The 71,702-nt window shown below is 50.9% G+C and overlaps 3 protein-coding genes and 2 pseudogenes across 3 annotated transcripts in view; all 5 read left to right on the top strand.

The window, feature by feature from the left end:
• Positions 1–201, top strand: part of LOC122372093 (uncharacterized protein K02A2.6-like) — a 3,237-nt gene extending 3,036 nt beyond the window's left edge. The window contains exon 3 of the mRNA XM_043348968.1: positions 1–201. This exon is cut by the window's left edge and continues 1,933 nt beyond it. The gene's annotated coding sequence lies outside the window, so the exon portion shown is untranslated.
• Positions 202–34,889: 34,688 nt separating this feature from the next.
• On the top strand, positions 34,890–51,124 carry LOC122372097 (annotated as a pseudogene).
• A 3,965-nt stretch (positions 51,125–55,089) lies between these two features.
• LOC122372096 (venom protease-like) lies at positions 55,090–56,649 on the top strand. The gene is made up of 5 exons (XM_043348970.1): positions 55,090–55,117; positions 55,479–55,702; positions 55,941–56,115; positions 56,319–56,446; positions 56,485–56,649. The coding sequence occupies exons 1-5, from the start codon at positions 55,090–55,092 to the stop codon at positions 56,647–56,649; spliced, it is 720 nt and encodes a 239-aa protein (XP_043204905.1).
• A 5,820-nt stretch (positions 56,650–62,469) lies between these two features.
• LOC122372095 lies at positions 62,470–67,097 on the top strand. The gene is made up of 5 exons (XM_043348969.1): positions 62,470–62,509; positions 62,986–63,149; positions 64,677–64,859; positions 66,034–66,214; positions 66,465–67,097. Exons 1-5 carry the CDS (start codon positions 62,470–62,472, stop codon positions 66,650–66,652), a joined length of 756 nt encoding a protein of 251 aa, XP_043204904.1. The 3' UTR covers positions 66,653–67,097.
• A 558-nt stretch (positions 67,098–67,655) lies between these two features.
• On the top strand, positions 67,656–71,697 carry LOC122372094 (annotated as a pseudogene).
• Positions 71,698–71,702: the final 5 nt, after the last annotated feature.

Genomic DNA, 71,702 nt, shown 5'->3' with positions numbered 1-71,702 from the left:
ACGCGCAGTCCGCGCGGGGCCGCGCCCCGACACAAAAGGACGCGGGAATGACGACACAGTCTGACATCCACACAGCTTTCAGTCGTGATACCGTATGAACCTACATCAGCAGAAGCAAACGGCAAGCGCAGCTGGGGATGCCTATCCGGATTTATCCAGTTCGCCCGACAAACAGCCCCCGGCCGCCTGCAGGCAACAAACTGGCGTCGTTAGGGAAAGCGTCTGGTCTCTGCAGGCCCCGCGAGCTGGCACAGCTGACCAGTGACCATGGCTGGCATAGCTGACCTCAGCTGACCAGAGTGACTCGGGACTCCTCTCTCTGTCCCTGTCGCCCCCCCCCCCCCCTCCCCGACACGAGCTGCAGCGCCGACACGTGTTCGGTCGCCGTGTCGCGCCCAATGTATGGTAATGTATCCGGCCGCCGGAGCGGCGGCGCGCCTCTCTGGACGTTCGCACCTCACCGCGCTGGCACTCTGCAGACCGCAGAGGAACCGTTAGAGTCGCCAGACGCGGCACACCGCGAGCCATTTTCAGCCGCATCTGCCGCCCTCCGGCGCAGCCTGCGTGTGCGGTCTCGATAAGACATTCGGCAGACCACAGGAGATGACACACGTCCCTACGTGAAGACCGCTGACCAAGTTTGCACAGAGCTTAGGGGATACCCAGACGAAATACTGCACGAAGTTGGTCGCTTCATGATGCACCGCCGCCGCGCTGACCCCGCCAGCAGCCGAGCAGTCCTTGACTTTTGGAGGGTATGAATAGTTGAGCGACATCGACGTCGTAAATATTCCACGCGGCGCCGGTGGCCGGGCGCCGTGCTTTGTTCCGTGACCGAGAGTGGTGGCACAGAGGGCCGCCGGCGTCTGCACGGCTGTGTAGACGTCGGGTTACCGGCAGACACCCGCCCACACTCACAGAACACCGGCTCGGACACGGCCGTCCCAGTCACCGGGCCGAACGACACCATGGCAGTAGGGTGTAGAATGCAGGAAGGCATGACATGCATTCCACTTCGGTTACCTATGAAATATGAATTTATAGATAAGATAAATATACAAAATTCTTATGACATGTTCCATTGACAAATTGACGTACAAATTGCTATTCGCGACTCTTCAGTAAAGGTCTTCCGTCTGACCAATTTATTTATAAAGAGACGCATATACGAAACTGCCTTAAATAAAAAGTTCATGCAAATTTCTGGGAATTGAGTGCGATTTCTTAAAACGGATTTCATCTCAGTAAGCGGATAAAAGGATTATACCTCTGAGCTTCGTTATTGCGCAGCCAGCTTTGCAGAATAAATGGAATTTTCTTCAGCATCGCATCGACCTACACAAATGTCAAAACAACGCATTTGTATTCTTCTGAGGGAAGTTCTCGAAAGACTCTCAAAGGTCTGTGGATGGCAGATGTAACAGAGACGTGCTGTCTAGGAAAATTGAGGGCGCTCTGGATGGCAGTGGGATTAAAAACTATTTACCCGTCATACTTCACAGACAAATTACATTTTTCGCAATCGCTCATAACAAGAATAACGTCCACAAACCGCCAATGGGAAATAAAACTTCAAGGAAAGACCCAGTACCATTATGCTTGTATTGAACAGGAAGAGCATGCTAAATACCTTATCACCGATGGGCTGCTCTCAATAGACGTTTAACGCACATTTCGAGGAAACATCGCGGTCCAAATAACATGCTAACTAAACACGCTCCCATGCCTAGCATAAGGATGCTTATGTGGATGTTGGGCGGTGGACTGTACTCGTAGACGGTGGACGGTGGACAGTGGACAGAAGACGGCGGACGGTGGACAGAAGACGGCGGACGGTGGACTGTTGTCTGTGCGCCAGTGAACGGTGGGCGGTGGACGGTGGACAGCGCTCGTTGGTGGGCGGTGGACGGTGGACACTAGACAGTAGACGGTGGGAAGGTGGCGGTGTTCTATCATCTACATATGGGCCAGGACGGTGGTCGGTGGGCGATGGACTAAAATATGTTCGCTGGTGGACGGTGGACATTGAACAGTAGACAATGGGCAGTAGACTATGGGCAGTGGACTGTGGTCTATGCGTCGGTGGGCGGTGGACACTGGTCAGTGGACAGCGGTCGTTAGCGGGCAGCGCAGTGGACGGTGGACGGTGGACAGCAGTGGGCAGTGGAGGTGGACTGTGGTCTATACGTCGGTGGGTGGTGGACACTGGACAGTCGACAGTGGACAGCGGTCGTTGGTGGGCAGTGCAGTGGACGGTGGACGGACAGTAGACACTGGACAGTAGACGGTGGAAGGTGGACGGTGGTCTATGCGCCGGTGGGCGGCGGGCAGCAGCGGGCTCTCCCTGGAGACGATATGGATGAGATCGGGGACGTCGGCCGCACACGGCGCGGCCCCACAGCCGGAGAGGGATCATCCAGCGATTCCCACATCAATCACACCCCGCAATCAGCCCGCGGCCTGCCCACGTCACTCAGAGGGGGACAGACGTCACACCGGTCAGCTGGGGGGGGGTGATGTCTGAGGGGCCGGCCCCGCCAGTCCCCGTGTCCAAACAGGGTTAGCGTGACCTGAAATCGCGCGCCGCGCCGCGCCGGCCGGATCAAAGTCCCCGGCGCCGGCAAAGGTCAACAGCTCAGCTCCGAGAATATGGCCGAGCCGACCGGACGGCCGGCGGCCAACATTTCGATGTTTTATTGCGGTGTCAGATGGGTTTAAACTTGATCGACAACCCTTCGGAACAGCTTTTGAAAAGAAAACGCAGTGCATAAAATATTCTGAGACACGATTGCCTTACTACATTATATCATCCACCACACCGCACGTTTACTCTGTGAAGCCATAGGATCGTTTCCGTAACCCGCGTCCCCTAACACCATTGTCCGTCCACTCCCCTCCCCCCCTCCTGACCTTGCCCCTGTCACCCCCTCCCCGGTCACCCGCGGTTCAGGTATGCAGAATACCGGCGGTGGGGGTCCCATGCCGGCGGGGGGTCCTGGGCCGCCGGGCCGGGCCGGGCGGGCAGTCGGCACTGCTGGGAAGGAGGGAGGCAGGGAAGCCATGGGTCGACACAGGCCGACGCCGGGCACTGAGCAGCAGCGGCAGCAGCGGCGGCGGCGGCGGTGCGTGGGGCTCGGCCGCGCCCGGCCCGGCGCCAGAGCGGCCCGGCCCGTCCCGCCGTCGCTGGGGGCCATCGATCGTCGACGCCGCCGGCGACCGGCCTGGAAATCCATCGTCGGTGCCGGTAGGGCGGGCGCCCAACGCACCTACCAGACCTCGGCAAAGGCCCCGACGGGCTGACACAGCGGCTGTGGTAGCGCTGGTCCCGAACAGCGCGATGGTCCCCAAATCCCAGACATGTCTTACTTCCTCACACACGAGGGGAAGGCGCAGGGCGTGGCCCACCCCGACAGTTCGCTACGTTTCGATTTGTCGTAACAAAGGAAACGGGCCGAACAAAGTGATTGTTTCGGGAGAACATGGCTCAAGTTCGGGACAGACTGGGCGGACAAGCTGGGCGATAGTCTCACCACTAGGAGCCGCGGTCGGCCCCACGTGGCTCCGTGAACGAACACTCACGGCTCCGTCGGACGGTCGTGAATGCGGGCCTGCCGTGTCGCTGACCGGCGGCCCCGGGCGGTCCTCACGGCACCACGGCACGGTTTCCACGGAGAAGCCCGTCACGGTTTCCGAGGAGTGACTGCTCCCACAAGACGGCGATGGCCTGCCAACGGCCGGCTTTACGATCAGGACGGCCATGACAATGGCTTCACAGGCCATTCGCGGCTCTGTCTTATTGGCCACAAAATCCCAGACTCCGAATTTAAATGTCAGAATTTCAATCGGCAATTATATGAAAAGGATAAACGTTTACAAAATCGGTAACATGCTTGGTGTGATTTGTGCAGCTTTATCATACGCACTGAGGCAGCAAAGAGCATACCTGCATCATAGCAAAATAATTAACGCGCCTTCCGGAACCTTTCAAGCCAGCAGCCAGCCGTTTGGAACGAAGAAAGGTCGTGCGCGCCAAGTGCGCGCTCTCGACCTCCGTCTAATGAAAAGGTCAGGTTCGTTAGTGGCGGTGTCGTTGCCATGGCAACTCTTCCAGGTGCAGTTTGTGCAGCGGTTGTTATTGGAATACCGCGCGGTGCCGGCGCGTTAGGAAATCTCAGGCAGCAGCATCTCCATGACAACGGCTGTGTTTGGTGATCCGGGTACCAGGTATGAGATGCCAGGTGAATGTCGACTGGACTGCATTACATAAGCACCGACCAATAAGGATGCAGGCTGCAAGGGTGTCTTCTCCATGTCTGCATACCGAAGCCGGCAGCCGCACCACAATGAATTAATAGAAACGAGCCTCATATCGAGGACAATGAGAGCGAATAGCGTCTGAGCAGCGCGGCGGCTGGAAAAGATGCCAGCCAGACAATGCGACGAAATGTCATTAGCCCACTACAGCTCAATATTGAGGATGGATCATTTGATCAGGTCTCGAGCTAGGATAGGACCTCCTGGCTGCTTCATGTACGATTGATACGCCACATACCTAAAGTGGACTGGTCTGAGGTAACCATGGTAACAACAGACGCCCAGACGATCGGCTCAATCCGAATACCGAATTCCTGTAAGCCAAGTTGGCCGTCGATTGTCTGGCCTGGTGACCGTCGGCGGTTACTGACCGCAGTCCCCAAAATAGCGGCAGGTCGCCGGACAAATCAAATAATCTACATATACCTATACAATGTATTGCGATGTAGGAAGAATAGCTGCGACCTGGCAGCACTCAGGAGATGTGTCGTCAGTCTAGGATCTCGCTTATAAAACTCGAGCGAAGGCTCTGCTATTCAGCTAACGTAGACCTCCAGAGGCTTAGGTGGGATTTTCTCGGATAACTTCATTGGACGGCTCTGGAGAAGTTTGAGACATCACAAATATGAGGATTGGACAAAGATTAAGGACAGATCATGGAATGAATTTAAACAGTGCGATATGAGCCATCCAAGGCAGATAGCTAGATAGAGTGGAAGCTGTGGGCATAATTTGTCACGAGTGAAATGTGATGAAATGTCATTGGTCAAGTGTTGAATGGCAATCGTCCACTGTTGACTTCAAATGACGTAGTCCTTAGCTGACCTGACAGCTCTACTCCCTTCATTTTAAGGCGGAGCAAAAAATGCCCTTTTTCGTTTTTTGATAGTCGTTGGACGTGCCCATTAGCTCCAAAGGTGAACTGGAATTAGTGTGCACTATTCTTCCTCATGCAAACAGTGGCGGCGCCACGAATTTTCGCCAGTGGGGGCAAGCTTCAGGTGACCCGACTGTTGTCTGATAACCCGATATGCAAAATCCATGAGCTCCTTGCCCCTAGATGTTGCCAATTAGAAATTATCATGGTTTCAGGTTTCATGCATACGTATTGAGCTTAAGCATTAACCCTCCCGGGTCCGGAACGGGGGGGGGGGGGGCGTTTTTCGCCTCCCCTGGCGAATATTTGCGATACCACATGAACGCTTAGGAGTAGAAATACGAAACTTGCTGTACCTTATCCCCCATTAATTTGAAATCTTTTGAAGCAAAACAAATTGGACCTAGCCTTCTCGATAACGTCTCAAGGCCGATTTTTTCTAGACTCCTGCACGGCAAACTTCGGCGTCACAGACGTGAACTTCAACCAGCTGCCAAAATAGAGTTTTAGAGATAAAGACAAATAACGAGCACCGTTGTGTAGCATTTGACCTAGAAAAAATACGTAAGTAACTTTGGTGACCTGAGGTCAGAGGTCAGGTCAACGACCTCGAGCTAAGGCTTAAGTTTTTTTTCGCAAATAACGTCAACAAAAATAGTCCTAGAGCTACGGCAGCGGTAGGTACCTTCGCATTTGTCTCGTCGAGACGCGTCGAATGACATATATATTGTTTGGAAAAGGTCAAGTTTTATGTTGACCTCACGTGACCTCGAATGACGTCTGGTTGACTTTGACACATGAAAGGTTGTTAATGATGATTTCGTAGCCGCGGATCACGATTCTGGCATCCATTTTGCTCTAAGCATTAATTTAGAGCCTCAGGATGGCAAAACATGTCTTAATTATTATGCCTGACTTAAATCAGTGAAATAGCCTCTAGCAAGGATACTCCCTTGTGACTTTGACCTTGTAGCAGCCTTGTATCGTAAGCTAAAGCACAAATAGGGGCCCACTAAGCTTCAAAACATTTCAAAACATCTCTGAATTTAGTATACAAGGTATAAGAAAAAGTGCAAAGTTTATGGTCAATTTTGATCACGACCGTGACCTTGAATTTGAATGTTATGCACTGCGCGTCATCGGAATCCCCAGACTCTCTTCTTTCGTTTAACATCCATTTTAGCCGGTTTTATGCACCATGTCGTCCTCTGGAACACGTACTTTGAGACCACTACAAAAGTGCCGGTTTTTGCCTTGGACCTTGACTTTTGACCTTGAAAATTGACCTGAGGTCAAAAACTTTGGGTGTTATAAAATCTTATCGTAGATACCTTTCGTTTGGTACCATTTTTGTTTCCGTAGCTGCCTTATTTCCTTATTTAAAGGAAATAGTTCACTTTTAACATGGGGTTTTGAGCTGAAATAGCAGTTTCGTAGCTTGAGCTGAGACTAGCACAAATCAGGAGCTTTCACGGCTCAACGATCACCCTAGACGAAGATATTCCATTTCTCGTTCCGAAAAGAGTGCCTTGTAGAGGAATGCGTGCCTTGCACAGGAATGCAGCCACGTCATCGTCAGCCAATCAGCGTGCTGCTTACAGCCAATGCAGTATGCATAGGTTTGAGCTACGCAATATGATTGGTCAATGCGTAATAAGCTTCCGCGTCAATCATTATTTTACATAGAATATAGTTCGTCCTATATTAAAATATAGAAAATAATTGTTTTTACAAAAAGGTTTTATTTTATTTCATGATTATTTTGAGCATAAAAAATCATAAATCAATAGCAAAATACTGATTTCAGGAAAGTGGACTGTTTCCTTTAAGTACGGAATTAGACAGGTGTGGTGGGTACCCCGGGCTGCGGTGGTTGGGAATACCCCCGGGCCCGGGCAGGTTAAGGTCGCGAGCAAATAAAACTATAAAACTAAATTGCGAGACAGAAACCTGTGAAAACGTTATGTTGAGATGTATAAAATGGTGTATTCCTCAAAACAGTTATCAGTACCTAGTTCTCTTTTTTACCGTAGTGCGAATATATGCGATTCTCTCACACACGATTGATACCAGAATAAGCTCTATTGGGGCGATCCACATACATTTCCAGATAACCCAGATATACATACCTATTAGTTATTACCTACCTATCACATTTTGTCATACCTCTCTGAGCTCAGTCTCAGTCTGAGGGTTCCCAAAAGAGGGTGCAACTCTTCTCTGGCCGATTTTGACAAGCTGCCTCTCAACCTCCTCGAGGTCAAGCTCGATGGCAGCCTTCTGGTGAATGAAAATGAGTAGGAGATTGAGTGGGAGTAGGAGATATGCGACAGACTGTCTGAGAACGAACGTTCTGCTGATGCACTTGATACGGGGATCGTCAAAAACAGGCGTACTATTATAACCGCCTATCATGAATGTTGCACCGGTCTTCTGTTCCCATTTCAACATCAGCCAAATTTTGTGGGGGCAAAAACATAGTCTTGCCCCCACGGCCTCCTGCCAGTGGGGGCAGTCTGCCCCCACTGCCCCCACGGTGGCGCCGCCCTTGCATGCAAAAACCGAGAAGCATTAAAAAACGACGTGCGTTTGAGGGTGCAGGTGCAGCTGCAGCCATACCATAGGTACGGCCAGCGCTGACACCGTCACTAAATATTTCCCTCTATATCTTCCCTCGGCCCTCGCCTCTCGCAATGGCCATTGCGTGTCTGATATCTCCCGGGGAATCGCTATTGTGCGGCCATTCAATCATCGTACCGTCCTCCGCCTGCGCCGCGGGCGGGCCCGCCCCCGCCCGAGACCCGAGTCCGCCGACCGGGCGGGTCCGCCCCCGGCCGGCTGAGGACCCGAGTCCGCCGCCGGCGGGGAGACCCGTGTCCGCTGACCGTCCATTATATCGCCGTACCGCTGAGCAGCTGCACAATCGTCCAATGTATGCACACTATCAGCAGATCCGCCGGGGCAGGGGGGGGGGGGGGGGGGGGACTATCGGGTCTGATGCTGCACACGCCGGCACCTGTGAGCCCGCCACCTGGCCACTGCGGGGGAGTGGACAGTGGACGGTCGCGGAGGAAGGGCATGAACTATTCAGCTGGGAGTCGTGCTTTGCCCCAAGCCCTCGCATACCCGAGAGTCGACCATTTTCTTTGGTTGTTTGTGATAGAAATTCGTAAACGCATGTTTCATAAATTGACTGATCGGTCCCTGATGGATTTTTGACCGTTTCAGCTAGATCAGCTTATTCGACGAAGTTCCCTGACACTTTGTGGCCACAACCACTAGGTATAACCTGGCCTTAGCTCGGTGTACCTATTTTATGACGTGGTCGATGCGTCACCCCAGACAAATTCGCATTCCGCAGCGCACACGTCACCAGACACACGGTCTCGGATTCTCGACAAGTCCCATCAAGATAGGGGCCGAGTACAGCTGACCTGGCAGACCCGCACCCCGTGTAGGACCATCGGCGTTCGGCACAGCGTTACAGTCGGGAACAAATACAGCGCACTGCGCAGTGCGAGTGTTGTCGCCAAGCGCTGAATAATGGCGGCGATCACACGCCGTGGCCCGCCGCGGTGGGACAGGTCCCACGCCAGCGCGCCTGTCCAGTACGTGTCGGTGTCGAGGGGTGCGAGAGGTGATGTCATTTGTCCTTCAGCCGGCAGTCAGGTTACGGCGGCTGTGTTTTTCAGGACGGGTGGGTTGCTGTGCAGTGTGCACTGTGCAATGTGCATGCACATTGCACACGAGCGGATGTGACCGCATTCACAGCAGATCAGGCGTCAGTTGGTCACAGCTCCACAAACAATAGGTACAGTTAGCAAGTGAAGCAATAGAGAATAATGGTCCTGGGTGAGGCGTCTTTCACTCCTCAAAGTAAGCCTGCAGCCTCCACGTTTATAGTTATACAAACTGTAAGTCTTTTATCACAATGCTGCGCCTTCAACAAAACCCAAAGCCGGCAGCATCCCAACACGTTCTGTTCATTTCCGACAAACCCTAACTGTAAAACTTCATTTGCGATGAAAACGACTCGGTTAGTTTCGCTCGTCACCCATTCCGGCACCAGCAGCCCTTCTGAACGTGTTTGTGCATTTTGTCACGAACTCCCGGCACTAAGGCACGTGCCAACACCCCCTCCCCCCTCCTCCCTCCGCACTGCAGTGGTTCGGGCTCCGTCGGATCACGAGTGCAGGTCAAACAGCGCAGACCAGACCACTGCAGAGGTCGGGGACGGGACGGGCGGTCTGTGCACCAGGGAGCGCGGCGAGGGACCGCAGACGGCAGAGGAAGTTTGTTCAATGGATCACCGAGCGGCGGCGGCCCGTGGCGGCCGCTAGAATGTTAAAACGGTGCCCAGAAGTTGTGGAGACGGGTTTAATTCCCGCCGCTGAGGATTTGCTGGCGCGGCGGTAGGTGGGAAAAATCCGTGTGGAGAATCGGTGATTAAGGCAGTTTCAACAGTTCTGGTCCTGCAAAGCTCAGGGTAGGAAGGTGCAGCGAACGTGCTTTATAAAAGGCGAATCGCCAAGGTCGACAAATAGAGACGAACAGGCTCGGCGATACGGTGCTAGTTAGTGAGCAGTTCTGTAAACAAGACAGAAGCGCGGCCCACAAAGGTCGGCACCTGTGATTAGAACGCTCAACGCAGACCAAAATAAAACTACTGAATAATAGCTATAGACTCCCTGTCTACTAATTGCCCATTAGCGACGAGGAAAGTTCACCGAGTGCATCACCAACAAGGGAGCTCATTCGTCATCAGTGTTCGCCAGTAAGTGAAGGTCGTTTGCACCGCCGGCGGAGCTGCCCGCTCCTCGCCGTGCCTCGCCGTGCCTCAGACAAGGCCGCGCCGGCGGCTCGGACGCCCTCATAGCTTCATGCAGGTTGCAGAGGCAGAGGATTCAGCTCTCGCTTTCAATGAGGTCGGCCTCTGCTGTGCAATGTGCAGACGGGCCGGGTGATTCGATAACTGCGCTGCTGCAGCTCTAACGCGAACCGCCCGCTGAGTGGAGAGGAGTGGGTCCCATTACGGGCAGCACCGTAAAACACTGGGTCTCGATACAGAAGGTACCGGCCTGTATGTACGTAACACTGGGAGCATCAGCTTAGATATAAAGTTGGGAGATGGGACCAGTTGCAGGGAGCGCTGTCCTGACCCCACGCAAAAGTCACGGGTGAGTCTAACCATCTGTCTAAATATCTACAAATACTGAACTCTCCAAGCCCCCCCCCCACCCCACCCCCAACCCCGCTCACCTTACAACCCAGAACCTTCCCAAGCAACCACGACTAGCCGTTTCAGGCAACGGAAGCAATGGCTTCTAACCATAGCTCCCTGCGGCGCAGTGCCGGCCGGTCCTCCTAAGTGATTGCACAGTCGTCGGCCCTGGCTGGACATGGCCGGTCTCGGAACGATACGCTTCTACAAGGTCCGACCCAATTCAACATCGTCTTGTCCGACTTTGTCTATCGTCGGAAAACTCGACTGGGGATACTTCACACAGAACGCACTACGCGGTCATTGGCACAGCCTGAAGGCTCGTTCAGGAAGACTCGATACAATACCCAACACGACCCGAAAAGCAAGACGCGAATCTCCGAAGACTGATTCGAGGCGGTCTTTTTTCCACAATCCGACTGGATTATTAATAAATGGGATCTGGCTTTGACAGGCCTCAGGCACTGGACCACTGGTCATCCGATTGTAATCCCACTCGACATAGATCTCCTCGCACAGCTAGCTCTGCTGGACTGTCCGCGGAGACGGCCGAAGCCGTCTGAGGACAGCTCGACCCGCCCCCTCCACCCGTCCGTCTCGGTCGGCGGTGGAACGCACCGCGGCACGTGTCAGCTCAGAGCGGAGAGGACAAAGGCGGCTCTGAGCGGCACAGCTGACAGCCTACAGGACAGAGCGGCCCGACAGCGGGCGGAAAACGCCCAGCGGCAGAGCCGGTTTAATGTTTTATCACTGAGCGGTGTTTAATGCCTCGCTGGGGAAATTGGGGACGGCAGTGGGCCGATATACGAGCCTTATGCTGCACCGGGCCGGAGCTGTTAGGAAGATAAGGCGAGGGGTATAAAGTCGATTGCTAAGGATAAAGGAGAACACTTTTATGGGCGGGCTGAGGACATTGTATTGTACAGGCAGGAAAATTGACACAGCAACGGTATAGCAAAGTAATGGTCCGTTTCGCACGAGATCTTGTTATCGTGGGTATGAATCATAGAGCGATGGCCGCCTACAAGGATATTATTCATGTGCCGCTTTGCAGTAGCGACAATTATTTACCAAATATGACAGCAAAAATAGACGGTAACAGCAAGCAGTACCTAAGCGTTGATGATATCTCAAGCATCGTGTTGTAGCATATAATAGCAGTGTGTCCACGTTTGTAAGTACAAACGAATACATGTCATGATCGTATACCTGCCTTCCTTTGGCACATTCAGCACTATGACCAACGACAATACGTTCTGTGGATCTATCACCGCCTATTCCGCCTACATGAATGTAAAGCTCCATGGGGAGCGCATTATCCGCGCCGTCGCCGGCCGCCCTATCACCTCTGCTGCTGCCGGCCGGCAGACTGTCCAAATGACGGGGAACGGCCCGGGTAATGGTCCTCTCCATAGGCAAATGGCAAGTGCCGGATGAATCATGGCGGCGTACAGATGGCGCAGCAGATGGAACGTCCATACTAGAGATGTCAACCAGATACCAACTTTTTGGTATACCGATACCAAACCGATACCAACTTGGTATTTGGTATTTCAAAGCGAATGCATTTGGTATTTTGTTGGTATTATGAATCCTCATTAATGTAAAAGAGGCTGAAAACTTGGTAAAAAGTTGGTATTTCCCTCACTATTCCCAAGTCGGTTCGGTTTCGGTATTTTTCCATTGCTATTGTTGGTATTTGGTTTGGTATCGGTATCACGATTTTCCGTAATTGACATCACTAGTCCATACCGACAGACGGACTATGAGAGGAATCCGACCTGCAAACTGACCAGCGGCAATGCCGAACCGTGCTCTTTTTGTCCGTCTTATTATTTACGAGCTTTCAAAAATTTAACAACCACGCGAAGTGCAGCGAACTTGTCATCGCAATCACAGAAAGAATAAATGAGGCGTAATTGGTCAAGCACCCAATTGCAGATAATTTTCGGCAGCTATTAGCTTGCAAAATAATTAGCAAATTAGCCCTTACGATGTGTAAAAGCTGAGTACAAATAACAGCGTCAGACATTGAACATGCATTTCTTGCTTACAGTGTATGATAATTTATATCCGCCTTCCGCTTATGCTGTTATCAAAATAATGCAGGTAGAACAGCAGCATGCGCCAGCGTGTTCGCTGACATGAAACCACAGACTGAGCTTTGGAAGCTATAACTCATCCCGTCTAACTCGGTGTGCAATTTATTTCTCCTCCAAAAATAGCCCAGTCATCTCATTAGCAAAACCATGGCATAGCGGGTGTCTGTGCCTGTGGTTTCAGAAATTACCACCTTGCAGTTCCCAGAAGGCACGGTGTCGAGACGGCCTGGGCTCTGGGAACTGCCGGCTAGACCGGCGCAGAGGTGCGCAGTCAGTGCCAGCAACTCAACCAGCCGTGAAAGAACCTGCACAGACACTAGCACCAGTGGCTATCAGAGGCAGTCTATCCCTTAGCATCAGCACCAATGGAGTGCCGGCACCAGAAGCGACAGGAAAAAAATCGATGAGGTAACAACCACAGTAACAACACAAACACCGGCACATGGCCCAACAACAATCACAAAAACCATCCCAAATTACAACCCCATCTGAAGACCCAAAATCAGAACCACTAACCAGCACCAGCGCCAATCCCTGACCCCACCCCGGCCCCACCCTACCACCCCCCGGGGCCGTCCCATATATCGCGGCCCAACGGCCGGCGAGGCGGATCGATACGGCGCCGTTTTCGCCCGACTAATGAGTTGTTTTAGTGCGCCGCTGATTACTAATTACGTACCAACCAGCGCCACCAGGTCGGCCGAAGGTCAGCCGACTCTGACTCCGATTCCGACTCCGACTCAGGCCATATTTTGACTGACCAGACTCCTCCGACCCTGACCTAAGTCAGCTCTCGCTATGACTCCAACTCAGAGCCCAACTCTGACGCGACTTTGGCTCCGACTCCGGCTCCAGCTGACATGACTCTGAACTCGGGAGATAGCTGGAGGCGCACTCACTGACCCGCAGTCCGGCAGCAAACGAACGCTCTCGTCTGACGGGATTTGCGACGAAATTAGAAAGAAAACGACCCGGTTCCGCAGTGGACGCACCAGTGGGCAGAATAATGAAACATAAGCGCACAGATAATAAAGTCGCTGGGAGTCGTCCAATAAATAAGGCGATGCACAGCAGTCCAGATTGAATTCAAATAAATTGTTCGGCATCCATCTACCGAATAAATGATGGTGCAATAACTGAAAGCCTTTCTATCATGCCACGCGGAGCCAACTGTCGGAAAACGTTATTACCTTTTCGATAGACGTTTTGTGCTCTATGACCAAAGTTCACTTACACAATGGCCAATATGAGGTCAGACATCTGGCTTCTACATAACTATTAAATAGATGCCAAAGTCAGCTTTGCTGAGCCAATGCACCACTCGGGTGCGAGGAGCAAGCGAAATGAGACTGAGGTGGCGGTCAGTCACAAAAATGCCTAGTCTAAGGACGTACGGGACACCTCCACCAAGTCAAAACCATTCGTCTATGTAGACACCAGAAAGAGCTAACTCAGTTGCTCGCCCTCAGCCGGAGCAGACTCCACCGCCGGGATACAGCCGAGTGTCGGACTGTGTTGGCGGCGCCGGCCGTCAATCGCTCAGCGAGGATCCGTCGCCGGGCGCTGATAACGGCCGTATAGATCGCACCGCGTCCCGATAGCCCGACCGTGAGGCGCAGCCATCACCAGAAACAGTGCCGCCGGGCCAATTCACGGTGAGGAAATCACCTATCTCAGGGTTAGGTGCCGTTTGAGTGAAATATCGAACAAAGTAAGAGCTGCTAACAGTAAACGGCATGGAAAGTTTCGGACGTAAAATGGTTGCGCGAACCGACCGCGAGCAGTGATCGTTTGGCCGGGACGGGACGGCGGGCCGGTGACGGAGCGGGGATTCTTCTGGGAACCGGGACCCAGTCGACAAAGTTTGCTCCGATTTCATCGGGCCTTTCATCGAACACGAATGGCGTCAGCGAGCGCCCCTTGCCGATCCATCCAATCGGCTGAATCGGAGGCGCTTTATCGAGCCGGTTCAGACCGACTCGAGTCGACTCTGTAGACTATGTGACTCGAGTTGGTGACCCTAGTCAGACGAGAGTGTGATCGTATTAGGTCAACCGTTGCACATTTCCAGACATGGTTCTAAGGAATGGTACCCTCTCTAACAAACGATGAAATATCGAGCTGGTTATAAAACCATTGTAGTGGGCGGAGCCTGAACGCCTGGCGGGATGGTTGGGCGTGCCCCCTCCACTGGAGCAGAGGGGAGGGGACGGGGGAGGAGAGGGCTGTCACATCAAACACAAACCGTCTCCGCCAGCGGCACACCGGCCTCTGATGTGAATCCTAATTACCTTTGTTTTTATTCAGGGACAAGACAACGCAGAGTGCTATGCAAATTGAAAATATGCTGATGAAGATCTCGTCGCCAAGACAGTAAGTGAAATGGCAAGGAAGGAAAACAGGCCGAAACTGATTGCATAATGTATGTACATATATAATATCACACGGGGCCGGTAAAATGTTTCATTCAGGACCGAGGGATTTGTTGAGTTTTCCGCACGAGACCGAAGGTCGAGGGTGGAAAATTCAACAAAGCCCGAGGTCCTGAATGAAACATTCCGGCCCAAGTGTGATATTTATTTTAGCATATGCCGTTTAATTTCCATATTTAAGCTTCTTTAACAATTTTACATTCTTGAAAGAAGTGGAAAAACCAAGACCGAATATCAAGAACTAAAAAATGTACATATTCCCTGACCAAGATAATAAACTAAGCCGACTCATCCTTGTGTCTGGCTGTGAGTTGGATTTCTATCAAACCAAGAACATCTACTTCAATCTATGTCATATGAGAAGCTAGAGTAACGTTCGTTTTCAATATTAGAGAAGAGTGGAAGGTATACCTACAATCCTGTGAAGTGAGCGCTTGGTTTTCTACCCATGTCAATATGAATAAAGTTTTTACTGATCAATGTGAAATGCGTTTTTTTTTTTGTCAATTCATTACACTTGTAAAAGGCATGAAATTGGCGCTACAGTAGGTGATTAATTGATATGTCAGTACATTAAGATTTAAAATATTATCTTATTGAAAACCAACATTTACAATCTCTTCAATAGTTCAAAGCGACCAAATGCAACACGTCAGTTAACGTTAGATTTATATCAGTTAAGCTCTTTTCCAGCGCCTTCCTCCGTCTCAGGAAATGCTTCAAAAGTTCGCTGGTAAAATGTTTTGCCCATGGGCCGAAACCTTTGCTCAATTGACTTCAACATTATGCGGTTTAATCCAAAAAGCTTTTACCGCACGCTCGCGCTAATGCTAAAGACATACTCCGGCATATGCTAATACATATGATCATATGCTCAAGCCTTCAATCCATAAATGATAAAATGTGTCTTGAATATGTTTCAACGCTAACTTGAGAGACATTGTAACAAATAGTAAGAAAATTAACCTCACTCTCATTCTATCTAAAAGTAAATTCCGGATTCGAAATAAAACAAACTTTTTGAGAAGCTTTCGGCATTGCGCCATCATCAGCTCTGGAGTTTTATTCGCAAACATTTGAGAAAATATGCATTCGGGCTGATAGTTTTGTCTGCAGTTATTTCATCCAGTACTTCCTTCATATTATATAACAGTTGGCGGCGCAAGAACATTTCGTTACACACATGCATGTAGATCGACATCGTATCAAATAAACATCGTATAAGTTAACATCAAATAGACCTCGTATCGTATCGTGCATCATTCTTTTGAACAGATTCTTTTGAACACATAGGAGGCCCAGATATTGTGAAGTAACACACCTTAAATACATTCATCACACAAACATACAGCGAAAAAAAAACACAAACACATACAACATACAAATAGGACATACACCTTGCAAACAGTTGATCGATGTCGATCAGTCTGTCAGGCTCAGGTACCACGCCGTATCAAAGACCACGATGAGGTTTGTGTGTTAAGGGTAGGTTTCAGATCACGAATGTATATTGATTCCCAAATCTTTCTGTCTGGACCGTCTTTGGAGACATGCAAAATTTGGATCGAGATGTTGTCGCTGCCCAGCTGAATATCTGGATGTTTGGTTTGATGGAAGCCAAAGGGAGTGTCTTCTTTTCTGTTTCTAGCATCTCTGATGTGCTCGTTGTACCTGAGCCTGACAGACCGGCGAGTTTCTCCGATATAAAATGATGCGTTTTCGTCGCACAGCTTACAGTCCATTCGATAGATGACATTTTTTTGGTGACATTTGCCTTTAAGGCCTGCCTCACACCCATTGCACCGCCTACCTGCCCCCGGACACGGTGGAGGAAGGTAGGCTGACCTACCCGGGACTCCCTCGGGCGCGCAGTTTGAAAACAATCCAGGACCTATTCGTAAAAAATGGCTACCCTCCTCACTTAGTCAATCGGTTGAAAAACGAAGCAGTCCGAAGAGCATCAGCCCCTCTGACTCATGCCACTCAGCAACAACCCTCTCAAACCTTCATGACCCTCCCTTTCGTGGATGATGAACTCTGCCGTAAGACAGAAGGCATCATCAGGAATAGTCATCTGAACATAAGGGTAGCGTGGAAGGGAGGTCCCAGCTTGAAGAAAAAACTGGTTAGGTCAGCCTACCTTCCTCCACCGTGTCCGGGGGCAGGTAGGCGGTGCAATGGGTGTGAGGCAGGCCTTAAAGGCAAATGTCACCAAAAAAATGTCATCTATCGAATGGACTGTAAGCTGTGCGACGAAAACGCATCATTTTATATCGGAGAAACTCGCCGGTCTGTCAGGCTCAGGTACAACGAGCACATCAGAGATGCTAGAAACAGAAAAGAAGACACTCCCTTTGGCTTCCATCAAACCAAACATCCAGATATTCAGCTGGGCAGCGACAACATCTCGATCCAAATTTTGCATGTCTCCAAAGACGGTCCAGACAGAAAGATTTGGGAATCAATATACATTCGTGATCTGAAACCTACCCTTAACACACAAACCTCATCGTGGTCTTTGATACGGCGTGGTACCTGAGCCTGACAGACTGATCGACATCGATCAACTGTTTGCAAGGTGTATGTCCTATTTGTATGTTGTATGTGTTTGTGTTTTTTTTTCGCTGTATGTTTGTGTGATGAATGTATTTAAGGTGTGTTACTTCACAATATCTGGGCCTCCTATGTGTTCAAAAGAATCTGTTCAAAAGAATGATGCACGATACGATACGAGGTCTATTTGATGTTAACTTATACGATGTTTATTTGATACGATGTCGATCTACATGCATGTGTGTAACGAAATGTTCTTGCGCCGCCAACTGTTATATAATATGAAGGAAGTACTGGATGAAATAACTGCAGACAAAACTATCAGCCCGAATGCATATTTTCTCAAATGTTTGCGAATAAAACTCCAGAGCTGATGATGGCGCAATGCCGAAAGCTTCTCAAAAAGTTTGTTTTATTTCGAATCCGGAATTTACTTTTAGATAGAATGAGAGTGAGGTTAATTTTCTTACTAAATGATAAAATGTGTTACAAACAAATGTGTGAAAATTTTAGTTATTGTGAAGCGCTGTTCGTAAGCATTACAGTCCGTTAGAAGTAAGGGGCTTATCGACGACCTCATCGTCACCATCATCTACAAACAGAAACGGAATGAATCACTTTTCCCAGCTACACCCTCACGGTCCAATAAAATGCCTTGTCTACCAAAGTGTTTGCGCCAGCGCAGCGTCTCAGAACAGACTTATCGAGCCGCCTCTCATCGGCTCCTGAGCGGAAATGAGACAGGTGCGAGGGAATAATCTCGGCACATGCTACCCTCGATCCCCACTCGACCCGGCACGAGCGCCGGGGAGACTCTCATTGGTCCGTCGACCGGGCCACTGACGTCATTGTGACGTCACTCCCACTCACACACGCAGCTCGGCGCTGGAGTGCAGCGGGAGCCGGGAGCGGGCCGCCACGCGCCGGTCGGTGGGAAGGGGATCGACCCGCACTGCGGCTCTGTATGTAAATACTGCGGTACTGGGATCAGGTGCACCGGCCAACCGCCCTCAAACAGAGCAATGTTGACACGCATCGACAGACTATAGGAAGACAAACACGGGACCAATTACCAACACTTTTGGGCAATATTCTGCCGTAAAGAACAAAAAATGGATATTGGATAACGCTTGCGATTAAATTTCCAAAGATAAGTGGAATATTCTGTGATTTTATTGCCCAAGTTTGTCGTATGGCTCCAGGCGATGTGCAAAGTTGCCTATATCGGGCGGGGCGGGGCGGGTCCAGCACACTGTAGTTATGTAACCGGTCAATATCTAGCAGGCAATCACGCGCCACCGCTGGCAATCGGTGCTCGTTTGGTCACCGGCGACAGCAGCTATTTCGGACAGGACCAGTGGTCATGGCGGAGGAATGACTCATGCCTGACCGTCTGGTCTGTCTGTATGGATTTCTGTGCATCCCCCACCCACACTCCGCCCCTGTCTATCACCGACTCCCCAGCGTGTCTGACACGAGGGCCGTCTGCGGACCAGGTCAGTCATTAGTGGGATTGGCTGCTGCCGCGTCCGGCCGGCCAGTCAGTGGGCCACTGCGGTAGCTCCGTCGGGCCGTGGTGAGCCCGCAGAGGGCCGGCCGGCTCGGTCGGGAGGCCGGATGGGGACTGATTGATCCCTGTCACTGCTGACGAATACGGCATCTCGAGAGCGGCTCAGAGTGGTGAGCTTACAAATGGATTGTAGAATAAATCCTGACCATTGAGAAGGTTCTAGCGCCATTCTAAATGCTCCATCCGCTGGATGAGAATGAATAACCCCCAGCGAGAAGAACGGATGTCGGTCATAGAGACGAACGACTCGACACTCCTGAGGGACGACTGGACACTCCTGAGACGGATGACAACTCGCTGCTGGGAGAGAGACGGACGACTCGCCGCTGCCGGTGTGACCGACGGCCGGGCCCGTCCATCGGTGCCGGCGCGGTCCGCCCGTCGGCCGCCGTGACGCCGGCTGACATTCAGCCGCCGGGCCGGATCAGAGCCCTAATCGCGCGATAAACCCGGCTGGCACGGCGCGGCGCGGGCGGGCCGGACGCTCATCACACCGTAATCGGACGGCAGAGGGTGAAAGATGGATCCCCGCGGACCTGTAACCCGACGTCCGGCGCAGAAAATTGGCTGCCGCGCGCCGCCGCCAGTGACACCTAACTACAAATCCGCAGCGCCGTAATCGGCTTATGGAGCCGAAATTTAATAATGTTGTTTTCTTTTGAGGTGGTTCTTGAGAACGCTTTGAGCGACCGCCCGGTAGCTTTCATGTTGAGCCGGGAAATTCGCGGGCGCTGGGGTTGTTAGAGCGCAGTTCCGGATAGAAGTGCCGGCTTCCGACACGGTGAGAGATAAATGAAAAGAGATTTCTACGATTAATCCCAAGCAATACGTGTTAAATGGCACTCATAACGTGTATCGTAGTCTCCATGACATCATGGCTCACAAGTATCGGTGTGACTCAAAGTAAACCACCCGTATTCGTGCTATCGATTGGTCGGGCTACTGCGCGCCACAGCCAGGTTGGGCAGTAAATTCGCGGCACGAACCCCAACCAATGGCCATTCCCAGAGCTGCGGCTATTTGATTAGAATGGCATTTAAACACGCATGAGGCTGTATTTTGGGTTGCCCGTCCTTTACCAGCTATCTCCGGATATAACAGGTTCGGTGTTTTCTTCACGCAACTGGATACGGGAGCAGTCCATAGATGCGCAGACAGTCGCGTATATTTTTTAGATGGTTCCATAAGGTATATAATAGAAGCATGAATTTCGGGAGGAAAAGGGATGACTAAGGTTTGAACATATCTCATATCACGCGATAAGACGCTACCACCCATGAGGGAAATTGCTCCCCGCTATCACGGTTATAAATGATAAGTCTCCAACCAGTAACCACAGGAACAGGGTTTAACTAGCACGGCACCGCGCGCGGCGGGAGCCGAGTCCTTGAAGCCAGCGACGGCAAGGAACCCACGACTCCGGCAGACCAGATAATGAGGTCACAACTTTACTCGAATTACGAATTTACAGCTGGGATTAGAATGCAAGCCATAACGGCAGATCCGCCAGAAACACTGTGGAACTAACCAGCAATTTATTGCTGCTGGTGTGAGCGGCGGGCAATCAGGCAGCGGAATAGCCCGGCGAAATCACACCGCCGACTTTGGGCGGCTCATCGGATACCGAATGGCGGTTGCTGAGGGAAAAATGACCGTCGACGGACGGCTGGCGCGGCGGCCGGCAGAGTCACGGCCGCCCTTATAACGTCTGGCAGTGGACGGATGGCCCGGGACGCCGCCACGAATTACAAGTCGCCGGCGGAATAGCCGAGTGGGGCGCGAGACCAACAGAACCCACTAGCTGCTGGCTTCAGTCGTATGGCAGGCTCAAGCAGCATGTACTGGGGCATGTACCTTCTTGAAAGTAGCACCACATTTCGTGCTTTCTGACACCGCAATAAACCAAAACAACATTGTGGCACTAACATCCGGGATGTTTCCAAAATCGTACAAAATACTACCACGGTTATACCACAGACGCCGGATTTCGCGACCAATTTCGAGCCCATCCATTTGGCGGGCAGATTTCCACTGAACTTGTCAGTCTCACTGCTGTATCCGGCTCCCGTCAGCTCTGAACTGAGAGCCGACAGCCGACCGTTCGCAGAGTGGGTGATTCGGCGGAGGTACTGATAACGCCTCCATCCGACTCCTGACAGCGCCACTTTAGCGCTTCCGAGCCATCGCTCAGTATCACATCCGATACTCTCCCTCACTCCCTCCCTCCCTCTGTCCTGACCCGTGACCATACCCTGCCCCACCCTAACCCTCCCTTCCTCCCCACCGCCGTCCCCTAAAGTCCCCAACTCCGGGCCATAGCCCGAGCTTACGTCATTAACGTCACGGAAGTCGGTGCATTCAGGATTTCCCAGGAACTGGCTGACCGCCGGCGGACGGTCGGTGACGTCACTATGACGTCACCGTCCGGTCAGGGTCAGGGCGTGGTCGGGGCGCTCCGTGCCCTGGAGGTGAAGAGGATCGGGTCAGGGCACACTGGGGTAAGATAGGGCAGGGAATAAGGTGGATGGCGATGGCGGGGTAAAAGGCGGTTAAAGCGGAAGGCGCATGGCGGGGAGGGGCGTATTTGACAAAAAAAAAAAAAAACATTCAAAAAAGGCCATTGGAAGAATGGAGGCATGACAATGAACAGTGGACAATGCAAGGAGTAACAAATCAAACACAGGGACATAAGACAGGGACTGAAGACACCGACGGACCGCCTGGGAGGACAGGCACATGTGAGCTAGGCGGTGACCAGGATCGAGCAGATTGAAACAAACCAATATAAGCAGAACAGGGGATACTTTGGAGGCAGAACATGTTCGGCTCTGAGCATTGCAGCTGTGCTTACGCTTTCTCCCAGTCTATGCGATCTCCGCAGATCACTCACTGAGACCTGAGTGGGCCGCAGTCTACGGCAAAACAACGGGACAGGAACGGACCGAATCTCAACGTACAAACTCACACACACCGGCCAAGAGGGGCTGGTATTGAACAACAGCGAATGATGTAAATGCATAGCATTCAAATAGCAACAACAGGTAATTATGCACCGTAAAAATAGATCAAACAGTCAAATAACAGCAACAGTCATTGAAATACGTTGATCTCCGATTATGCTACCAAATACAGTCATATCGCACTCCATGGTGGAGCTTTGTACCGACTGCAAATGAGCTAATCGTTGGCAAGAATATATAAATCACTCGCAGGGCACACCAACATCAGATGGCCAGGCCACAAATTGAACATTTTAATAGGTTGAACTCATCAGGCCCGTGAAACGGACGGGCGACGACAGTCGTGATTTCACTTTCCACCATCACTGAACACAAGAACCCAACCAGGTACTGATTCAACAGCGAAGCAAAGCCTACATCAGAATAGCGCATGAAAAACAATTTGAAGAAAGAAAAAACAATCGACTGAACAGTTATAAATGACTTTCGACATTAGTCGTTAAATGAGAGTTAAATTATAATTCTATAGCCTCGATCAATGTACATCCGATGAGACAGTTGGAAGCGAGGAAAAACGTGGGATTCCTAACAAACATTGTAATGGTTATTGCAATGCAATGCAACTGTGCCCGCTGTTCGCCACAATACGACAGCTATCCAGGTCAGGACACAGAGCCGCTCACAGATCCATCCACCGCAGCCTACACATAATAACAGCTGGCAGCGTCGCACCTCAGCCTACCCGGTGTCTGTGGTCCCCAGTGACGTCAGAGAGTAGCCAGTGACATCATATTCTACGACAGCTTCTTGTCGAGCATGCAGAGCGAGACGCCGGCCATGACACAGACCACCCCGCTGTAGGTCACTGAAACACGCACAGGGGAGAGGGTGAGTCAGTTCGGTTTGAACCTACGGGTATAATGGCGATCACATTGCCGATAATGATGAAGGCACTATCAAAATCGCCGAGCTAACAGTGCCATCGGAAAGTGCGTACATTTATCCCTAAAAAGCCTGTCAATTGCTAAAATTGACTCCCGAGGCTCGCGAGCATTCGCAGAACGCTCGGCAGCGTTCGAGTTTCCATAGCGGGCCGTGCGGCACAGTCTACTTTCAGGCGTCTACCACTAGTGACATCTAGCGGCAGCGGCGCAAGCTGCCTCCGCGGCCGCCGCCCCGCAGCGTCAAAGTCGAACTAAAATAGCATATAGGGATTGCAATACTGAGTGCATTTTAAGTATGAGGGAGAGCACCATCTAATGTTAATGGATAGTCGTTAGAAGAAAATTGGCTGAGAGTGCGCTATATTTTCTGTTGGAAATTCGGCGTCAGAAGACTCGCCCGTCGGTAAGCGAAGGCATCCAGCCCTCTGTTTTTGCATCTGGTCTCAAACCAGGAGCAAGGTTAAAAACATTGAGAAATTCCCTCTTGAACAATGATATTTCCTTAATATTTCGTTTAGAGATGATAATGAATCTGATATTCTAATCAGAAAATGTTTAATTTCGCTAATCATCGCCCGCCACCCCACATAAATCCCAGGCAGTGACCATATTTGGCCATATTTGACTTTAGGGTCACCACATCTTCAGCACGCCCAGCCACGCCCAGCAACGTCCGACAAACACAGACTGAACGAACCGGAACGACTATAAAACTGGCATTGAGCCGCCCGGCCAGCGTTCCAGCGAAAACGGACAGTAAAAACTCGACTCCGGGAGACGCTTTTTATCGACAGTAAAAATGTGGAGCGGCTGTTTGCTCGATGAGTCGGAAAATCGTAACGTCTAAATGAATTGGAAAGACTCCACATACGATGTGAATCACAAATTGACTTACGGCGGTAAGTCAATTTCTCTCAAAGATGGGGTCATGCCCAAAAAAAAAAACAGCGAGCCCAAATCATCAACAGACCAACCTCAAAACCAAACATTTACCCAAATCCTCCACATCCTGCGGTCCTAGATTTTCCTAGAAGAGCTGACCCCAGTCCCTCTGACTCCCCCCCCCCCCCCCAGCAGGGATCGATGGTGTGACGGCCGTGATATGAATACGACGGACGCACGGCACGGCTGGCGGTGACGGTACGGCCTCCGGCTCAGAACACCTTCCGGCGGAACAGCGGGCGGAGGGGGGGGGGGAATCTGACATAATCAAACCAAACCAAAGCTGAGCACCACAATACATAGTCCATAGTCCACCCCAGTCACGTGCAACCTAAGGCAACATTACGTAACCTATTCTGTACTACCTCTCTTATTATAATTCAACATAAACTGGCGTAATGCGTGGGCTAATCTAATCGAGGATACTAAAAATATACAGCCTGACTCAACCAATCCTTACTCAACCTAGCCTAACCTAGCCAAAGCTAGTCCCAATAACCAGCCCCATTCTAGTCTGTCCTTACCTAACCGTTAACCGATCCGTACCGGCTGAGACACCGTTGCAGCAATTACACAGTAGAGGGTCTCAGCCCCGAGTTGCCGCCGTGACAAATTACCGCTGAAACTCTATTGGAAGCGGTGTTAATCCCTGTCGGACGTCCCGACAAGGCCGATAAATGTTTTGGTGCGCACTGCGCAGCATCGGAAAGTCTGACCTACAAATGGTCGACAAAGAGAGGAGTAAGGGGAACCCTCATAGGGATTAAAAACGACATTTGATAGCACGGTTCCTTATTGGCAGAGCTCGCATTCAGACGAAATAATGCCGTCATTAGTCAAAGCTTATCAACTGAGCTTCAATGCACATAATCACTTAAAGCTACAAACAGAGCGATTGATGAGTTTCGGGATGTGGCTGGACAAATGCTTTGCAATAGCTGGATTACATCAGGCAATTGAACCGTTTGATCGACTAAAACCAGCCATCCGGGTCCCATCAATGATGTAATTGTTAATTATTTTCCGACATCGGGGAGAGCCACCAACCCGACCGCTGTTGTTTCGCCCCATCACTAAATAATAATGTGGTATTGGTGGCCAGACGGCAGACTATGATACAGAGACCGGTAGGGAATTGAATATAATGCAACCATCTGACGACACTGAACATTACCCGACAGAAGTATTGCATGAAATTCAAAATAGATGGCCTAAGATTTAAGAAGACACAGGGAGACGGGGGACTTTTCTATGTAGAGAACCGACGGCAAGTATCCACATCGTCGTAAGGAAACTGAAACGATCCCATGAACTTAACTGAACTATAAAATTTACATTTCTCATTCCCAGACCCCCGTGACCCGTCTCCCCACCTCCCCACTCCGCGTCAGCGGTGTCTGCCCCGCCCCGACTGTCCCCGCCGGTGCCGGCCGCGCCCCGCTGATACAGGGTCGGCGCGTTAACCCACAGAGTGGTGCTAACCACCCGTCCGCGGCACACCCAATGGTGATGGCCCCATCAGGCCAGCCATAGCACGAAATGAATTTCGGCCAGTTGGCAGCGCCGTGAGTATTGCTCAGGTAGGGGAGGGAAGTGTCGGATATCCTAAAAGTGACGAGTGAGAAAGGAGCTATATTGTGAATATGATCGTGAATATTCCATGCATAGAGATAGACATGTTCCTTGAACAACTCCGCGAAAGACAAAATGAGATACAACAACGCAAGCCATCGAGTCTCAATTTATTTTCCTAAGCAACAGTAAAATACGAATAGCAAAAGTCAGGAAGAATTCCATGCATTGCCTCGCAGTAAAGTTCCACCTCTTTACAGCTCCACAGCAATATCTGGCCAGAATGAATCAGCACACTCTCATACGGCATTATGCTGAATGATTGCCAATCATCCATTTTGCCGTCGATGTAAAACTTTATAATTTGGTAGGATCGCTTATTGTAAAGCACTGGAAGCAGCTACTGATCAATACTCAATACCATTACAATATCAAAGTGAGCGCTTCTAAGAGAGATGCCGTCTAATAACTTAAGTTGTATATTTCTAGTCGAACCGACGCTGGCATCTGTCAGAAGACGTAAAGCGCCGTTCACATCGGGCGCTCCCGGGAAACCCTCCGTGCGACCGACCTTCTGACGCAACCGAAATAGTGACGTCATGAAGCCATAAAGCGGCCGTCAACGTTACGGGACGAGCTGTGCGGCTCAGCTCAGCGGGAATCCAGCTTCTAACGGGCGGTTCGATAAAGTTGCCATGACGGCGCCAACAAAACACCGATATTGATCTATCGCGGCCCCGGTCATAAAACAGATATTTACATAATATGACGAGCCACTCAGCCAGCTCAAGGCCTGTCAGCTCTCTGGACGAATCTAATTGATGTGCTGTAACTGGAAGGAGAAGGCTGTCTCCCGAAAATTAACATATGCAGACTTCAATCACAAAACTTGTACGGCATTCGACGATCATGTCTCGACTAGATAAACCACGCAAATTGACAGCCACACGATTATGGTGGCTCTTCGGTTGGTTGAGGCCTGAGACAGTTCAAATAGGCTGCGAATTATTTTCCGTTATTCTGATATTGCTAATGGTGAGGAACAGTCAAGCTCTCGAACAATATAACGGCAGCGCCACCCTACCCGTTTCTCCGTACTATTGATCCTAATTTCAGCCGCCACTCGCATCGCTCACGACCCAGACACACCTTTCGCGTCCATCCTACGTCCTACCGCATTGTGTGCGTTCTTGTCTCAGTCTCGCCACATTGTTTAACCAGTTACCTCCAACTAATCCCATATTAATCACAACTTTCAATAATATGGTGGTGGCCCAATGGTGATGGCCCCATCAGGCCAGCCATAGGACGACCAGCCATAGCCATAGGACACTTCAAGACCGTTTTACAGCTGTTCCGTACTTTTCACGTTCCCTGCAACACTTTCATGTCGATAATAGATTGTCCCACTTCCAGCTAGGCATCATTTCACGTCCGTCTCCCCGTCACGTCCCCATTACACCCGCACGTCCCCCTCACGTCTCCCCCAGCCCACCTCACGTCCCTCCCACGGCGGACTCACGTCTTTTGTCTCCGATCGGCTCCCCAAGCAGCACCCCGCAGACGTGAGTGAACACGAACGTCAGCGAGCCGCAGATCGGTGACGTCAGAGACAGGTCTGCGGCAGATCGGTGACGTCAGAGACAGGTCTGCGGCGGATCGGTGACGTCACAGACAGGTCTGCGGCAGATCGGTGACGTCAGAAATAGGCTAAAGCAGCATAGCAAAGGAAAAGACTAAAACCAGTATAACGCCTTTTGTGGCGACTAACGGAGCGAGCGAGAGGGTGGGCCTTGCACGTGCGAAATTGCGAGGGGGTACCTCCAACTGACTTGTGCACGGCACCCTACTAACTGATCTCTAGCGATGTGCCAAATTTGGGCACAATCGGCCCAGCCGTTCTCGAGATCTGGAAGCGGCACCCTGCACGTGCGCACGTGCAAAATGGGTCCCAACTGACTTGTGCACGGCACCCTACTAACCGGTCCCTAACCGTGTACCAAATTTGAGCGCAATCGGTCCAGCCGTTCTCGAGATCTGGAAACGACCCCTGCACGTGCGCACGTGCAGCAGCACCCCAGCTCTGGCACATGTATATGCAGTGCCTAGTGGGTGCCTACCTACATGCCAACTTTCAGCGCAATCGGCTAAGTAGTTACCGAGATATTGCAACAATTACAAAAGTGACACCTCTTCGTTTTGCACGTGGCACGTGCATAAGGGGTCACCCACATGCATCGGGAATAGTCCAATACTTGGTAGAAGGAATGAAGCTACCCTACAAAAAATTACCGCGTGTAAATCGGTCAAGTGGTTGCTGAGATATAAGCCTCGCAAAAGCGTGACCACGGCCGGCCGGCCGGCCGCTCATACTCAGAAATTTCCGTTAATCTAAGGAAAGACTACGCTCGCTTCGCTCGCTCCGTAATTACAAAGATAGCCAACTCTACAACAAATCAAGAAATTTTGAATCTATGGTAGTCCATCAAACACAGAAGGAAATGGTTAGAAATTACATACAAGAGAGACACACTTTTAGGCTGGTGTGGAGTGACACATTATACGTAAATAACATCTAGCAAACAAACAACACATACCTGCAACACTTAGAGCCAGGAAGTAGAGAAGCGAACCCAGCTGGTTGCATGCAAAGGCTGCCAACCACTGAAACATAAGGTAAGTGAGATGCAGATATTTTTTCAACAAGAACTAGGGGAAAATGTTTACCAATGCACTTCAGTGGCTTAGCATGTGCTGTATTTTACCTCTCAACCCAATCCTCCAATGCTGATCAAATAAAGTACATCTCAGTCAGGCAGCTTTCCATCACAAAGATATGACATTTACCTTTAGCTAGGCACCCACGTCCCACACCTAATGCACACAGACTACAGAGCATAAAAAATCACAACCATCACAAGTCACAACCATAAAGCACACCTACATACCTTGGCATTACCAACCAGAAACTTTACTTCTGCAAAGAACTGTCTGATTCGTCCTGACTCCTTGATGTCCTCCAGTCCCTCGCTGGTGAGCTTTAGCACAGGGTTGGTGAACCCCCACAGCATTGAGACCAGCACCAACATCAATGGAGATCCTGTGCAGGGGCAGACAGCCACACTGTCACAGTCAATAGTGAAAATGTGCTATGCTGTTTAAAATGAAAATGTTTTAATGGGCTATTTACTTCAATAAAATCATAAAGGAGACATTAAACTTACATGAATTAACTATTCAAAACGTTAATTTCATCATCATATCATATTAGGGTTACTTCATCCCTGTCACAACACAGCTACATTTTGACAACTCACCAAGTATATCCTTGGCTTCCCATCCTGAAGTAGAGCTCAGGTCTGGCTCATCCATTTCATAAGATCCAATGATATATCCAGCAGGCAAAGTTGATACCACTTCAGGCAATATTCAAATTATCACCAAACTAGCAAATCGCCTGAAAATGTGATATTTCAGATAAGTTTGTGCGAATATTTAGAAGGTAATTCTTCTGCCATGGTCTAGCACCCAACAGATGCTGCAGAAAATATCACGCAAAATTGGTAGGTACAACATTTATTTTTCTTCCATTTACCTGGTTTACTTACCTGGTTGGTTCCCTTCACCAAGTAAACAGTCACAGGAAGGAGTGGCAAGGAAAAGAAAGGAACCCATATCGAAAGACACGCCAGTTCCGTTTTAAGACCAGCCATGTTTGAGTATTGCAGTGTGTGAGCCATGAACTGGAAATGTGTGTCGCCATTTAACCTATCGTAATACATGATCGAGTATCGAGTGCTAGTACCTTTTGTTCTCGCTAATACCCTAATTTCACACTAATTGCGTTTCACATGTCACATTAGCACCAAATATTTTACAAACGTATATGAAATATACACAGGGCAAGAAGGCTAGACATAATCAAATAGCAAGTCCGGTATCACATCATCTAACCCTCGCTTAAAAGCAGATACATCAGGGGCCTCAACAACATGTTCTGGTAGGCGATTCCATGCATTGACACATCTCTTTGAGAATGATCTTTTCCTCACATCTGTGTTCACATGCGTCACACCAATCTTGTACAAGTGTCCCCTGGTGACACGGGTGAAGGGCTGAGGGAACATGATCTCCGGGGGGACGCAGCTTTTCCTGTGGAAAATTTTCCAATACTGTATGAGATCTGCTCGCATGAGTCGTCCCTTGACCGAGTACAGACCTAGCTCCCTCAGCCTGTCACTATATGCGAGATGTTCGAGCATGCTTATTTGCTTGGTCCAGTACTTTTGGAATCGTTCGAGCCTCCGATCATCCTCAATGTAACCAGTGTGCCAAACGCACGAGGCATATTCAAGCACAGGTCTCATGTGCGTTTTAAGAAAGAACAACATGAATTCCCGAGACCGACAGACAGTAGATTTGAGGAAACTGTGCCCAAGACCAGCGACCTTGCGGGTGACAGATGATATGTGGTCGTGGAACTTCAGTGAGTCATCAACGATGACCCCGAGATCGGTATGGGACTTAGGAGTAGGTAACTCTTTACCATCTAAGACGTAACGGGGCGAGGCATGCTGTCTCCTAGAAAACCGGAGCACCACGCATTTGTTAGGATTCAGGCGAAGACCCCAAGACTTGGAAGTGCTGGACAGAGTGTTTATATCAGTCTGAATCTGTCTTTCTAGCTCGTGTAAACCAGATAAGTCTCTGTGTGTTTTACCGCAAGCATAAATCTTCAAATCATCAGCAAATATTTTGTATTTGCAACTGAGGCCGGAGGCGACAAAGTTGATATAGACAAGAAACAACAAAGGCCCCAACACCGAGCCCTGTGGGACTCCGCTGGTAACAGGATTAGAGCTACTGAGTTTGTTGTTTACACTGACTCTCATCGTTCTGTTGGAAAGAAAGGAGGATATCCAACTCAACACCTCTCCTGATATGCCCAAGTAACTGAGTTTCTTAATCAGAATTGCGTGAGGTACTACATCGAAAGCTTTACTGTAGTCAAACAACACCATGTCCACAGCCCTCCCCTCATCAACTCCCCCTGACACCTCCTCATAAGCCAACAAGAGCTGTTCTGCCGTAGAGTGACCAGGACGGAATCCAAACTGGTGGGACGACAGCAATGACGATGAATCGAGATAATCATAGATTACATCGCAAAGTACACGTTCGAGTCTTTTACATGTAACGGATGTTAGGGACACGGGGCGGTAGTTAAGTGGATCGAGTCGCAACCCCTTCTTAAAGATTGGAATAACCACTGAATGTTTCCATGCCTCTGGCAATTGGCCCTCCCTCAATGAACGAAAGTATATAGCATGAATTGGCTTAGCCAAAGCACCGGCACAATTCTTGAGTACAAGAGGATGTAATCCATCGGGTCCCATAGCTGAGTTGCCATCCGTGGCTGCGAGCAAAGTCATTACATCTCCCACAGTCAGCTGGATATCCTGCAAGTGATCATCATGTCTCTGGTGAGGTGCTTGGTTGACTGGCTCCCCCTGAGTGTATACAGAGCAGAAGGCTTGCGCTAGACATTCACTCATTAATTGAGGGTCTGAACTGATGGAGTGATCATTCAGCCTCAAGGGACCGACAGTGGTTGGAACAGACTTCTTAGAACGAATGTATGCATGCAAAAGCTTAGGATTATCTTTCCACTTCTCAATCAATGAATGTTCATACCTAGCCTGTGACTGAGTGCTGAAATTACGAACTTGCTTGTTGAGGTCGGTGAATATTCCATAAGCCTGCAGTGCAGCTGGGGAGCGACGGCCATGTTCTAACCTCTTTACCTTGTATGTCTGCCATGCCCTCCTGCGTTCCCTCACAAGTGCATTTGGAGGGGTCGTGCGCCACGGTGGTTTAGACTGGGGCGGCCTCCGAGGTTTCAGGGGTATCAGACCTTCTGACAACTCCTTGACAATATCACAGAGACGGTCAAATGAATCATTTGCACTACGCTGCGCAAGCTCGAAATCCCAGTCAACATCCGCTAGAATCTGATTTAGCCTATCATAGTTCCCCTTATGCCATAACATACGAAGATCTGAATGAGAATCAGTTTCTGGAACAGTGAGACCCACAACATAGTCAAACACCACAGGACAGTGATCACACACTGGTAGTGGAGCCTCCACTGTAACATTTGCAATACAATCAGGTTCTGTGGAGAAAACAAGGTCAAGCGTGTTTCCTGATGAAGGGTATGTTGGTTCCGAGACCCACTGCTGAAGACCCAAACCGTCAAACATATCCAAATAGGACCGTTCCATGACAGTACTGTTGATGCCGTGTCCTGCGCCATCCTCCTGCCAAGCTATACCTGGAAGGTTAAAGTCGCCCATCAATACTAGCTCTTTACCTGTCATCCATGTTTGCAGAGCTATTAGCAGTTCATGATTCTCCCCGGCAGAGTAAGAGGGAGGGCGATAAACAATGCCAACATATGTATTGGACCGGATTATCCTAAAAGCTAAGGCGTTTTTGTACAGAACACTCACTTGATCTATTTTGACATCTTTATGAATGTAGACACAGACACCATGCTTGGATGTGGTCCCTTCAGTATCACAGCGCAATAGGCAATAGTTTGGAATGGAGACAAAAGAAGTAGCAATCACTGACGTCAAGTGAGTTTCTGTGACACCAACAATATCTATTCTAGACTGAGAGATGAAGTTAGCTAGTAAAGATAACTTGGAACAAAGGCCATTGACATTAACATTACACACTCTAATCAGTGATTCGTTAGTCTGTGAACACTGTACTTTTAGTTTCCCGGACCTCCCTCTGGTGCAGGCATCCTGCTGATGGGCATCTGTCCACCTTGTGGGCGAGCAGGAGGAGGTTCAACTGACTTTGGTACTGTCTCTGAGCTGGCATGTTCCTGAGCTTGTCTGTTGAGCCTCCTCTCCCGCAGTTCCCCCCTCTGTGCATATGTCAGGTCCCTTTTGATAAACACCTTATCGTAACGAGTTCCACGGAGGTTCTTAGCATTGTCTAACACTAGTTTCCTGTTGTTCGCATTGATAATTTTGGCTCTGTAAATGTCTGGGTGAGATGGGATGGCTCTCACTTCAGAAATCTCAACTGTTGTGCCCATCAGGTGTTGTGTCAGTTCGGAGAACTTAATCACGAGGTCTGAGGCGGAGGATGCCTCCAAGCCACGAATGATCACAGATTCCTTGCGCTTCTCTCTCTCCTGTAGCTCCTTTAGCTCCTCCCTGACTATAACCCGGTAGCCATCAGAAGGATGAACGTGTGAGTGTGAGCGTTCTGTGTTTGTGACACTGGAGGCAGCCATGCCTCCAGCCTGTCCAGCACGACACTCCGTCTGTGGAGCGGGACGAGGTTGGGCAGAAAGGGTGTTTACTTGGGTTGTGAGGTCGGTCAGTGCAGCAGAGAGTCCTCTAATCTGCTGGAAAAGTTGTGAAATTGTTTCCTCCTTGAAATTGTCAGACTTAGCTGAAGGAGACCCATTGACGGATGCTTGGGAGACCCGACATGCCATGCAAATGAAGTTAATGCCCTCACCACTGTACCCCAGTATCACATCAATAACATTCTGCGGCAGCCCTGAGCACATTTCGGTACCATGGACCCATATTTCACACTTGTCGCAGCCAATACAGTCGTCACGACCACCTACATCTTTAGAACATGTTCCACATTTAAATATCTCCTTAGTAGTAGCGGCAGTGGCAGCACTGCTAGTCTCAGACTGTGAGTGTGAATCTACAGCAGCCCCAGCAGCACTAGCCTGCCTCTGGCTCCGTCTCTGTCTGCGGTTAACCATGTCTGAAGTGCAGTGTCGGTGCAAGCAAGCAGCTGGCAAACAGTCGGGCACAAACAGCAAAGCCTCACGCCCAAGCCCAGCAGGGGAGGTTCAGTGGGAGAAGAACCAGGGAAGACAGTTGGACTATGGCCGGGGAATTGCAAGCAGACAGACGAGGAAGACTGTCACTGGATCCAGTACTACCTCCCAGGCATGCAGTGGCAGTGAGTGCAGGTCCCATGCAGGTAGAAGCTCCAGTAATTTGCAGCAGGCAATCCACAGACAATCAGATCACCTCTTGATGTCTCTTGGATGTCTCTCAGCAAGTTATATCAAAATCGCAATTCTCAGCGGTCCAGCGGTCCTTGGGCCACGGTTCTCATTCTTATTTTCAAGCATTCAAGCATTCAAGCATTCAAGGTTCAAGCATTCTTATTGAATGCTTTTATATTTTGACTTGCTCAATGTATCAAGGCATTAAGTTGCAATAGGTACCTACTGCAGATTACTAGGCTCCAGCATAAATAATCATATTGCATTTTGGTGAAGGTCATATGCAGGCAAGATTCAAGAATATTGTCAAAATATGGTCTTCCATTTCAGTTTTTCAGCTTTGCTAACATTTCACTCCAAATAATTTCTGTTTGTTTGTTTTGTTGGGTTAGGCCCTTTCGGTCGACAAGACCATTGCAGAGCCGGAAGGATGATAGGAATTTGGTCTGGGCAGGCACCCTAGTGAGTCACCGGGGCTGAGCCCGTCCAGAGGACAGGCCACCCAGCCCCAAGGCACTCACTGCACCCGGCTACGGGGTGCGATCCCTCAGGAGCAGCGGTGCCGCTCCAAGGGAGCAGCCCGCATGAGATAAAGTTGCCTGTCCAGCCCGGAGGGGGGTTGCGGCGTGGAGGAGAAGGATTTCAGTATCCTGAGGATAGAAGCACGGATAGGTGACTCCAAATAAATTTAGTAAAATTACTTATTAAGAGACCAGTGGCAAGGGCTTGAAAACTGCAGTTCCAAGGGACTTACACTGGTGCAAATTAATATCAGATGTCATATAACTCACAATATTGCTACATATATTCCAGTCACACATCAGTAGATCGTTTTTTACAGGTCAACGTCTAGGCCGGATTCAAGGCTGCCGGATTTAAAATTGAAATGCATGCAGTGAATTGTCTCTCCAATTCAAGAGAATCGATAGGGAAGCGATCTCAATCTTGGCTCTTGGTTGTACTTGCTACTGGATCCAGATTGGCAAAAATACTGGGAAAAGTAATGGATGATGAATGTCCGCAAATCCAACTTAACGATGCGTTTACGACTGGTTACGACCCTTGGATACGATGGTTACGACCAAAGTTACGACGGTTACGACGGTTACGACCGCAGATGCGAGTTGTCCAAAATGTCACTATTGCGCAACATTTGTCGACTTATCTATTTTGCATTATTTTGTTTTGATTTATTTATGTATGTTCATTATAAAAATGTCAGACTCGTCAATGGATTTTTTCAGTACCAAAAAAGGTTTTGATTTTCATACTTATATTTCGTAAATGGAAAAAATGTATATTTTAATGCTCTTGAGAGCTCTTTTCAAAACATGGTAGCCCCCGTGTGAGCATCATGCGAGAATGGAGTTTGACGTATTTTACGCTTTTCGTGAGGAAAAACGCGGTTACCTCAAGCATTTTGAATAATCCGGTTACATTTGTGATTCCTCACATGTGAACAGAAGATTTTACCTATCTTGATATTATCAAAATATGCATGGTGTTGAGCATTACCTGCAAAGAGCGTGCAACCCAGTACCAAATAATTAAGGACAATTACAATTAAAACCATTCTGCAGAAATCCAAGAATGTATTTATGCCGTTTAAGTTACATAAGGGGCCGTTGTAAGTATGTGTAATATGTAGATGTTGCTCTTGGTAAGCTGTCAGTGTCTGGTCATGTAGATCATCTGGTTGATGGTTATATAATTGGTGCTTATCATCTTGTAGACTATTTTAACATTGTAGGTACAAGCTCACTGGGTAAAAGTATACATTGAGTCCGAGCGACTGTTAAAAGATAAAGTTTTCATATTCTTACATTATTTGACATCCTGAATCCAAACATATGTCTTGGAAATAAAAGAAAAAACATAATCAAACCTGACCTAACCTTACCTATTTACCTACAACCTACAAACCTACAACCTAACCTACAACCTAACCTAACCTACAAACCTACCAACCTAAAACCTACAAACCTACAACCTAACCTAACATATAACCTAATTTTTTTGCTGTTATATATTTGTATCAACAGCGTCACAATTGTCCACTCGGACCTAATATATACTAATACCACTCACTGCATCTGTGAAATTGATGTTGTGCCTACTTATCATTTGCAGCACATTGGTCACATAGGCAAAGCAATTGTGTGCTGCTGCTGCATTCTAAAAATAATTCTTTTGCCTATTTTTGCAAGCTACCTCATTTTTCTGTCAAGTATCTTGGATAAATTTAGTATAAAACACACTTGGTGTTTGTTCCAGGCATTTTGTGGAGAGGTGCATCATCAACCACCACTAGTGAACCACCTGTGAAGGCTACAAAGAAGAAGCGGAAACCTAAGAAACACTATGCAGAGGTTATCCAGGGTAAGGTTATCATCTTAACAATTAGTTAAGATGTTATTAAGTAATTTGATTACTGGATTTTAATGCTCAATTTATCATCAGTGATCTGAGTTTTTCCTATGCCCTAATGAATTTTTCTGATAAGGAGCTAAAAAATCCAGCCAATTAAAAACACGCTATAATTGCTAATAAACAGTCCACTAAGTAAAAAGGAATGGTTCACCAGGGGCAGTGAAAAGGACAGGGTGAAAGGATTGTTTCCCTTATCCCTGCTTTGGAGAGAGGGAAAGGAATCTGACAGGTTAAGTTAACTCAGTTAAATTTAAATTTGATTTAACTAAACTGTTTGAATAAACAGACTTACAGAGCCAGAAGTTAGAAGTTACAATAGCCAGGGCTTGTTGTGTAAGCACTGACCCCTATGGTCCTGTCACTTGATTCTGGGCAATAGAGGGTTTGAATGGCAAGCTTTAGTGTACCTGTCAAAGCCAGGCGCAGTGTACCACTCAACTGAGCACAACTGGGTGGGGCAGCTCCCACCAACAGGCAACAGCAAACCATCCCCACCAAGAGTGTCCTAGTATCAAGCACTGGAGTCCCTCAAACTGGAATTCCAATGCTTTGCTGACTGGGCTGCAGGATGGACAAATGAACTGGCTGGATAATTATTACTGTGGAGGTGTTTTGTTATGATAACTTAAAGTTTCAATAGTTCTGGACATTCTAGTTTCTGACATTTCAAGGGCAAGTTTTGCTGCCTTGTGCTTGACCGAGACATGCTGCTGGAGCTGGCAGCCGACAAAGTGTGTGCTGTATCTGTGCTACATTGACCATTCTGTCTCCCTGTAATTCAATCTCGTTAATCTGGTCTCGTCCACAGTGGGGGCCAAGTCTACCAGTCTGGTGCAGCGGAGGGTTGCCAAGCTGGACCCGGCGCGATGGTCGGGGGTGCATTCGGTGCCTGTGCCCGTCCCGACACCCGCAGACGTCTCCCCCGCGCCACCGGTCGTCCCCTCCATCCACCCTCCCTCCTCTACAACTCCCTCTGATCCCACCCCAGAGGCGTCCTCACCAGTGGCGGGCTCCGAGCCGGACTCGCTGTCAGAGGACGTACCGCCGGCGGTGCTGGCCGAGACGGACGAGGACGCGCTGCCGGAGACTGTACCGGTGACCCCGCTGGGCTGCTTCGAGCCGGCGCTGGCCGATGAGGCAGAGGGGGAGGCAGAGGTCGAGGAGGAGGTCTCCGAGCTCGACATCACCAAGAAACTCCACCAAAAGTAGGCAGAGCTCCCGTCCAGGGTGTCGTGGGCAGAAACTAGTACGGCAACATTCGTTTTTGCCCCTAACGTGTCTTTTATATCGTACTTACTACTTTTCATGGTTCACTGATATCTACTGATGTGTATGCGAAATAATAGCATAACAATCCTTGAATTGTCCTTCAAGGATTCTAAAAGTAAACAACACGTCGCTGTTCTTTGAAACCACCTTACCTCGTGGACGGCGGTAGGCTTAGTGGACGGCTGGGCTTAGCCACCCATTGCACGTGACTGACTCGATGACTCGTCTGTCACTCAGGAAGAAGCGGTCCGGCGGGCAGAAGCGTCCGGCCGGCTCCAGGGAAAAGGCGGCCGCCCTGCGACTCATGGAACAGCAGGCCGCCGGAAAACAGGCCAGCTTCATATCCAGCCTCAAATGCTACCTCGAAGTCTGTGTGAGTGGTGTGTGCCTGATTCCCCAGACCTGTTTATGCTGATCAGTCCCACCCCACCCCCTCTAAATTTCTCCCGATCAGTGTTGCGCACCCTTCAAATCTGTCAACCGTTCAGTGCCGCACCGCTTTCGTCTCGTTCATTGCCGCGCTCTTCTGTTAATCTTATGCTATTCTCTGCAATCAGCCGTATATCCCTCTTTACCACCCTGGCTGACCCCCTCCTCTTCCCCCTCTGCAGGTGAACAGCGGTCTTGTGAACCGCGCCTACAACACGCTGCTCTACTACCGCAACATGAACAGGAACTTCCAGCGCACCACCGACGTACGCGACGTGCGGCTCTACAACGTGCTCCTCGCTGGCTTCGCGAGAAAGGTGAGAAATGGGGTGATTGTTTCTCCTTCACGTCGAGCCGCTCTAGAGATACAGACACTACCCTGGTCTGTCTGAAGCTGATATTTTGTCAAATCGTAGCATCTCGTCGCAGCGTCACGGGCCTTTGTCGTCTGACATCGCACGATCGCACTGTCTCACACCTCAACTCTCAACTCTCCCGTCAACATCGTGAACTGCTCAGTCGGACTGCTATCACAGTCCTCCCCTTCGAACACCTTGTGATCTTCTCAGTCAACTCTATTAGCTCACAGTCACAGGCATTAGCCCCTCACAGACACAGACATCAGTTCACAGACATCAGACATGTCCCCACAATGCTCCTCTCTCGCCCAACGACCCTTCACTGGCCATCTTTTTCGCGTCGCTGCCTCCTATCACTCCCGTCTCCCTCACAACCCCTCGACTGACGCTTCCGCTCTCCGCCGCTGCTGCAGGGTCAGCTGGACCGCGTGCTGGACGCGCTGCGGGTGATGCGGGACGACCAGGTGCGGCCGGACGCAGAGACGTTCGCCCTGGCCTTCCAGTGTCTGGGCCGACAGCCGCGCACGGCAGAGAACGTGCGCAACGCGCGCCGACTGCTCCGCGACATGGACGAGGCGGTACGGACTGCAAACAGGAAAAGGCAGAGTGGTTGTAGGCTTAGGTACGGGAGGGGGAGGAGGGGTAAACCAATGGATGTATAAGTACATATGGATGGCTGAAGGAAGTATGGGGTATTCATGAGAACGTGGAATAGAGGTAGGGTCTCGAGGAAGAGGTCAACGGTTATAGAAGAATAAAATGAGGGATGGCAACCGAAGCCTATAAATGACTCATGCCTTCTGCTTCTCCGTCTATTTGTGTTCAATCTGACCGTGAGAGCCGCTTGTCCTTTCTCCTGTCCGTCTGACAGTTTGTGTCTATCTGACCAGTCTGTACCACCCACAGGGAGTCCGTATGGAGGACGCCGGGGTCCGCGGCTCGGCCCGCTCTGTCTGTCTGTCTGTCTGTCTGTCTGTCTGTCTGTCTGTCTGTCTGTCTGTCTGTCTGTCTGTCTGTATCTGTCTGTGTGTCTACCTGACCTGTCTGACCTATCTGTATTCTGTCCCCTAGGGAGTCCGTATGGAGGACGCCGGAGTCCGCGGCTCGGCCCGCTCGCTCGGAGTCCAGGCGCTCAGCTGGGCTGACCCGGAGCGGGCGCGTGCCTGGCCGCCAGAGCCGGTCCTCTACAACTGTCCCCTAGTGGACCACCTCAACGCCGACCTCGAAACCAAACAGGTATAGAGGGGCTGGATGTCGGTGCAGGCGGGTGTAGAGTGACGTTGGGTGAATGCAAACGCTGCCTGCATCCCAAATTTTGAGAGGAGTTAGAATAGACAGGCGCCACCGTACTGTCATTTGCTGGTGCTTCTGCCGAGCCGTTGTCTATCGCCAACATTGTTTTGATGATGCTTCAATTTAATTCGTCGAGAAACCAGCCCGTGCTGACAGTTTCTATCCATATGTCAGATTCTATCCTTACAAAAGAATGCATCACAATTGACCCTGTAAAGTTTCTATCCATATGTCAGATTCTATCCTTACAAAAGAATGCATCACAATTGACCCTGTAACCTCTGACCGCTGTCCCTGACAGGTGGAGCCTCCGGCGCTGGGCGTAGACCTGGGCCGCTCGTACCGCGAGTTGGCTCGGGAGCAGATCTCCACGGAGCTGGCCGGGACTCTGACTGTAGCCAGCGTGTACCGGCCCAAAGACGAGCCCACGCCGCGGTCCAAGGAGCACAGTGTGAGTATCGCGACTCGTTTTACACCTCGCTTCTGCTCCCCGCTTTTACCTTCGGTTAGTCCGCCCGAACCGCGCCCTGTTTTAGCACCTCGTTCCTCGGTTTGAAAGTAATGTGCTGCGTTTTCCTGGCAGTTTGCGGGCGTTGGCAGCTGCGTTGTGGTTTTTCATTTTTCGTCCCCTGTGTCACTAGTAGGTACGCCGGATGTGGATGCATAGCTATAATTTTACAGTCACTCTCATTGAAAGTACCTACTGTAACTAGAAGCAATTCAAGCCCTAGCTAACCACCACTTTCGCCTCCCCTCCGTCCACAGAACGCGTACATGTCCCGCCTGGAGTCGGACTGGGAGGTTTATCTATATCCCCCCTAACCGCCCCCTCCCCCTCCGTCCACAGAACGCGTACATGTCCCGTCTGGAGTCGGACTGGGAGGCCAGTCTCACCGCCGGCTTCCTCCGTAACCTCAGCCCGGTACGGCAGCAGTTCCACAGTAACCAGATGAGCCGCTGCATCAGCCTCTACCCCTACCTGACCGGCATGGACGTGCGGGAGTACGTGCGTCTGATGATGACGGAGATCCAGGGTCACCTGTCCGGCTCGGGCCAGGTGGCGCTCGGCCGGGCGGCGCTGCACAGGAGACTCGGCGAGCTGGCCATGAAAAGGTATCAGAGTGTGGGAAGGAAGGGGGCATCTGGGGAGGGAAGGGAGGCCGGCCAGGGAGTAGTGACCTGTCGTTTGGGAGGAGGGGACGAAGGGTGGTGTAAGAGACAAGAGTTCATAGACGATAGTAGCAAGACTGGTTGTTTGAGCAGACCCCACGATCACTGAAATAATGTTATGATGTAGATCACAAAAATGAAGCTTGACGTAGCTGAGACTTCCAAGATATTGTATGATTTTGAGATGTGTCTACGAAACACATAACAGCCTAGTTGATCATCTGACCTGCCGGCTGACCTGCCCTGACCTGACCCACCCTGACCTCACCGTCTGCCGTCAGATACCAGAGTCACGTGAAGCAGACGTCTGGTCTGGTGGACCGGGTGCTTTCCGTGTACGACCGATACCTGGAGGCCTACCAGGACCCGGCGGCGGCCGGCTACGTGCCGCGGGAGCGCTGGAGCCGCCTGGCCGCCGAGCGGCGCGACGGAGCTGACCTGGTGGGTGCGGGACGGGACGGGATGGGACGAGACGAGACGGGACGGGACGGGACGGGACGGGACGGGACGGGACGGGACGGGACGGGACGAAACGAGACGAGACGGGACGGGACGGGACGGGACGGGACGGGACGGGACGGGGCGGGGCGGGGCGGGGCGGGACGGGACGGGACGGGACGGGACGGGACGGGACGGGACGGGACGGGACGGGACGGGACGGGACGGGACGGGACGGGACGGGATGGGAGGTCAGCTGAGGAGAGGGGGTGGGTAAAGGGGCTGGAGAGGCGAGGCAGGGTGAGACCATGTAATGGTTGGAGGGACGCCAGACGGGCAGTGTTGGGACACGTCTAGCGGTGGGGACAAAAGAGGGTGAAAATTAGGGTTCAGTTTTAGTGGTTCGAGTGTACGTCTACATCTAGCAAAGATTTGATGTGCGAAAAGTTTTACCGACCATTACCACTGTGACTGTGATATTGAACTGCTGCACAATGCCCGCTGTTGACACCCTGTCCCGTTCTCAGGAGTACCGCGAGCGCGGCTGGTCGCCGGTGATAATCAGCAGCGTGGGTCAGTTCCTCTACAAACTGATCCTGCACGACGTAAAAATCGACCCCAGCATCACCAAACTGGCCAAACTCACCGAGTGAGTTTCAGTGGGCTAGCCGCAACGTTTTGGCGGTCTTCTGCTGTCCTCTGACGGTCTTGCCCGAATGATGATAGGTCTTCTTCTTCTTCTTCTTCGTGTTATCGGGGCAAGAGGCACGATGTCCTGTAGGGCCCGTTCTCGCCGATTTCCATAACTTCACTTAGTACTCAGTCTGTTACAGGAGTGGAGTACCAGATCGACTCCCAGTGTGCATCCAGCCTGTTCTTAAAGACGTTGACTGAGGGCGAATGTACAATTTCTGCTGGAAGCCCGTTCCAATCGTTAATACACCGCACAGAAAATGAATTCAGTCTGGCACGGCAGGTTGCACGAGGCTTCCGTAGTTTAAGTGTGTGACCCCGAGTTCGCCTTTCAGGATTCGTTGCCAGAAGCTCTGAAGGATCAGTATCAACGTGGCCGTGCAGCATCTTGTATGCGTGAATCATATCCATGCGTCTACGCCGATAGTACAGTGACGGGAGCTTCAGTCTCTTCAGCCTTTCAGGATATGGAAGGTGGCGGATGCTCACCACTAACCGGGTGGCTCTTCTTTGAACCCTTTCGACTGCCTTCTGATCAGCTCTATTGAACGGACCCCAAACAAGACTGCTGAACTCCAGGTGAGGCCGCACGAGAGATTTGAACAGAAGAGGCAGGGTAAATTCATCTAAAAAGGCGAAGGACCGGCGGATGACGGCAAGAACTTGAGACGCTTTGAAGACCGCCGTAGACGCTTGCTGTCGAAACTTCAAGATTGAGTCGACCTGCACACCCAGGTCTCTCTCGACTGACGTGTTTGTCAGTCTGTCCGACCCCATTTGAAATGAGTGGTGGTCCTTGGCTGCACCAACATGAAGCACTTTGCACTTATTCTCGTTAAATGGCAGCTGCCAAGTTCTAGACCATTCCACGAGGGCGTTCAGGTCTGCCTGCAATGTCCGCACATCATGTTCAGAAGAGATGCCTGAGAACAGCTTTGTGTCATCTGCAAACATTCGCACATTTGAAGTGACAGCATCTGGCAAGTCATTGACATAGAGCAAGAAGAGCAATGGGCCCAACACTGAGCCTTGGGGCACACCACTGCGCACAGGGACCAAATCTGACAGGTTTCCATATAGGGACACTTGCTGCATTCTGTCATCCAGGAATGATTCAATCCAAGACAACACTCGGTCACCAATACCATAACAGCGCAGCTTGCCTATCAGTCTCTTGTGTGGGACGGAGTCGAACGCCTTTCGAAAGTCAAGGTAAATCACTTCGACCTCCGTCTTGTCCTCCAACAGGCGGCTCCATGAGTCTATAGAGTCAAGCAGTTGCGTATCACAAGATCGCTTCGGGCGGAAGCCATGTTGGTCCTTGGACAGCAGGTCATTTGACAGCAAATGGTCCATTAAACAATCACGAATGAGCGACTCGAGAATCTTACAGGGAACAGATGTGAGGCTGACAGGTCTATAGTTTCTTGGGTCTTCCTTTTCACCTTTCTTAAAGATTGGTATGACTTTACCGTGCTTCCAGTCTGCAGGAATAGACCCAGTTTCAAGCGATTTTCGGAACAGTAAGGTCAAGGGAAGGGAGAGAGGACCACTCAATTCCCTTAAAACGCGGGGGTGAATGTCATCAGCTCCTGGGGCACTATTGGGGTTCAGTGCTTTAAGCTTTTGCTTCACTGTGAAAAGATTGACTGGTATATCGATCAGCGGCGGCCCTGTGTAACGGTTTGCTAGTTGTGGCACGACATCCGTTTTTTCAATAGTGAATGCGCCTGAGAAGACGTCATTCAGGAGCGAGGCCTTCTCTTTTTCCTCGCTAACAAGCTGGCCCTGGTCGTTTCTTAGATCACCAATACTTGATTTAACTTTACGGCGGCTGTTCACATATTTCCAAAAAGCCTTCGGGTTTTCTTTCATGTTTGCTGATATCTTAGCTTCAAAATCTTTCCTTAACTGGCGAGTCAATGTCCTAAGCTTATTTCTGCAAATCTTATATCTGCTATAGTCGATGGGGTCTTGCGTTCTCATGTACACTGACCACAGTACCTTCTTCTTCTTCTTGAGGTTTAGTGAACGGCTATTCATGTAAACGTTCTTTTTAGACTTGACGTTTCTTGCTTTGGGTATGCACTCACTCATCAGCGATTCAAGTTTGCTCCTAAACCACTTGTAACCCGCGTCTACACTCATGGTTGACAAACAGCTCCAGTCAACTGCATGTAGTTTTACACGCAAGGCCGTGAAGTCAGCGCGGTGAAAATTCCATTTCAAGCCGGCAGAAGAACATTTTTTGTTGTAACAGGCAATATCGCATTTCAGTAGCACATGATCACTCCTTCCTAATCCAGGACAATATTTGATCTTTGTTATCATATTCTCATCATTTGTAAACACCAAATCCAGTATACTAGGCCTACAACCCTCTCTAAATCTGGTAGGCTTGGTGACATGCTGGAACAGGAATGCATCCTGAACGGCAGACAAAAACTTGTTGGCAAAATGTGCTTCAGATGCGCTGCAAAAGTTGTTTTCCCAGTCAATCTGAGGAATGTTAAAATCCCCAACAATGAGCAGGTGAGTGTGCTTGAGAGAAATCGCATTTTGGAGTAAGCAAGACAAATCATCAACACTTCGATGGGGGTCGCCTGAGGGGCTGCGATAAATGCATCCGGCAAGTAGCACGTCATTGTTTTCCAAGCACAATTGTACCCAAAGTTGCTCTTTAAATCTTGAATCTGGAAAATGTACGTTGGAAACTTTCAGTCGATGATGAATATAGATGCATATGCCTCGAATGCCAAGGTAATTGGTATCATCAAAGTTGGTGTGCACTTCATAACCAGGCACAGAGAACAAGACAAGGGGCACTGACGACATCCGCACCTTCGGTAGCGCTTCAGTGATGAAAATGATATCGGGATCTTCACCACAAATAGTCATGCACAAATCATCCCTCTTGTTCAACAATTGGTCCGCATTTGTGTACCAAATACGTAGGCACCGAGTGCCCTCAGAGGCATTCTTCACGGGCAGTCACGCTTGCTGAGGTTCTGGAGGACAGCCATCAGACACCGGTCTGATACTATTTGATCTCATCGGCTTACCGCGGTATGTGAAAGCACGACTTCCAGGGCCTTTGCCTCTTCCATGTTAAAAACAGCTCAATATTTGTAGTATCAGTAAGGGGAAAATCAAAATACGTGCTGGTAGCTAGATGTGTGAATTTCAATCGCGTGGTTTTATTTTGTTCTCGTTACTCTCCTCATTCGCCCTCGTGCTCTCAACTCTTTTCACTTCTCTCCCCTCCCTCAGACACCCGATTCCGGCGTTTTTACACGGTGTTTAACCGTGACGGTGCGCGCCACAAGGAGGTGGTTCGTCCGCACCCGGCGCTGGCGCGTCTGTACCGCGCCACGCGCCGCCACCAGATCACGTTCGACGCCAACCTGGTGCCGATGGTGAGTCCGCCGCTGCCGTGGAGCTCCCAGCTGGCCGGCGGCTACCTCATGTCCTCGGCGCCGCTCATGAGGGTCAGGTCAGTCGGAGGAGGGACGGGAGGGCTGGGAGACTAACTAGGGGCATGAGGGCCAGTTGATGTGGGAGTTATCGCGAGAAAAGGGACAATGAGCTTAGCCTTTTTTCTTTGTATGTTAATTATGGCGCTGCTTGTTATTTTTATATTATTATTTTTTGTTAGCCATGTTATGACTCATTTGGTCAGATCTGCCAGGCATCATGCCTCACTAATAACAGCCAATATGTTTTGAGTTCGTGAAATGACTCACGCTACTTGACCGCCGATCCCCACGAGTTCTGACCTGACCTGCTCTCCGTGCTCAGAGCGGCCTCCATCCCCTGATTACTGACCTGACCTGCGCTCACCTCCCAGAGACATCCCCTGATCACTGACCTGACCTGTCCTTTGACCCCTCAGAGCGGCGTCCGCGGAGACGAGCTGCCAGCTGCAGCGGCTGCAGGAGACCCCACGCAGCAGCTGTTCCCGGTGCTGGACTCGCTGAACCAGCTGGGCGCCATCCCCTGGGTCATCAACCAAAAGGTCAGACACAGCGAGAGCAGTGGCTGTCCGTCGGATAGGACTGGGAGGGCGTGTGGAGTATGTTGGCATTGATTAAATGTAAAAGTAAACAGAGATAGTGGTGTCTTAGTAGCTATCTGGTCGGTTACTCTTCCTGCGAATGCTTTCGGCAATTTCACTCAGTTCTATTTTTGCGGACATTTTGGAAAATAAAATCCCGTTTGTCAGGTGCTGGACGTGGTGTTGCACGTGTTCAACAACGACGGCGACGAGTCGCTGGACATCCCGGCGCCCGTTCGCTGCTGCCGCCGCTGCCCACCATCGAGCCCACAATGACGCCCAGCGAAAAATTCAAAGGTCAGAACTGACGTTAAGGATTGTGGGGTTATCTTGGAGGGTGGTAGGGAGACGACTCACCACGGTGATGCGGAGAGCACACCTTTTGCCCTTAGGTGAAATAAGAGGGCACGTCTCCCTCAGAGAATTCGAAGAGCACACGACTCGCCTGCGGGAGGATCATCAGGCAAACGATCAGAAGTGAATCAGAATGACTTTCGCCGGGAACAGTAGAAACCCATGGGAAGTCCTGGCTGTGACCTGCCTGGTTTGTAACGATCACCTCCATATGACCGTGGTCTCTCTGACCTGTGTGACCTCTCTGACCCGTCTGACCTCCAGTGAAGCAGCAGCGAGTGCAGCTGAACCGTAAAAGGCCGAGCAGTTCGGGCTGTGGTGTGACGCCCTCTACAAACTCAGTCTCGCTAACCACGTGAGTCGGAATGGGGGCCTCTGGGGAAGGGCGAAGGTCACCGTTGGAGTGGGCCTTAGGATCTCTTGGATTGATCTGAGTTGTATTCTGGTGCATTGTTAGAAATGATGCAGCGAATATTTCAAAATGACGAATGTGATAGCGTATTGTGGTGTGATAATGAGTTAGGAAGTTTTTACTAACAGTTAATCGCATGTTTCTAGTACGGCGTCTTTGAGTGATCGCTCCTGTGTCTGACCCCCTCCCCCCTCCCCTTTCTGTCTCGTCAGTTCCGTGACCGCGTGCTGTGGCTGCCGCACACGGTGGATTTCCGCGGCCGGGCCTACCCGTGTCCGCCCCACCTCAGCCACCTGGGCTCCGACCTCTCCCGGTCGCTGCTGAAGTTCGCCCGCGGCAAATCGCTCGGGCAGAGCGGACTCGACTGGCTCAAGGTGGGTACTGGTGAGCGGACAGAGAGGGTCCCTTCCATCTCGATGTTGTTTCTGTTCGTGTTTTTGAGATTCAGGGAGGTAGTGCTACAAGTCTGTTTGGTAAAAATGAAAGTGTCGCTGCATATGCTCATTTTCCATTTTCGGGTCATTGTATACTCGTATTTCGGAAAATGGGAATATACAATGGTCAATATCTTATATCAACAGGCGTTATGCAAAGTGCAAGAATGAAACTCGTAACACGTACTTTCTTTGTGGGCTACAGCAAATAATAGATTACGATCATTCGCTGGAATCGCCTTAGGCCTGTACACATTCAGCTGTTGTGCTGTTGTCAGCCGAGAAACGCTCACCCTATTGGCTGAAAAATTAATGACGTCATGTTGCACTTGCAACATGACGTCATCTCCCTGCTGACGGCAGCATGGGCTGACGAGCTGTGCTGCCAGGAGAAAGCAAGTGCAGAGATGCCCAGCCGTCAGCAGAATCCATAATTGACGCATTTAGACACTGGTAGTGGCGCATGTAAACAAATCACGTGCCACATTTTTACTAAGTACTGCAGATAAATGAAAATTCGGCACTGTATTAACGCTTTTCACGTTATTTTGCTTTCATAATTATTTATCAATGTAAGAAGAGTAAATATTTCCATTGCATATTATATGCAAATATTTTGATAATATACCTAACTATTAAAATATTATATTAATAAAGGACATGAATATGAGACGATGTATTTGTTTACAAAGCCACATTTGTAGACAGTCAGCCACTGCTGACATTTCTCATCAGCCGAATGTGTACAACTCCGTCAGCTAGAAACGGTGGGTGGAGCCTATTTCGGCTGACAACAGCACAACAGCTGAATGTGTACAGGCCTCTTGTCTCGCCCTGACCGGACCCCTTACGACCCTGCCCTGTCTCAGGTGCACCTGATTAACCTGACTGGTCTGAAGAAGCGGGACCCGACCTCTGAGCGGCTGCGCTACTGCGACGAGATCATCGACGACATCCTCGACTCGGCCGACCGGCCACTCACCGTGAGAAAACGGGGAGAGACTGGGGCGATAGAGTATTTCCTTCCGAAGGATGGAGGAATTGATGGAGCGAGTATGATTGATGGACGGGTGAGGCTGATTATGGTCGGTTGATAAATAGACTTGGTACAGCTTGTAATGACAAATGCTACATAGTCGGATTTTCTTTCAAAATCCTCGTAAAAATCTGTTGAATGAAATGATCCTCATGAAGAGGCTTCCTGGATTGGCTCCTGGCGGAGGCCGTGACCTGTCCCTCTCCCTGACACATCACTGAGTTGACCTCCCCTCCCCCCCCCCCGCTCAGGGCTGTGGCTGGTGGCGGACCTCTGAGGAGCTACGACTCTAACCCCCCCCCCCCCCCCCGCTCAGGGCTCCGGCTGGTGGCGCACCTCAGAGGAGCCGTGGCAGACTCTAACCCCCCCCCCCCCGCTCAGGGCTCTGGCTGGTGGCGCACCTCTGAGGAGCCGTGGCAGACGCTCTCCTCGTGTCAGGAGCTGGCGGCGGCGCTGCGCTCGCCGGACCCGGCCGCCTTCGTCAGCCATCTGCCTGTGCACCAGGACGGCAGCTGTAACGGGCTGCAGCACTACGCGGCGCTGGGCAGGACTCGGCCGGCGCCGCCAGCGTCAACCTGTCGCCGGCTGAGCGGCCGCAGGACGTCTACAGCGGCGTGGCCGCGCTGGTTAGTACCACTGTACCATAGTACCATTCCATGGCGCATATGTAACATGGGGCCGCTTCGCCCTGATCACCGCCGTCATTTAGTGCGGAGACGTTTTCGGTCCATAGTCCAGCGAAAACCGCGACGTGACATAGCACTGGCAACAATCAGAGAATTGCCGGCAGTGCATTAGCCGAAGTTTTTTATCCGAGCTGTTAGCTGGGGATACTCGACTAATATTTATGAAGTTCAACTGTTCTAGCGCCCCAATCTGGCATTGACGGTGATTTCACGGTATACCTACCCGGTCCTCTGAGGTGCTCACCGCTTACCCCGCTCACCCCGCGTGCTCACCATTTTCTCTCCCGTCCCTGTCAGGTGGAGCAGCTGCGTCAGAAGGACGCGGCCGACGGCCTGCCGATCGCCGCTGCCCTGGACGGCTTCGTGCGCAGGAAGGTGATCAAACAGACGGTGATGACAACAGTGTACGGGGTGACACGCTACGGCGCCCGACTCCAGATCGCCAAACAGCTCAAAGGTTCGTGGGCTGCCGGGAAAACGGCGGAGGGGGTGGCAGTGGGTCAGGCATATCTCAGGTGTTCATGTAATGTGCTTTGAGTTTAACGAAGGTGTGTTATAGTGTCACTTTCTGTATTTATATTTAGGTATGAGGGCGGGTGTAATGCTCTGAAATCTGGTAACCAAATAAGCTGGACTTAGGCAGGTTGGCTGCTTTCACAGGCAGGCTGCCCATATTTAGCTGGATGTCGTTAGTTTTGGGACTCTCCGTTATCGGTTACGTGTGTTCGCTGTGTAACGTTTACCCCCACGTGTCCTTCGTTGGGACAGTTTGTGATGACACCTCACCCTCCTCTGTGACTGTAGATATTCCGGACTTTCCGAAGGAGCACGTGTGGCAGGGTTCTCACTATCTGGTGACCAGGACCTTCATGAGCCTGCAGCAAATGTTCACCGCCGCCAAAGAGATTCAGGTGAGCGAAAGGGCAGCTGGCTAAATGGGGAAGAGTAGTGTTGCATACGTTGGGTGCTTATTGTTTGCTTTCCTGCTGGCTGCTACGAACAAACACGTAAATTGACGAACTTCATCCCCGCGGGAAATGGATAGGGTGCTCCTTACTGGCTTTTACCTCTTGGAATGACATAAAATGAAACCCCTACATGACATCGGTGGCCTATGGTGCTGACTGAAAGGCCTCCCCGGTCTCTCGATATGCCCTGACGCCCCCGGTCCGCCCCCCAGGACTGGTTCACCGAGTGCGCCCGCGTGGTCTCCTCGGTCCGCTCCGAGTCGGTCGAGTGGGTCACCCCGCTCGGCCTGCCCGTCGTCCAGCCCTACGTCCGCTCCAATCACAAGACCGCCGTGCGCCCGCTCAGTGAGACTGGACGCATGAGCCGGCCGCACTTCACACACGAGGCGTACGAGTGAGTGTGCGCGGGGGATGGGATGGTAGTTACATAACTCTAACTGGTGCATTTGGAGACGGTTTAGGGGAGGACGGTGCAGACCATGGCATGAACGGTAGAAGAACGATGATTTTTTATGTAGCTGTATGTAGTGTAGAGACTCTGGACACCAAATGAATATTGCCCTCAATACAGGCCTTTTACTGCGTATGTAAAACAGAAAGCTCTTTGGAAATATATTAGATTTCCCAACAACTTTTTATTCACTTAAATCTAGTCACATTTACATTGTCTCTCTATTTTACTCACTTATCGAACAAACAAAACATCATCGTTCTCCTCTTGAGCTCACTCTACCTCACTCTTCCCATCTCGCAGGCGTCCGAACGCGATCAAGCAGCGTAACGCGTTTCCGCCCAACTTTATCCACTCGCTGGACTCGTCCCACATGATGCTGACCTCGCTGCACTGTCTGCACGCGGGCATCACGTTCGTGTCCGTGCATGACTGTTACTGGACACACGCCTCCACCGTCGACCAGATGAACAAGGTCCGCAGAGAAGGGGTAGAGTACGCGGGAAGGTTATCGTTTTTCATTCGTCGTGGTGTTGTGCAGATAAATGTAGGCTTTTTGTGTTGTATTTTTCTCGTCCCTCATAGCCTTATGTGAAAGTTGGTTCAGATATTGTCCAGTCGTAAGGTGAATTAGATGGTAGCTTTGTATCATAATATTCTCAACCGTGTTGTACCTTACCCGCCCCAAAGGCCCATAACAAATATATGGCCCCAAACAATTCCGTCCCCCGCCCCACCAGCCCCGCTGACTTCCCCCCGTCCCCCCCCCCTCCCCAGGTGTGCCGGGAGCAGTTTGTAGCTCTCCACAGCCGACCGCTGCTCGAGGAGCTCTCCGAGGGACTGCTGGCCCGGTTCGGGATCCCGCCGGACACAGAGTCCGGCGCCGGATCCGGGTCCGGGCCCGGAGCCATCCCGGAGGGCTTCCCCCGGGACCGGGTGAACAGAGTGCTGGCCGCCGTCCCGGAGCTGGGGGTTTGACCTCAGAGAGGTGCTCCGGTCGCCCTACTTCTTCAGCTAGTGGGTGGCGGGGCGGCAGGAGGTGCTGCTCAACGGAGGTGCTTCGGAAGAGATGCTCTGGTGCTGCGTTGTTTGAAGAAAAGAGATGAAGGCTCGCAAATTGTGCCTGTTGCCGATTCATCACCTCTTCGGATATAAACGTGGATGGTATCTCCCGTAGTCGGATTCATGCAATAATTATTCAGCATCGTGCTGTGTCATTTGTTCTCGATGCCCTCCTAGTCTGCACAGAGTTGCTGGCATTGTTGGCTGAAAAATTTGGAGTTTTCGAGAGGTGTAGCATATGGCTGTGGTAGAACTATGCGTGAAACTAGCCGCTGCAACCACGGCGTGTGTGTGATTGCGTAGCAAGAGATTTTATAGATGTTTTATAGAGCGTATAGTCATTTGACTTGTACGAGTAGAATATGTCTGAGAAAGTTGTGTAACCGCACTTGTTTTGCTGAACCGCGAGAAGTTGTTGGTGGTCGGCTGTGAGAATATCGTGCAACGGTCATTTGGAACGCAGTAATTGTTTTCAAACGATGGAACAATTCAATCCCGATAGGTACTTACCTGTCCTATTGTCAATGCGAGTAATAGACGTTCATCGAAAAATTGATTCGTTAAGTTATTACATGCCGAGACTGAGCACTACTTTGTACGGCGGTTTCCATAGACCGGCAAGTGAGTGGTCCTGTCATTATAGTCAATATGTATTTGTATTTACGATCATGGGCGATCCACACATGGCGTGGCGATTACTGCCCAATACTGTGCTCTGCTGTCAGTTGTGCAATGAAATGAGTCGTGTCGAAAAGCATACTGTTCACAACGGATACATCTGGACTGCATTCCCGCTCACTCCGAACGAACAGTGTCATTGAGAGAGCGTGCGTGGGCTTATCCACCGATACCCGTGGTGCCATTTGTCACCTGTGCCGTTCTGAACCCCTCCCCAGTCGCCCATTGGACCATTTCTAGTCAGGAAGACAGGCAAGCTCGTCCCCCATCTGTTCAGTACGATGCTCACTGCGTTTGTATATCAGCGTGGACAGGTGTCACCAGAAACTGAACTCCAATACAGAACGAGTGATTCGTGAGCGGTGTTTGTACAAATTCGGCAGGGATTTTGGCGTGGGGAAGCTTACGAGATTAGTGCTGAGAGCTGATCGTGTAGACTGTGTTTGTTTGGTATTGTGATCGGTGGTACTGGTGAGTGGCCCCGTGGGTACGACGTGGTTCATCTGCATGCGATGGGGCTCGCTGATTCAGACCGTGGTTTGGACGGCTTCCATCGTGGTCTGGCGTTGTCCCACTTGTGATTAAACATGGATGTACAGACTGCACTCATGTAGCTGTGAGTAGATAGCAGAAACGCTGCTGCCTTGAGAACACTTCCGTATTTGATTTTATGATCGCTTTGGAAGGAAGTCCCTCGGCGACCTACTTCTCACATGCAACTCTTATGAGGCATGTTTGTGCTTGTATGCAGGAATGACAGCCCCTTCAAGGCCTCTCTTCCTGTATAGTGATCTGGTATCAGAGCTGGGCATTGCGCAACTTAAGTCCGCAACTCCGCAACTCCGCAACTTGCGGACTACCCTCTTGGTAGCGGAGTTACGGATCGGCTACCGAGCCCAAAAAGTTGCGAAGTTGCGAGTTGCGGAAGCGAAAAATTCTAAAGCGCAACCGCTACCGGGGCCGCCACCGCTGGTGGGGGCCCACTGTACTCTTTGCACTCCACTGCACACTGCACGTGTTTCCAGGCTAGTTTTTGAAGCTGATTTCGAATTTAATGACCGTTTGAACATTTACGAAGTAGTTTTAGTGCCTTAGTAACATGTTACGAGGCTTTCAGTGGTGGTTGACACTGGATAGGCGGTAGGACGCCTACTGGTTGACCTGACCTGACCTGACCCGACCAGGCCCAAATGCATGAAGACGTCCTCTTTGATCAAAACCAACATGAAATTTGTTATCAGCGCCCCCCCCCCCCCCAAAAAAAAAGCATAAAAGCTTCACTTTACGAAGTTCTAGCAGGTCCGATTTTCCCGACTTTTGGGTCATTGACCTGACCTGGAAGGTCAACCAATGACCTATGACCTTAAAATTGGGTATCATCGGCTTCCTCTCGTCACGGGCAACACGCTCGTTTTTTCCCCGCGAAGCTCTAGCTCGATCAGGGGCCGAACGGCAGGGGGGGAGGGGGTCCAACCGACGTACACGTTAGACGCTGTAAAACACCGCACACAGCGAGGGTTAAGTCAAATTTTATGGTCGCCAGCACGGGGCCGGGGGCGGGGGGGGGGTGTTTGGACACCCCTCCGTAAGGTTTTCCGCAAATATATAAAAAAGGCGGCGGCAACGCGGCTGTTTTCGACACTGCTATTAACACATCCTTTCTACACATTGTATCAACATGTCAGACCCAGGTCACCTCAGGTCAGGTCACCAGGTCAAGTCAAGGGACCCAATCTCCGAAAAAATTAAACACCCCCCTAGCAATACAGGGCAATATAGCAATATAGATACACCTATTGACCGATCACTTTGAAACTGTCTGCATATGACAAGGGTAACAAGATATAGGTACAAAGTGTATTGTCTCATATTTTTTTATATTTGTGACTTAAGGTAAGGTCAACTGTGTGACCTCTCCATTATAAGTCAATGGGAGAAAATACGACTCGTCCGGATTTGCGGCAAAATGATCCCAAACAATTAAAACATGCAAAGAGTAGCACTGGCATGTCATTTACGTCGACTGGTGTCGCAATGACTTGCGCATTGAGCATTATAGGTCACGTGACGTCATCAAAGGTCACCAACAGTCAGGTCACCAACAGAGGTCAACCAAAGGTACTACCTGTCAGACATAACACTGCACTTCAGGACTAAAACTGATAAAACATAGGAACCTAATAGAGGTTGGTAGCGGAGTTGCGGAGTTGCGGAGTTGCGAGTTGCGGTTTTACGATCTGCAAAATAGTTTCGGAGTTGCGATTGCGCTTTGGGTACCTTAGGTTGCGGAAGGTAGCGGTAGCGGTTTCCAAATTTCGGTAGCGATGCCCACCTCTGTCTGGTATTTCCATGTTCCGCCCCTCAGCTCTCATGCTGACTAGTGGGGCCCACAACACCTCTACTGCATATGTAAATGCGTGTGCCGCTGCCGCCGCCTTGACCGTCTCATTGCATTCAGTGTACCCTGGAATGGGAGCGAGCTGCGGCGCCTGGGCCGCTGCCGCGACTGAGTGGGGCGGCCAGAGTGTGATGGCTGGTGACACGGCTATGTAAACCGCTGGTGAGGATTGGTGACAGCTGTTAACGACTGTCGGGACTGTCTGGTCACTGGTCAGTAGCGACTACCTGGTGGCAGAGAAGCTGAGATGGCGGTCGGACTGAGGAGGATATTGTGCTGTCTCGTGCTCGCGAGTTCGGTGGCGCGGACTTTCGGTGAGTGCTGAAGTTTGGGAGGTGGGACGGTGAAGGGAAGCGATTTGTGCTACCGGAGGGCTTCGGTTACATGATCGATCAACCTATGTTCAGTGTAAGATTTTCAAGAAGCATTCCCGACAGTTGAAGTGTTGATCCTATTCCACCAGTGATTGTCTCGCTAATGCACTTACCACCGTCCTGCTGTTCTGCCCCACTGCTGACCCCCCATCCTTCCCCCAGCCCAGAGGGACGCGGGCTGCGGCCGGCGCGGGTTCGCCGGCGGCGGCCAGTGCCGGCCGCCCGGCTCCTGCTCCCTGTACGTCTCCGGACTGTGCAGCGGCGGCTGGATCTGCTGCCGACGGTCGGAGGGAGCGGTCAGTTCTGTCACCTTTCCCCGGCCGGGGGCGGACCGCCGGCCCCCGCAGCCGCTCACCCGCCGTACAGTGGGAGCCGGCGCTATCGTCTTCCCGGAGCAGGCGGTCGGGCCGGAGCGTCCGCAGCCGGAGAGGGGTGGTCAGGGCACCGGGACCGGCCGCCAGCCGGCACAGGGCCGGCGCACCCTGCTCCGACCGCCCTTTGGTGAGCAGTGACTGATGGTGGGGCAGTTATATCGATGACGTAGTTAGCAGGGTGATGGGGGCATTGGACACTACCTGGGATTGTGGGACAGGAACAAGTAGATGAAGAAACCCTCTAATGTATGTGACTTGGCGGAAACGGTCATTATATTGGGGAGAAGTTCATGACGCGTCCATAAATAAGCAATCCCATCACCGTTCTCAGCTGTGTGTTTTCGTTATCAGCTGTCCGTTATCGTTCTTATGTCTATCATAGTTCTCAGAACTTTAATGCCGTTCTCAGCTATTCGTCTTCGTTCTTAGCTGCTCGTTACCGTGCTCAGATACCGTTGCTTATCAGCTTACTCGATACCATTGTCTTACTTAGCTGCCCGTTTTCTTTCCCAAATATCCGTTGCCGTTCCCAGATGTCCGTTTCTTAGCTCTGACTGCTTCCGTCCTCAGTGTGCCGCCGAGACTCGGCCGACTCCCGGCGCCGCGGCTCGGTACGCCGGCGGCGGCAGGCGCCGGGGTTTTTCTGTGGGGCCACTCTCATCTCGGAGCGCTACATGCTGACGGCGGCCCACTGTATCACCGAGGAGCGGCCTGTGAACGTGGTCCGGCTGGGCGGGTTCGCGCCCACGGAGGACGGCACGCCCACAAAGCCCGTCGACTACCCCGTGGAAAAGGTGCGCGGAACGGTCAGCCCCTCGGCCGGTATATGTAGTGTCAGAACATTGGGGATGAGCATACTTGGGAGTTGGGACTCGGACTGGAGGATGTGCTTTATGTTCCCAGCACGTGTGCACGTTTCTCTTACGTTTACGAGTATTGCGGTATTTTCTCTGTGCATACGTCTTTCTTTCGCGGCCGACTCATGTCCAGCTCCCGTACCCCCCCCCCCTTACCGGCCCCGTGTCTCGTCAGATCACCACGCACCCGCTGTACCGGTACCCGGTGGTGTACCATGACCTGGCGCTGATCCGACTCGGCCGGCCGGTCACATTCACACCCACTGTGCGCCCCTACTGCCTGGCGGCGCCCCACCAGGACCGGCCCGGCACCGACGCGCACGTGGCAGGAATCGGCGCAAAGGAGTTCGGTACGGGACGGACGTAATGGGCGGCGCAGCGGGTCGACGACACGTGGTGTCTGGTGCGGCTGTCTTTTTCATTGAATGTAGAGGAGTTGATTTTTAGTCAGATTTCAGTCAGGTACTTGACGCTCTGCCGATAATAATTCGCTATTCTCATGCCCCTCCCAGCCTCTTATCTCAGCGTCTTACCCCTCTCCTCTCTCCGACAGGCGGTAAAGTCGGCGACGTGCTGCTGGAGGCGCCGCTGCCGATCGTCTCGGCCGCCGAATGTCTGACAAACCTGACCGGCGGCCGCACCACGCTCCAGCTGCCCCAGGGGATCACGGACGGGTGTGCTGCGCGGGCGGCGGCGAGTCCGGCCACGACGCCTGCCAGGGCGACTCGGGCGGACCGCTGCGCGTCGAGACTGACGACGGGCCGCGGCTGGTCGGCGTCGTGGCCGCCGGGGAGGGCTGCGCCGCGCCCGGAAAGCCGGGGCTCTATACGCGCGTGTCGCACTACATCGACTGGATCGACGGCATCGTGTACGGCGATGGATAACTTCGGGCATGGGCGACTGTCCTGGCTGGCGTATGGAGGCTGCTGAGATAGGCACCAGGATACCGCGCGGTGGCAGCGCTCAACTCAATTGTCAGAGCCCGCTGTCGTACTGTCGGGAAGACGACTTTTCGAAGCAGATGTATAGCATTGTGCCCAGATACTACTGTGCATAAGTCGTGTGTGTATATATTATATTAACCCGCATAAGTACTTACTCACAGGATCAATAAATTACAAACCGAATAATCTTCAAACCGTCCAATCTTGGGGCGGACCAGCAGCAAGAAAGAGAATCGCCATATGGGTGGGAGGAAGATCGGTGCTAGGGAGAAGAGACTTAACCAGAGTTTCCAATAATTGCTCCTTTTCATGTTTTACATTTCAGAACTCTTAAAATGTCTTTCAATCACGAGATTGAGCTTCACGGTGCGAGCGACTTTACCGAGTGTCATTTGAGCGAACGTCATTTGAGCGAGCCATTTTCAGCGACTGGCAACTTAGCGAATATCAAATTGAGCGATTATCAAATATAGCGATTATCAATTTAAGCGAAAGCTATGTTTCAGCGACATCTTTTTTGTCGACTACAGTTTGAGCGACTGTCATTTGAGCGAAACACTTCATCGTCCCGTAACGGCGTATTTTTTTCTTTTTTCTTTTGCGAGCGATCGTACAACGCATGTTTCCGGAATTTTTCATGGTTATCCGGAACTGGATGGCGGATGTCACGTTCAAAGTTCAGACATTAAGCTCCAAATTTAATGCCACATTTCTAAAAAAAAAATCCAGTGGTTCGATTTCACCACCTGCTGTTTGCCAATAATGATGACCAAACGTTTGTTCAGAGATTCATATTGCTTGTGCTGTTTTTCGCGAAATTCCCCCGCTTGAATTTGGATCAGTTCCCCATGTTGTAAAATTTGTTCTTGCCCCAACGTACGAATTTCCAAATATTTTAGTGAGGTCCCTGAAACATAGACTGGATCCCCCTGTGCCATCCCTCGAGTTTATTATTGGTCCTTGGCATTCCTTCCATCGCCCTATATCTCACGTTCCACATTTCCAGAGCAAAGTTGCAGAATGAGGCCAGATATTTTTGTGGTTTCCAAGCTTAAAGCAATTTTTTAATTTGCCGCGCGCAGCTTGAAGCATGACACATCCCAAGCGGGTATTCCAAGGGCAAGAATTCCCGAAAAGTAGCAAATGATTGACTTCCGTCGCGTTCGGTTTCGCTGTAACTGTGTTCGCTCAATTGGTCCCCCATCGACCTCCATATATTCGCTCAATCTGGTTTCGCTGATTCTGGTCCTCGCTTAAGTTGATAATCGCTGTGATTGAATTCGCCGACTTGACAATTGCTGAAAAAGTCAATCGCTTAAATTGATAATCGCTGAAAAGGCTTCGCTCAAATGTCGTTCGCTGAAATGACGCTCGCTCAGGTGTCGCAGAACCTGAGCTTCAGGCTTCCGCCGTTCACATTTGGTCGTGAGAGCTGATAACACAGTTAGGGCCCACAAATATATGCTGCGGCGTCCATCTTCCATAGTGTGCAAAACGGCGCGCAAACCGCGCCAGAATTCTAGGCAGCGTTCGATGTCTCCCGGACGACAAAAATTCTTTGCCGTCCAGCCAATCCCGTCCAAGGTCAGCGGGGGCTCGGCTGCGGTTATGAAACGTGATTGGCCGGACGGCGTAGAATCTTCGCCGTCCGAGAGACATCGAACGCGGGGCTAATGTGCGCCTTGTGAGGGAAACACTCATGAATATATTTGTTTTCTATAATAAAAGCAAGAATAAAAACAAATTTTCTGTGTCTATTTTCGTATGCTTCTGTAAAATTTGTTTGTTTTTGTGCCCTAGGAACTGTGATTTTGATTTCTCAAAGGATGCAGTGAGGTGGGTGATGGTGTTGTGTTTTCAAGCATCAGGATCAGGATTGAGATTTATTCAGAGCTTAGCCTTACTTAGAAATACAATTGGAGGCCAAACAATAAAACACATGAATAAAAATTGAAGGCTCATACTGAAGCTATGTAACCTCATAACTAAAACATTTTACTTTACATAGTTTGAGGTGTAGCACAGAACGCCAATGCCAGCTCGTAGAATGAGAATCAGTCGGGGGAGGTTTGGTCAATCGTTGTCATTTTTAGCACGTGCTATTTTTTCACACGTGCTAAAAATGACAACGATTCTGCTATTTTTGACAACGATGAGGCCGATTTCACTCCTCAGCGAGGAAATGAAGATTTTGGAAAGATAAACACTGATTTTGGAAAAGAAGTGCTGCCACCTGGTGCAAGACGAAGAATCCAGCTTTATATGCCTGTTATTTGTATGGTAGTTTGTTTTGTGGCCTGAAGTTGGAACTTAAAATTGAAGCATCCGAAAATGATCGATATTGATCGAAAACATGATGTTGATGAAAAAATAATATTTTAAGTTGAGAGAGGAGGCCATTTTATCCAGATGCAGTAGTTTACTTCTTGAAATTATTTTTGCTAATGACGGCTGCTAATTATCCCTCATTACATGGCAGTCGTCGTAAGCAAAAATAATTTCAAGAAGTAAACCACCGCATCTGGATAAAATGGCCTCCTCTCTCAACTTAACATATTATTTTTTTCATCAACATCATGATTTCGATCAATATCGATCATTTTCGGATGCTTCAATTTAAAGTTCCAACTTCGGGCCACAAAAAAGGGTATACTTCAACGTTGGACTACCATACAAACAACGGCCATATTAAAGCTGGTTTCTTCTTCTTGCACCAGGTGGCAGCACTTCTTTTCCAAAATCAGTGCTTGTATTTCCAAAATCGTGATTTCCTCGCTGAGGAGTGAAATCGGCTTCATCGTTGCTAAAAATAGCTGATAGCGTTGTCATTTTTAGCACATGGTTGCCAAAAATGGCATGTGCTAAAAATGACAACCATTGACCAAACCTCCCCCAACTGGAATGGTGAAACAAACCAAAAAGAAATAATTAGAAATGTAAAATATGCCTGGGAAAATTATACAGAATTTATTGAATTCAAGTGTAATTTATTAGAGCATTGGTTTGTGCATCAAATAAGTTGATTTGATATTAATTCAAAAAGGTAAACTTAAAATTGATCATGAGCTCTAATTCAAATTCAATTGAGTAGTTATGCGTTGTTTCCTTGTTTTCATTTTGGCAGCCCCTTAGCGCTCCTTAAACCTCAGCAAATAAGAATGAGAACGAATCTTTGAGACATGATAGAGGACAGAGGTCAATTATCAATGCCAGGCTGGGCTTTCAATATAATTGCAATTTTAGTTTAGCCTCAGGGCTCAGTTTGAGCTCCACTTTTGATTCTGATTTATTGTGTTCAGTCTTTTTCTTAGCATAGGATTAATGTGGGGACTTGTGTTAAGTCACAGTTTCAAATATTTGGTTATTGAATGAATCTGTTTCATTACTCATCCATGCTCTTGCTACTCTTAGTTGAGATGCTAATACAATGATTGGTGTGACAGGAGCATTTGGGACAAAGATATCTTGTAGTATTTGCATTAGAAATGAGTGAAAAATGTGAAACAAAGCAATGTAATGCAAAACAATTTTGAGATAATTATCTCCCATGAGTAAACTTCAAGTGCAAATGAAAAGAAATTGTCATGTTCCATTTCAGGTTGGCTGATGGAGGATGACGTCAACCAGGGTGGCGGCAGTGGCGAGCAGAACGGGCGCGTCAACGGCGCCGTCGGCGGCCGTCCGACCCATCCCCCGCGGGCGGCGGCGGCGGCGCGCGGCCCAAGCAGCCCTCCAGGCCGCGGCCGCCTCCGCCCACCGAGGAGAGCGACGACGAGCCGCCGTCGCCGGCCGCGGCGCGGCGCGTCAACGGCCGTCCCGACCCGCGCCTGCTGCTCAGTCACAGCGCCAGCGAGTCCGACTGCGCGCTTGACGAGTGTGTGTACACGTACAAGGGCGACCGGCCGGCAGACGTGAACCGCAACCACCACCGGCCGCCGGCGCCGCCGCCGCCGCCGGCCGGCGGGCGCGTCTCGCCCGACCTGGACTTTCTCGAGATGGACTTTGACCCTAGTGCGTTCGATACGAGCGAGGATGAGCTGGAGGTGCCGGCGGCGGCCGGCTGGACGGCGGAGGAGGGCAGCTCGCCGCCGCCCCTGGCCAACGGGCCGCCGCCGCTCGAGTCGCCGTCCCCGCCGCCGCCCCCGCCGCAGCACCCTCCCCCGCCGCCCGCTGGTCGCCGACGAGGCCGCTGGGAGGTGCCGTCGTCTCCGTCGCCGTCTCCGCCGCCTCTCCGGCGGGTAGCAGCCGGTCTTCCCAGAGCTCCGGGTCGCGCACGCCGTCCCCCTCGCCGCCCAGCTCCCGAGCGAGCTCGCCGGGCGCGACGGCGGCCGCGGCGCCCGCCGAGAACGTCAAATTCAACCGGCTGTCGGCGGCCGGATCCAACTCGGACGACAACCTGCGGTACAGTGACACCGGCAGCCCGGATAGCAACGCGGCCGAGGCGCGGCCTGGCCGCCGGCCCGCCGAGCACAAAGTCACCAACCGGCGCCTGGTGCGCTACAACCTCAGCTCGAGCAGCGCCCCGGCGGCCCCTCCGGCGGCTGCCGACTGTCCCCGCGACTCCCTCACAGTCGCAGCGAGCACAGTGCCGTGGACGGCGGCTCGGACAAGTACCGGCACTGCTGCAGCAACGACCTGAGCGACGCCAGCCGGGCGGCTGTCACGATCGACTCCGGCGCCGAGAGAACTCGGTGTTCAACATCCCCGGCGGGGGGCGCCGGCGACCCCAACCTGCAGCACGACGGCTGTCACGGCGCGCCAGAAAAGGCCTTCATGGCGCGCAAAGGCGCCGCCAACGCTGCCGACTCGGGACTGTTTGAGGTGAGAGATGCGCTCACTGCTTGAGAGCTGCTGAGAGGAATGCATTGACTTCAAATGCTCTTGTGTGACTGACAGGTCTTGGTGGGAGACATGACGAGTGTTTGTGCTTCCAGGCTACACATTTGTTGTTACGATCGTAGAAATGAATGGTTTCCGTTGCATGTCGAACTAGCTTGGTAATGATCACTGTTCCTGAGAAAGGGCCCATTGTGTTATCGTGGTTTGCAGCTATTTCTATGTCATATCCTTATATCGTGCTTTCGTGGCTCTGCATCGTGTGAAAAGTCTTGACATCGAGCCATATGGCCTTGTCCGCCTCTTTCGTGCATCGCTTTTGCTGGATGATTTTTTTTTTGTAAATTATTGACGTGTCTGCAGTCCACTGCCTTACAGTCCGTGACAATTTTGCTTGAATCCAGCCCTCTGGAAGGTGATATCTGCTGTGACTGTTGGTTGTCATGTTTCCTTCCTAATTTAATTGTGGACTCTGGAGCAATAATCTGGCCTGGTACCTCTATCTCCTGGTACCCTGGTATCTACACCTCTATCAGAATGGCTGTGATCTCTCTGAGAATGTGATGATCTGATCTGACAGTTTGATCTGTCCCCTATCCGTCAGAATGGCTGTGATCTCTCTGAGAAGGTGATGATCTGACAGTTTGATCTGTCCCCTGTCCGTCAGAATGGCTGTGATCTCTGACCATGTCTGACAGTGTGCCCTGTCCCCTCTCCGCTAGAATGGCTGTGATCTCTCTGAGAAGGTGATGATCTGGACCGAAATGGAGGCCTTCACGCGGCAGGTGACGCAGATCGCCCGGTCCGCCTGCGGCGCCACTGCCGTCATCAACGTGTTGGTAAGTGACGGGACCGTCCAGCGCCCCCACCGCCCCGTCTGGGGCCCGGCGAGAGGTCCCGCGCCCCGAGCTGGCACCCGGCCAAATGGGAGCAGCCGCCACCACCGACTCCAGTCCTGCATTTTGTACGCCACAGCCGGCCACCGTCAGTGTCACGCTGCAGAATTTACCTCGCGGTTATGGCGGCGTTTCGATCGGTCCGGCTATAACACTCGGGCAATTATCTGGGACGGACGACCGTCTGTCCTTCCGTGTCGTTCCCGGTGGTGCCGACCGATTTTAGTGGTAGCACATGGATCTTCCGTGGAAATGACCGCTGTTCTTATTGTTACGTTCATGTGACGAGCTTGATATTCGATTACAGCCACATATATCACCTTTGTAGTGTCAGTATGGTGGTTAAGTTCTAATAAGTTATTGTGTTATGAAGGATGGTGTGGACGCGAAAAACATAAAGTAAGCAAACACTAATTACCTAAGAAACAACACCTCAGAACCATTAGCGTATTTTGACCATCGATTACCACGCTGTCCCCAATCTGTCCATCCTCCCGTGTCCGCCCCGTCGACCGCTAACCCTCCCTCTGTGGCCATTCTTCAGCTGGCGCTCGGCTACCAGCCGGACCGGCGGCAGCAGCGGCGGCCGTCAGCACCCGGCTGCGCCGCGAGTCCGCGCCGCTGGCCGACTACCTGTTCTCCCGGTCCGAGGCCGGCTGTACACACACGCAGCTCATCGAGGGCGTCGAGACGCTCAGTGGCGGCGAGGTGAGAGGCTGGGAGAGGGAGGGTTAGCGGTGTAAGAGAACAACAGGCGAGGGAAAGGCAGGAGCGAGTGTAAGGTCGAGATGGATCAGGGCTCAACAAAGCCAGGACAGAAGAGCAAGAAATTGTGTTGTCCTGTGGTGTAGCCGACCGCTGTAGATTACTTGAACTTGAAGCTCCCTGATCCGGCGGCGTCTAACTGACGTTTGGATGTTAAGAGGCTGTCGGTAGAAGTCCTCGACCCGCACTTACCAGGAATACGGCACCTTCAGGAAGCCTGAATTACATCCCTTCTCACTAGATGACGCGCGCGTCTGTACACGGGCCGCTGTGTAGCACTGGGATCCCTCCGACACGCCATGTGTGTGTGGGTTGGTAGGGGGGGGGGGGTTAGCCGTGACGTGTGTAAGGGGGGTATGAACCTGCTACCCGATATATGTAATGACTCAGTCATCCAGAGTTTCCGAAGCATTGACTGATCAGATGACCTCCTCTGGGACTGACTGACTAGTAACAGTCGCACAGTCGCAGCAGTTCGATCACCCGCTGTGTCGTGCTCCGTTCCTGGATCGGGCCGAGACGCTCCCAGTACCGGGAAGGCGGTCTGTTTGGTGTTGGATCAGCGGTATCGTGCTCGGCCTGACGTGGGACGGACTTTGATCGGTCGGGCTCCGGAGCTCCGCAAATCGCGCTTCCGGGGATTAGTGTATGTAGGACTGAGGTATTTGGTAGCCGAGTCACTGCAGAGGTTCGTACGAACCCAGGATAATGCCGTCAGTTCCGTTGTGCCCTTTGTTTTGTTTAGGAACCGAAGCTGTTCGGTGTGGTATTTCACAGTGGTATCATATGCTAATCCTAACGAACCAAGATAAGACAAGACTTCTTCCCGTTTCGGTTTGCTTCTTAGAAACTATAATTAGCAAATTCCCTTGCATCTCGTGCACGTGTGGGAGCACAGGTGTTCTTTCCGTGTAGCAGCGGTTGCAGACCTGCGTGATAAAGTCTGTACACGTCCCGGCCGCACGCGGCTCTGACAGGCCACACATGGCCGTCCCGGTGTCGGCCTGTCTGGGCAGGTGTGTGTACGACACTCCTCGGTCGGTCGGGGTCCTGTTTGACACAGCTGCCCCCCCCCTCCCCCCTCCCGTGGCACACCTGGCGTCTGTGCCGTGGACCCGGACAGCGACAGGGAGACCCGGGCAGGGATGGGACGGGGCGGGTAGTGGCACAGGGAGACCCGGGGCAGACATGGATGGCAGACATGGACATGGAGACATGGCTAATATGATATGAGCAGCGACAAGCTAAGAAGAGCGATTGAGTTAATTATACGCCTATTTATGTCCGCTTTTCCCTTGGGCTGGCGTAGCTTCAGTGTGAAATAGCCGTGGCGTTAGCATTGAACGTCAAATAGTTTTTTTTTTCACCAAGTTTTCAGACACTATTTTAATCAATAAGCGTCATCATTATCATCACTTTATTCTCTACACTTCCCTGACCCCCTCCCCCTTCCCCCCGCCCTGTCTCCAGGTGTGCGGCCGGTTTTTCTGCATGTACCCGCGGCGCAGTTTCCAGCTGGTGCGCTGGCTGGCCGGCTGGCTGCGCCGGGGCGCCGTGCCGGTGGCCACGCTGAACCTCCAGCGGGGCGTGCCGCCGCAACAGACCGTGCCAGACGCCTGGCATCACCAGATGGCCTTCGGAGTCGGGCCGCAGGTCAGTTGGGGGCGCTGGGGAGATGATCCTGGGTCAGTCGGGCAGTCGGACTCCATGTCAGTACAAGTCAGTAGAGATGCAACCCTAGGTCAGTCGCTAACGCTGGGGGACGCCGGGTGTCGGCCTCAGGTTGTTTGGAACGACGAGAAGTTGATCCTCCGCGCCGTAAACCCTAATGAACAAACAGAGAAGTTGATCCTCAAGCCAGTTGGATAGGGGGAGTCTTCACCGATCTCGCCAAGATCGGTGAAACACGAACGTCCCAGGTAGAACCCAGGTTCAATATCATCTACGTACTGTAGTAATTGTGGAATGTTGACCTCTGCTTGGACGTGAGGGACAGTGAGGAAATTATCGTGTCCGTAAATTAATGTACCTTTGTGTTGGCATACACAACATGATTCTTTCTATCTATAGAAATAAAAAATGGTCCTTCCCCCATGTTCATCCATTCTGAGCGTGATCTGAGCGTTCTCTGTACCATTCACAATTCTGTCTGGGGTAGGTAGCTCGATATGTGCTTTTCCCGCCCACTTATCGCCCTCACGGCGTGTGCGGTAGATTGCCGCGCACCTGTGCGTATCCCCTATCGACGCCAGTCGGAGGGCGCGGGCCGCGGTGCTCCGTACTGCCGATTGGTGTGCGGCACGGGCGCCCCTCCCTCCCCTCACCGTGACGGGGGGGGGGGGGCGGCTGGGAGGTTTATGGCTCTGACTAGGAGAACAGGCGGTATCGTGCCGGAACGGGGCAGGGTCGGCTGCCCGTGACACCAGTCGGCCTGGGTGTGGCTTGAGATGTCTCGAGCGCGCGTAGAAATAGCGTTCAACTATTTACTCAGGCTCCTAATCTATTTGATCTTTACTGTATTCTTAATCACATTGCTTTTTTAGTTTTGACGTCTTCCTAACCACGCATCACATTGGATATCTGCAACCGTTCACTTTTACATCCTTTTGATCTATGTTTTTAGGATTTATGTATAACCCGTGTAAGATCCTTCTGTCGTTCTCGGTGTACACACGTCTTTTCTCTCCCTGGGCAACTGTGTGGGTGAGCATCTGAATCTGTGTGTACCTGACCCCCGCCTCTCCACCAGGGTGTGTACCTGACCTCTGACCCCCCCCCCCCTTTCCAGGGTGTGTACCTGACCTCTGACCCCCCTGCCTCTCTCCAGGGAGTGTACCTGACCAACCCGCTGGAGTGCGTGTCGGCCTCCCTGCTCGGTGAGCAGCTCTCGAGCGACTCGGTGCTGCTGGTCCGCAGTGAGGACGTCACCGCTCGATGGCGGCACGGCTGCTCGCTACAGCCGCTCATGACGGCCGAGGACCCGCGCTGGAGCAACATGAACGTGCTAGGTACGGAGCGTGGGAGTAGCGGGCTTCGGGTTCTTGTAGTGTTTCCCCAGCCAGTTGCGTCATCCTCTGTTCAACCTTCTCTCTTATCCCGATATATTCTTGCTGGTCCTGGGTGTCGATGACCTTGGGCACTTCGGGAGACCTAAAAACCCAAGCATCTTGGTCATAGTATGTTGCTGACGTGTCCATCTCCCCGCCCCTCGCGGCCACCTCGTCTGACCGTCCGTGTGCCCGCTCCGGTGTCCGGCAGGCCAGGTGGTGAACGTGCTCCGCGAGGCGTCCGACCCGCCGCCGCCGGGCGTGCGGCGCGCGCTGGCCGCGCACGTCACCATCCCGGCCTGGTACCGCTCGGGCGTGACGCTGTTCGTGCGCCGCTCCTCGCCGCACTGCGCCGACCTGCTGCGCGAGCCCGAACTGCCGCGACTCGAGGACTGCTAGCCGGCCAGCGACTAACGACAGCCGAAACTCAGCCGCCGCACCAGCCCGCAGCGCCTGGTCGGACTTCGCACGTGAAAAACTGCAGGATTTCGAACGGGAAAATCATCTGTGATGGAATGTTTCTTAATTCTTGGATTGGTTGTAATGCGGTGAAAGAAACTGAACAGTGGAAGGTTCTGGAGCTTTCGATTTATGAACGCCTTGTGGGTCGCTGTAGGCGGAGTGTGGCACTCTGAGAAATTGTGCTGCTGTGCGGCGGGCGCCGGTCGTTTTTCGCAGCGGACCGGTCCGAGTCGCTCTCTGCCATGTCTCGTGCTGCCAAGTGTGTACCGGCCGTCGGGAAGATGGGTCCTTCATTGTTTGTGTATATTGCAGATCATATATTTATGTGCGCCGTAATGCTCTATGCAAAGTGTGTTTGTGTAAATATAACCCGCCATATCGACAGTGTCTTTGATGATATTTTCTTAAAACAACTTCGGATTCCCAGACTAGCATCGGGCCGTTATTTGATGCACCCATAGCGAGGTGAACTGACCCCCATATCATATGATACAATCTGTCATCCTCACCACCACAGCAGTGTAAGTCATGACAAATAATCCATTCATGTGCTGGCTGTATGTTGTCCTGTCGGATGCTCGGCAACGGCAGTGATCTACCTGATCAACCTCGAAAATGCTACTCTATGTAGGTTCCGCGTTTCAGTTGCCAAGTTGTAGGTACCTGCTTGCCGTCTTTTCGAAAAGCAATCAAAAGACATCGGCAAGAAATTACGCTTAAGTCTTTTTCTGTATCCTCTTAGTCTACTTAGTCACTAAAACGACATATTTTTCACAATGATCGGGGAAAAACAAGGTGACACTTGGAATGAATCGGCGAATTTTGAAATAGCAGCCTCATCTCGAAGCCTCCATCAGGGCCAATCAGCTGTTTCAGGCTTTGTGTTGATGTATCACGGAGACGTTTGCTGCGTAGTCTCTGCTGCTGCGCCATTCCCTATTTTTTCTTTGTGAGAATCCTCGCAGTTATTGAGGTTTGAATTCAGGGAAGGTGTGAAACAAAGAACCAAGAATGTCTTATGCATATCTTTTCAAGTATATTATCATAGGCGACACAGGTAAGAGTTAATCGTTTTGTTCGTGAATGCGCCGCTTATGTCTACTGGTCCGTGGATGCCAATGGCCATTTGTTGCATATGGTGCTCTGTTTTCATCATGAGGGGCTGTCTACTGAATCCAACTTACTTAAAATGCAATATTCCTAGTTAACACAATGGATGAGAATTGGTCATTTTCTTTTGCATGGATTCAGCATTGAGTTATAACGTAGTCTCGGAAGGGTGGTGTCCCCATTTACAAGTGGCTCTTGTTCATATTGCACCCATTTTCTCAATGATTTGGCTGCTATAAGCATCAAGGTGTAATTTATCCCTAAAACAATGTGTTCTGGTTGCGTCATTAGCTCAGCGGTTCAAGGTTGTAGGTACCTAGGTGTCCTACACTGGTAGGGTGTTTTTGTTTGTTTTGGCTGGTATTTACTGCCTCCAGTACTCTGACCATAGTTACATATATGTCTAATAATTTAACAATTTGTACATAATTTGCAACCAACAGGTGCTATTTAAAAAAAAAATCACATGGTGCTATTGAATATTTATGTCTGTAGGTCCCTAATGAATGTACAATGCCTATACCTACAATAGAAGCTATCTATACCCTCTTTGCGTTGAGGGCTCTTAAATCTCACAAAAACTATTGATGTATTTTTCCATAATTTGTTTTGTTTTACATCACAATGGATTGCATTTGTACCCCCCCCCCCCCATGCAGCGACCTGTGTTGCAAATTTCTGCAAATCATTACAAAATAATTTCCTAAGTAATTAATGTCAATTACCAATTAACCTTCGCCCTGGTGGGGGGGGGGGCCATTTTGGCCCCCCCCCTGTGGTTTTTCAGCGATAACTCAGAAACCACTTGAGTTAGCGCCCTGAAACTTTGTATAGCTGTTTATTCAACATTTTTACATCATGTCCTTTTTTGGGGGGTTCGGGTCAGGTCAGGTCAGGTCACAAGGTCACCAAAACTGACACCACCTCTAAAAAAGTTCAAAGCTCTCTCAAAGGCACAGCTTTTATCCGATTGATGTAAAATTTACAGTACTTGAAGATGTCACCCAGCTCTACAAAATGGCTATCTCGGATTTTTTATAAATGTGACCTAAGGTCAGGTCAGGTCATCGCTGCTCCCCATTATAAGTCAATGGGAGAATCGAAAAGTAGTTGTTTTTCAGCTAAATCGGGCGTGATTGTTCCTATATTTCGTTATTGAAGTGTCTTGGGTCAGCAAATCACAGCCCATGTGAAACCATTTGCTTGTGACCTCGCTGAGGTCACGCTAGGTCATCTCCCTGGTCACCAGAGGTCACCAGCGGTTTTTCTGCACTTACTTGTTATTGAATAGAGATAGAGACTCCGTTCGACGTTTATCGTGTTTGTCTCGTCAATGCGGATCGAATGATATGCAGCATGACCTATTTCGGTAAGGTCATGACCTTGACCTGAGGTCAAATTTTCAAAATGACCTTTCGAGGTCAAACTATATATCATTCGACGCGTCTCGACGAGCCAAGCACGATGGTGCATGAATCGTTTCTCTATTTTCTCGTGAATGCATGCTATAGTTAAAAAATTTTCAACGAAATTTGCCAAGTTGACCTTGCATGACCTCTGTAGGCCAAACCGTTGAGCTGAGGTCAAATCTGACGAACTTTGGCGAAAGAGCTTGAAAAGAGCTATCGATTGCTTTTTTCCGCGGCTCTCTAGCTCTTCTAGTTTCCGAGCTACAGCGGAATATGTCCGGCAACACCGAAAACACTGAAATTTGACCTATGATGACCTCTAGCGACCTCAATATTGACCTTAGCGAAAAAATGACCGAAATACTTTCGAACGTACTTGTTATGGGCTTTCGTTTGCTTTTTTCCGCGTCTTCCTAGCCCTCTTCGTTTTCGAGTTAGACGGGGGGGGGTCATTTTGGCCCCCCCCCACCAGGGCGAAGGTGGCTCAGACCCACACCAGGGCGCGGGTTAAAATTAGTCACCTTAGTGTAAACTTTTCAATGATCCCCATTTGGTATTTAGTAAAAGATGAAGAAGGTGTACATACTATTGGAAAAGAGCTACAAGTTTCAATACTGAAGACTACCCTAGATCAAGGTGTTATCATCTTGTACTAGTATGTTAGTAAAAGCAATTAAGACTTGGGGAAAAATATGTCAAGTTTTAGTAAGGAAGTGAATAAAACTTATTTTTGATTGACTGCTGAAATCACTGCTGAAGCAGTCATTTGAAATGACTGCTGAAACAGTCATTTGAGCTGACTGCTAATTTTGACTGCTCTTTCATTCACTACTGTTTCTGTTTCACAGGTGTGGGCAAATCCTGCCTCCTATTGCAGTTCACAGACAAAAGATTTCAGCCTGTACACGACCTGACCATTGGTAAGCGTCTGCTGCTGCTAATGTTTACCTTGACCAATGGACCAATAGTCATTGGTCACTCATTTCAATTTGTTGAATCACAACTCAGCAAATGTAATATCTCTACAAGGGCACTTGGTAGCCAGCTGCATCATAATGAGCTGAATTGACAGCCCCAAAACTCCAACAACCATGATATCGACGCGCTGTCCATGTGACTTAATCCAAGGCGTGGAAGCTGGTCTCACCATCCAACCATCCACGTTCCTTTCCGTTCCACACCGCTGACCGCCTCTCTGTGTGTCGCAGGCGTGGAGTTCGGCGCCCGCATGATTACCATCGATGGCAAACAAGTCAAACTGCAGATCTGGGACACGGTAAGGGCTCGGCACCGGATACGGGCTGCCTATTGATCCATATGGGCCGGGATGTCCGGTTATAACGGGCAGAACTATTGACTAACTACTGTAATAGCCAGCTAGTTAGTGGCTTTTCTGTTTTGGCAAGCGTGAACACGTTGGAGTTCCGGATTGACATATGCCTGCTGTTTTTTTTTCGCCCTTATATCGCATATTCCCATGCTGAGCTGATTCCGTTTGAAGAAAATTACTTCCCGACTTCTGTCTGCTATATTCAGTTGACAATCTTCTTTTCTATACATCCAGTCGATCATCATCCACTTTTTTCCTGTTTGGCTGGAATGACCTTCCCATGCAATCGCTCACATTACACACATGCGCCATCTCATCGCCCCCCCCCCCCCCACCCGTCCGTCGGCCGGCCGGTGACCCCTCCCCCGTGGCCCGCAGGCGGGTCAGGAGGCGTTCCGGTCCATCACGCGCTCCTACACCGCGGCGCGGCCGGCGCGCTGCTCGTGTACGACATCACTAGGCGCGACACGTTCAACCACCTCACCACGTGGCTGGAGGACGCGCGGCAGCACTCCAACTCCAACATGGTCATCATGCTCATCGGCAACAAGAGGTGTGTCATGTGTGTGCGCCGACCGCGGCCGGCGGGCTTGGAGGGAGGGGAGGGACAGGACACGGAGAGATGGCGGTGGAGGGATTTCGCCAAAGCTAATTAGGGGGTTCCTCGTACTTTTTATCTTTGACGGTGGTCTCTGTAGACGATATATATTCCAGTACGCTACATCTTATTTTGCAAGCTTGCGAAGTGTCTGTATTGAAATTGGAGAATATTTTACGTTGCTGTTTCTTGCCTGCGGAGTACCCCACCATTATATCGAAGGTCAATGGCCTCTGTTGGCACGTTTACAATTGTTGTTTTTATGTGATGTTTGTTGTACAGATCTAAGCAGCGCTGTTGACCCGGCGCTCTACAGAAGATGCTCACCTGTGCGTGTCCCATCGGTGACCTGTGATCTCTCTCCATGGCGTAACCCATGACCCGTGGCTGCCCCTGGCCTGACCTGTGTGTGACCTGTCACTGTGACCCGTGACTGACCTCTGCCCTGTGTTCCGCCAGCGACCTGGAGTCGCGGAGAGACGTGAAGCGCGAGGAGGGCGAGGCGTTCGCGCGCGAGCACGGCCTCATCTTCATGGAGAC

Source organism: Amphibalanus amphitrite, unplaced genomic scaffold (assembly GCF_019059575.1).
Source record: "Amphibalanus amphitrite isolate SeventyFive unplaced genomic scaffold, NRLGWU_Aamphi_draft 001316F_arrow, whole genome shotgun sequence".
In the NCBI taxonomy this organism is placed as follows: domain Eukaryota; kingdom Metazoa; phylum Arthropoda; class Thecostraca; order Balanomorpha; family Balanidae; genus Amphibalanus; species Amphibalanus amphitrite.
Note: the sequence above shows the minus strand (reverse complement) of the source record. Positions and strands in the feature narration are given on the sequence as shown.

Bases quoted from the DNA above. Each gene is read 5' to 3' on its own strand.
- LOC122372096 (XM_043348970.1), top strand. From the start codon at position 55,090: ATGGGGGCATTGGACACTACCTGGGATT. The intron at 56,116-56,318 runs GTACGGGACGGA...TCTCTCCGACAG, and splicing joins AATCGGCGCAAAGGAGTTCG to GCGGTAAAGTCGGCGACGTG. The intron at 56,447-56,484 runs GCGCGGGCGGCG...GACGCCTGCCAG, and splicing joins GGATCACGGACGGGTGTGCT to GGCGACTCGGGCGGACCGCT.
- LOC122372095 (XM_043348969.1), top strand. From the start codon at position 62,470: ATGGGAGCAGCCGCCACCACCGACTCCAGTCCTGCATTTT. The intron at 62,510-62,985 runs GTACGCCACAGC...GCCATTCTTCAG, and splicing joins CGACTCCAGTCCTGCATTTT to CTGGCGCTCGGCTACCAGCC. The intron at 64,860-66,033 runs GTCAGTTGGGGG...GCCTCTCTCCAG, and splicing joins CCTTCGGAGTCGGGCCGCAG to GGAGTGTACCTGACCAACCC.